Source organism: Rutilus rutilus, assembly GCF_951802725.1.
Source record: "Rutilus rutilus genome assembly, chromosome: 8".
Taxonomy (NCBI): domain Eukaryota; kingdom Metazoa; phylum Chordata; class Actinopteri; order Cypriniformes; family Leuciscidae; genus Rutilus; species Rutilus rutilus.
The window spans coordinates 11,183,773-11,255,861 of NC_140222.1; the positions used below are offsets into that span (position 1 = coordinate 11,183,773).

At 40.1% G+C, this 72,089-nt stretch overlaps 1 protein-coding gene across 2 annotated transcripts; it reads left to right on the top strand.

The window, feature by feature from the left end:
- Window positions 1–13,527: 13,527 nt before the first annotated feature.
- LOC311294953 (uncharacterized protein) lies at window positions 13,528–50,799 on the top strand. Of its 2 annotated transcripts, none has more exons than XM_084416076.1 (5): window positions 13,528–13,624; window positions 14,110–14,430; window positions 43,265–43,558; window positions 44,222–44,332; window positions 48,090–50,799. In XM_084416076.1, exons 1-5 carry the CDS (start codon window positions 13,582–13,584, stop codon window positions 48,092–48,094), a joined length of 774 nt encoding a protein of 257 aa, XP_084272202.1. In that variant the 5' UTR covers window positions 13,528–13,581; the 3' UTR covers window positions 48,095–50,799. The 2 variants fall into 2 exon arrangements, with proteins under 2 accessions (XP_084272202.1, XP_084272201.1); XM_084416075.1 differs by lacking the exon at window positions 48,090–50,799 and adding an exon at window positions 44,587–48,069.
- Window positions 50,800–72,089: the final 21,290 nt, after the last annotated feature.

Genomic DNA, 72,089 nt, shown 5'->3' on the forward strand with positions numbered 1-72,089 from the left:
ACACAGATCGCCCACACTCGCTTTAAGGTCTGACAACACGAAACTAGTGTGAGGCGACTTCAACCATAGCTCTATATTTCAGAGGAAGCTTATAATGTACCATCTTTCATAAATAATAAAGCAACTTAATTTGCTTACATTTGCAAATAAGTTTATCTTAAAATGTCATCCAGACAGTTATCAAGATATAATTTCTGATGTATTCATAATAAACAAAAAAGCTAAATGTTACTAAATAAAATATTGTCTAAACAGTTTGTAAAGACAGGATACAGTAATGTAAATGACTCCAGGATGTAAATACAAATTTTTATTATTTTTGCCAATGCACTAGACTAGAGGAATAACAAAAAAATACATTTTTATTGTACACTGGTTGTGAATTTACAATGTATTATAAGGACATATTACCAAAGCAAATAACAGACCACATAGTTTAAATGAATGTTTAACTATAGTGCAAAAACATATATCATAAACACAAGACCTACAAAATGTTTCGGACTGGAGTAAAATAAATATTTTTCACTTCCATCAGCTCAGTTTGTGTCTCAAAGTGAAACCTGCTGTGGTCTGGTCTTTTGGGGTGAACAAACAGCTTCTGCTTCACAAACATGTTCACTAGTCACCAACTAGAATTGTGGAAAATGTCACCAGTTCTTTGGATAGAGTGAACTCACCAAATCATGGTTGAGATGTACAGTAAAGATTCAGTCTGAAGCAATGTCAGGTGAGAAGCTCTATCCGGGTCATGGCGCTAAAACTGTAGGAAACTCAGAATTGAAGACCAGGAGACTTGGGCCCGGTTTCCCAAAGCGTTCTTATCTCTAAGTAGTTCTTAACCTATTCCTTAACCTCTCTCTTAACCTTATGGGACGGTTCCCGAAACGTTCGTACGCTAAGTATATCTTTTGTAAGTCACACTTTCGTAAGGTTGGTCTGGACCATTCGTAGCTCTCTCTTAGCGTTGTTGCAGGTCTAAATGAATATAATTCTGAAGTTTTAATACACCCAGACAGTATTAAATTAGGCTAATTCAAGTGTTTGCATGCAAAGAATAAAATTGTCATTACACTGATTGTTGTTAGATTTTTAATTATATTATTATACAATATTATGAATTGAATTAAAACGCTCTTTTAAGCATAGGCTATTGTCAGTTAAGTCCTATTCGGACGCTAATATTGTTTCTCATGGGCTCGTCCGGTATTTTAAACATTTACAGGGGTAAGTCTGTGATTTTAGTGCCGTCCGAATCCATAATATCAGTGTTTTTCTCACCCAATCTGCGTAAAAATCCCTGGCCAAATTAGTACCTTCTGTTTTTTGACAAACAGGTCGTGTGGTAATTTAATTGCCGTCTGAATCCACATCTCCGAGTTTACAAGAGATTCAAAATTCACGGTTTAAATCCTTTTTGGTCACTGCCGAGCACCATACGCAAGATGTAAACTTTTATTACTGAAATGCTGGAAAGTATTTACACAAGAACAATATTTCATCGCAGCTCCACCTCAGCGAACAAAAATGGGAAAGAAAAGGCGGCACGTAAATTTTTGAAAAGGTTATTGTGGCAGCAATAGGCTATATGTTACAATTTTAAAATATGTAGGATAGACTATTATAGGCTATTTATAGTTTGGATTATGTTTTATAATATCCAATAATCATAATAAATGGCAATTTCAACTATTTCTGAAGTGCTTCTTTTATAAAAATGACCGCTTTTTAACATAAACAGCCCCTGCACGAGAGAATAATTGATTCTCGAGCCATCGATTTCAAACAATTCAGCACCATGGCCATGGACAGCGCCGGGTCACGTCGCACGTAAGAAGGTATATCTTAAGCAGCTTTCTAAGGTATAGTTCGGGGAACACACTTAGGAAAATAAACAAATTTGGTAAGATATATCTTTCAAGTCTTCTTAGCAGGCTAAGAGTGAGCGTTATCGGGAAACCGGGCCCAGGTTGTTTCTTCAGCAGGATTCTTTATTGAGAACATGAGCTATCGTAGCTGCAGTCAGACAAGTCAGACACAAGTATTTGTTAATAAATTATATTTAAAACTAACTCTGGGATCTGTGGCGCCATCCCCCCAAACAGGGCAAGAAGGTCTTAGTTACCATGACCACGATCAGATAAGTTGGTTTTATGACTGTTAGCAATGTGAACAGGGGCCTCTGCCACAAGACCTACATACATCAGAACAGACTTTCCTGCATTCATTTATCGATTAACTGATTAACATGCAATTTAACATGCATCCCTGAACATTTTGTGAATGATTTACTGTCTTGTGTCTTTTAATACTATTATCTTTTAATACTATTATCTCTTGATACTATTATCTTTTGATACTATTATCTCTTTGATACTACTATATGTATTTTATTATAGAACCAATGGTCAATGTAACCTCACCTATACCATGTTTGGTCTCTATAAATTGGTACTTTGAAGATCGGAATGATTGTGTACATGATATGCCGATAGCTGTGCAACATATTATTATTACAATAATCATTCTTAGTTTCGTCATCAGCAACCAATCCAGCTGCACATGCAAATGAGCATGCTTAGAACAAGGTTCATAAATCAACCACAGAGGAATCTCCCGCTTGGAAATTCCACCCTTCTCACTGGTCAAGCAAACCTGGAGAGGTGGGGCCTTTCTCAGGCTTTATTAGAGACATATTCAGTGACCCTCCTTTCTCTTCTTCTGGCCTCTACTGCCGCTTCTTCAGGTTGATTGTCTGTGGGGACCCCCCTGACGGGGGCCCATGGGCCCCGGCAGGTCGTGACCACCGCCTGCTATGCCTTCACTCTCCCAAAAGAGTCAGACTGTATTGTCTTCAATCCAACTCAGAAGAAAACTGTAACCTTACCATCGCTGTGTAGCAAATTAGCTGTATGAAATATTAATAATCAATAATAACTGGTTATAACTGATTGTGAATATTTGGATCAGTTAATATAATTAACTTAATGACTTAAATTAAAATTTCAATCAATTAACCTGTTTGTCCCGTGAACACTCAGGATTAATTCTTTATTAACTCTAAGAAATGTGCATACAGTTTACCAAGGGAAAGAGAGCTGAAGCAGAATACAGGAAAGCAAGAAGTTATGGCATTGTTTGAAATTCAGCAGATCAACAGCCTTGAGCAAACCATCAGTTTAGTTCTAAAACGCCCTTCTTTAAAGGGGTAAGGATACTTAATGTATCAAATAATGAGACTAAGTTTGATACTTGTCTTGCATGTCTCGCCCATTTGAATTAAACATTTACATTTATGCATTTGGCAGACGCTTTTATCCAAAGCGACTTACATTGCATTCAAGGTACACATTTTACATTTTGTCAGTTCTTGCTTTCTGGGAATCAAACTGTAGAGGTTTGAAATCTCGAGATATGCAATGGCCAGACATGGGCAGTATTTCAATTAAATGTATTTTAAATACGTATTTAATTACTTTAGTGTATTTTGTAATTTGTATTTTGCAGGGGTGGAAAAAATAAAATGTAGTTTGTAACAAAATATTTTGAGGGAGTGTATTTAGAATATTTCAAATACTTAAATACTTAAGAAAAATCACCATATGCTTATCACCAAATAATTTTTTATTTAATTTTTCATGTAAAGAATGCTACAATTTAGCGGGTAGAAGTTTGATACGGTTAGACTTTGTGTGAGAGCACTTTGTGGACTACAACTCTTTGCTGCTTTCGACGCGTTTGAAACGTCAACACCACTAGCACACGGACACTAGCTCACGGATCCCGCTAAACATGGCTGTCTTTGGTGCACTTCACCGCCTTCTTTCAGGGAGAGGACAAAATCGTTGAGGTTGGCGAAAACCACAGGTAAGTCAACTTTATGGGGTGACGTCACATAGGATGACATGTAGTCTTTCTCGTTATGTCTTTTCCACAACTGCTAGCCAAAGAATCATACAATTTACTGTCAAACTCGAAACATGAAAAATTATATAAAAAATTCACAGACAACATATGTTCACATTCATGGCACAATTCAAACGGGACCAGAAAAGAATTATTTTCTCCCATTCACTTGCATTGACGATTTTTCAACCTAGAGGTCCAGTGGGGTTAGCGGAAGGGGCGGGACTTACCAGCTCTATTAGACCTATTTTCAGGCGCTGCGTCATATCATTACGCCTGCTGGACTCATGGTACGGCAGCAAAGTTTCTTGATTATCACGCAGGAATGAGAGTATAGTTCCTAGCCATATCAGCCTAGAAAAATAGCAACTTTTCATTTTCCGTCGGTCTTAGTACATGATGTAACTACAGAAGAGTCAAGTTTTAAATAGGAAAAATATCGAAACTCTTTGGTCTTTTTTTGAGAGAGATGCTAATGGTCTCGTCCGATTCAATGATCTATGCTAAGCTATGCTAAAAGTGGGACCCGGAGATCGGCTGAATGGATTCGAAAATGGAAAATGAAAAACCTCTTTCCAAAAAAAGTGGAGTATCCCTTTAAGGCAAGAGTAGAGTAACGGTGATAATATGGCTACGTAGCCTACATCAAACACGTTTTGCTATTAAGGGCAGCCTACCACACCATTGATGTGAACTTAGCTATACATGCCATTTACGTCAGAGGGAGGTATTTCAGGCCCTGTAGAGATTTAGTGAAATGCCCTTGCTTTTTTATTTTGCTACTTTGCCATTTTGAATTTACACATTTCTCATATTTGTGTTATTGCTACTATTTGTGTTATTGACCTTTCAGTAATAAAAAAAGAAGACTTAAGATTATTGTGGGAGCATTTTTGTATTTTCAAAATACTAATTACTTGTATTTTATTTAAATACATTTTTCACATCAGTATTTTGTATTTTATTTTGTTACATTTCATGAGCCAGTATTTGTAGTTTGTAACAAAATAGTTTTTGATGTATTTGTGCCCACCTCTGGCAATGGCTTACACTAATAACTATCTAACATTATTCCAAGCAGCTAGTCCCATTTGCAGTGTTCATTGCCAGACCAGAAACACAGTTCAATAAATCCACTTCAGAAACGTTGTTGAAATAAAAGATGAAAATCTCCGGTTTTATTCCTTGGTTTCTGATTTACAAAAGAGAATGTGAGTTGACTAATACACTTATTCTAGTTGCTAATGAAATAAAAGATTCCTAATAGAAGTGGCTAGAAGTTAGCAGTTAGCAGGTAAGAAAACCGTTCGCTTCCACAGCTCTCAAGATATGAATCACATAATGAGAATCAACGTAATATAGCCGGAGTTTGCCTTTTCTTAAAGAGGCAGTACACTATTTTACCAATATGTACCAAATCCTAAACACATGAATTCTAGTATGCTTTTAACCTTATAATTTAACATTTTAACCATTACATGAACTTCTAAATTAAATTATTTACCTTTTTAACATTAATTCTTATTCACATTACTATGAATTGTACTTTGGCCTCTACACAAACCCATGACCTTAGCATTGTTAACGCCAACGCTCTACTGTTTGAGCTACAGGAAAGACACTAAACTGTCCTGATGCAATTTGTTGAGGCCCCAGTTGATCTTTGCTGATGTGGTCTTGATGAGAGAGAACCAGTGGTAGTCAGAGTATCTTTGGTGAATGGAAAGACAAGGCCGCAGACTGGCACAAGATTGGAGGGTCCTTAGAAACTTTTAGTTCAGCAGCATCTTCATGTCAGGATTCCAGTACAGAGTAAGAGAGCGCTAAGAGAGCTAAGAGCTGATCTTTAAAGCTTGAAGATGTCACACCATCTGGAGGTGTAAGAGCCAATAAGACGTGTTCTCCTTTGGAGGGAAAAATGTCGTCTTCTTTTTTTAACAACCTTTTGTTCAAGCAGGCCTTTGTACTAGGGGTGGAACAGTACTTGTATTCGTATTGAACCGAAACGGTACGCGGGTCACGGTTTGGTGCATGAATATGCATGGAGAATACACAGTATAAATGAAGTTCCTAAACGTAAGTTAGGGAGGAGTGAGCCCATCGCCATGGAACCACCTCCAGTCTCAGCCCATCTCCGTTCCCTAATTCTATCAGGTGCAGATATTGATCTTCCTTCTCTACTGACTTCTGTCCCTCTCAATGAATCCCATCGCTCTTTTGACTGCGGCCCATTAACCATCAATCTAAAAAATTCCATCCAACCTTCAAAACGAGTTCTCACACTCGCAGAATTCTGCATTGCTTTTGCTAGATACACAGTAATTTGCACTTCCTTTCCAGCCAGACGCAAGGAATTAAACGACTACCTCTCTATCATAGCAGAGCTCAGTCTCTCTTTCGGTGGTAGTCATTTTTATACATACCATACATAAGCTTTTTTCAGCAAAAATGCACTGCCCGCGTCACCCACTGGAACCAGTGTCCTTACTGGGGAGCCTTGGACCTTGAACTATATAACAGAGTCTTCTTAGGCATTCGAAGCCTTTCTTGTGCCATCTGCAGGTCTATCATTCATTCTACTTCAGAATGTCCTCAAACCAGCCCAGATCTTCCAACCCATTAAGCTCCAGTCCAAGAAAAATCCACTGCACATGTCCCTCAATCAAGGAACGACCGTAACCAGATTTTTACCTCAGTCTCAGGCAGACAAGTGTGCAACAGCTTCAATTCCTCAGGCTGCAACAGACAAAGATGCCGCTTCCTCCATGTCTGTAATTTCTGTGGCGGAGCTCACGCCCGTTCCATTTGCCCTGTGCGCCGCTCCTCAGCTAACTTTAATAAAAAATTTCAAAAGTACCTCTCTAGTCCAATCATTATTTCCTCATTAGCTAGAGAACTAGACAACTATCCAGACAAAAACTTCACCCAGTTTCTTCTTTCGGGCCTGAAAGAAGGTTTTGACCCCGGCCTGGAAAGCATACCTGATTCCAGCCTGATCTGCAACAATCTGCAATCCGCAATAGCCGAACCCGATATAGTGGAATCCCTCATTAAAAAAGAACTAGATTCAGGATTCATGGTTGGTCCTTTTGATTTTCCACCTTTTGAATTATTCCGTATAAGTCCTATCGGAGTAGCCACCAGAAAATTTTCCGGCAAAAAACGAATGATCATCCATCTCTCTGCTCCTCATGGAAATTCCCAACCCAGTATCAATAGCCTAATTCCGCTAGATGAATTCTCACTGCACTACCACGACATAGACCAAGCAATCACTCTCATTAAAAACGCCGGTTTCGGAGCCTGGCTAGCAAAGGTTGACATTACGTCTGCCTTTAAAGTCATGCCAATTCACCCAGATTTCTGGCACCTTTTCGGCATTCGTTGGAACGAAAAATACTACTTCGCAGTACATCTAACTTTCGGCTGTAAAAGCAGTCCCAAAATTTTTGACATGCTTTCAGAAGCACTCTGCTGGATCCTACAAAACAATTATGCAATCCCATACCTCATCCATCTCCTCGACGACTTCCTCGTCATCTCACCAAGTAATTTTCCCCCAGCAAAACACCTAACCGTCATCCAAACAGTGTTTTCCAAACTAGGAGTTCCCCTCTCTCTTGAGAAAACCGAAGGCCCATCTATATCATTGGAATTTCTTGGAATCCTCCTAGACTCTGTCAAATTCCAAGCTTCTCTCCCCAAAGAAAAAATAGATCGCATAATCACAATCGCATCAAATTTGTTGGAAGCTAACCATTGCAGCAAGCGTGATCTGCTTTCTCTCTTAGGCCACCTAAATTATGCAATGCGCATAATTCCCCAAGGCCGGCCTTTCATTTCACACCTGCTAACTCTCGCTACCTCAGCATCAGGTTTAGAAAACATAATTTCACTAAGCCAACCATGTCGGGCAGACTTGAAATTATGGATCACGTTCCTCAAGCAATGGAACGGGATTACCTTTTTCTACAACGACTTTTTGTCCCGACCTTGCGACATCACCTTGTTCACTGACGCTGCCCCCTCCATAGGTTTTGGAGGTTTCTACAGAGGACGTTGGTTTGCATCAACCTGGCCTCCTGAGCTCACTCATACACCTCAAACTGCCGAATCGTCTGCCCTGTTCGAGCTATATCCCATAGTAGTAGCAGCATATCTTTGGGGATCCGAATGGTCAACAAAAAACATCCTGTTCCACTGTGATAATTCTGCCACCGTTCACTGTATCAACAAGAGCCGTTCTAATGCTCCAAAAATCATGCCATTTCTAAGACGTCTCATTTGGATCTCTGCTTGTCATCAGTTTGTCATCAAAGCTGAACATATTCCAGGTCACCAAAATCAAATAGCTGATGCTTTATCCCGTTTTCTTTTTCAGAAATTCAGAACATTGGCTCCGGAAGCAGACTCCGATCCAACTCCAGTTCCACCTTATTCAGAACTCATATTCCTCTAGACCATCCCCTCAGATATCTCCATACACATTCCACGAATACCATCTTACAAGCCGTTTCTCCCAGAACACTTCAAACCTACTGGACAGCTTGGGGTTCCTTCAAAAACTTCCACAGTGCTCACAACATGGTTTTTCCTGAGTTTTCCCTCCTCTCAATATCCTCCTTCATCACATACCTCCATCACACCAGTTTAATTCAACCAGGATCAATCAAAGTCTACCTTAGCGGAATTCATTCCTATTTTAAGCTCCTCCACGGCCAACAGTGCCCCAACATTTCGAATCCTCAGATATCCCTCCTCATCAAAGGTTTACAAAAAACCAATCCCCCTCGTCCAGACTCTAGACAACCTTTAACCATCGACATTCTCAGCACCTGCCTAACCACTCTCTGCTCCGGTCTTTTTTCTCCCAACAAAACAAGAACCCTAGACGCTATGTTCAACTTGGCTTTCTTTGGTTTCCTCAGAGTCTCAGAATTCACCACCAACTCAAAATTCAACCCATCCATCCATCCTACATTCTCCGACCTTCAAATAATCAACCATGACACCATACGTTTCAACATCAAACAAAGCAAAACCGATCAATTGAAACATGGTCATTCGATTTTCATTTTCAATTTGCCAACCCCCATCCAACCATACCAGTCCTTAAACCTTTTTCTGCACCAGAGGAAATCCCAAATAACCTCTTCTCTTGACCCTCTTTTTATCGATGATAAAAACCTCCCTGCCTCCAGACATTGGTTTCAAAAGAACCTCAAATCCATACTCAACAGTTCCGGCATCCCAACCAAACATTTCTCTTCACATTCCTTCCGAATAGGTGCAGCCACTACAGCAGCGCAAAGGGGCCTTTCCGATCACCAAATCAAAATGCTAGGTCGATGGTCGTCCCACGCCTTTGAAACATATGTTCGTTCAGATCTGCACAGCATTAGACAAGCACAACAAACACTAGCATCCTTCTGAGTCCGGACCGCTTCTCCCTACTATTTGCATCTTCCCGCTTACCTAGCCCCGCAGGGCGTGCATTCATCTGGATGCAGTGAGAGCTCCCCCTTTTCAGATGCGTGTGACATAACACTCCTGGAGTGGGGTCCCCATCTGAATCGCCGTGTGGGCTCCCCCATCCAGATGCATCGTAGGCTCTCCCGTTCGACTTGCCGTGTGGGCTCCCCCATTTTGATCACAGAGTTGAACTCCCTATTTAAATATGGGGGAGGGCTCTCTCCTTCGAAATGCAGCGGGAGCTCTCCTGGTCGAATCGCAGTATGAGCCTTCCGTTCGGGCGCCGTGGGGGCTCTCCCTTTCCGAATCGCTGTGTGACCCTTCATGTTTTTTAACCATGGAGGCTCTCCCGTTCGGATTGCAGTGTGGGCCCTCCTATCCGAAAAAAAGAGGACTGGAGGTACCAAGGATCGCAAGTCCCTTAAGCGCGACTGGCCATTTATGTTTCTGTGATCTAAGCCCCCTGCGTCAGAAGGACGGTAGTTCTGCATTTCCTCTGTATACCGTAGGCTCCCTCTTGCTGCGTAGGGAGTTTCGCTTCAGATATTATTGGCCCGTTCGCCTTTAGGGACGAGGACCCCTTTCCCCGTTCGTGACATCTGGAGGCCCTATGTTCTTTAACTCCATGGGGCTCCATGTCATGGATGCGGCAGGGCGTTCTCCAACCTCGTACTCAAACCTCCAGTCCCAAGATACTCCCGCAGGAGTAATTTCTGAAAGTCACTGCCGCAGCAGTACAGCGGTGAGATGTACCCCAGGAAAATTTCCACAAGCTCATGTCGTTCCACTCCACAATGAACACACTCTTTCAAACATAGCTCCCGCAGGAGCTCCACTCATAGCCCCACATGGTGGGCATAGTAGGGAGACGCAGTCCAGCCAGAGTTACCACAGGAGCCCTGTTAAACATTCCTGCTGCAGCAGCGTCTATCCATGCCCCATACAGCTTTAAATTTCCACTTTTTTGGGGGGGGTAGAATGTTTTAAAGCTCTTAGGCATATTGTATTTTCTAAGTTCTTAATTATTTGATCATGCTATTCTAACTTGCTGTCCCAAATATTTGATTCAACACTTTTGGGGGGTATATCAGAGCTCGAGTTGAAGCTGCTTCATCGAGCCCCTCTTCAGTGGACAGCAAGCCAAATAAGTTTAACCTAATATCTTAAAGATTTTATGGGCAAACAAACTCGTTAAATGAAGTTCCTAAACGTAAGTTAGGGAGGAGTGAGCCCATCTAATCTTTCAATCAACAGCCTGAGTATATAAGCAGCCGCTTACCTCTCTCTAGTATCAGCTGTTCCAGTATCCCTCCACCTCCCCAAACTCCACCTTCATCTCAGGTTCCTTGCCCTTCAATTATTATATCCTACATTTAGCCACTGGGGGGGTATATCAGAGCTCGAGTTGAAGCTGCTTCATCGAGCCCCTCTTCAGTGGACAGCAAGCCAAATAAGTTTAACCTAATATCTTAAAGATTTTATGGGCAAACAAACTCGTTAAAGATAAATAAAACTCGCGAGCAAATTAATTACTGTAATACGGAACAACTGTTAGACACCTAATCTGTAGCTCTGCCTTAGCTCTGAAGCTCCGTGGCTATAATGAACACGCTGCGATGTCAAGATTGCAATGCTGGAATATGTTGTTTGTGTGCATGTGTGTGTGTGTGTATGTGCGTGCGTGTATGTGTGTGAGAGAGAGGCGCAGGCGCGATCAAACAGAGGAAACGTAAAAATACACTCCATCATTTTGTTCATACAGGACATCATTTAAACTGCAAAGTGTTTACTTATATTTGTGTACAATCGCAATAAAACACTACATTGTGCTTTTGTCAAACTGTAAACTCTTGTCAAACTGTACAACTGTGACTCACCCAGCCAAAATCTCTCTCACACACACACTGTTAAAAAGCAACAAAAAAAATATTTATCCAACCCCATTTAAAAACAGTCTGTCAGTGCCATCTTTTGGACATTCATCAAATTGCATTGGTTTTCATTTCTTGTCCTCAAACAGAGCACAAATCTGTTTATTTTTAAGTTACATATTCTACATTGATTAAAAAAGAAAATCATTTTTTTAATGGTAGTATTATTTTATACAGAAATAAAATTAATTAACACTAATTTTATTCTCATCTTAATTATAAATCATTTAAAGGTGCTGTATGTAACTTTTTTTTATAAAATGAATCCTTTTTTTATTGCCTGTCTGTGAAGGGGTTGTAATCACACATTACAATGATCCACTTTTCGTGTTTTGCTATTACCTCTGAAGGCCAGTATTCCTATTTTTATGTGAAGTCTTCGGGTCGGATTTTCTGTGAAATCCACCGGATGTGACGTGCATGCGCGCTCCCGAGCCTCTCTCCTTTTTATATACAGGTACAGTCTATGCGACGGCACTGCAGCTAACGACATGGAGTCTGAAAACACCAAAAAGCGACCTGCCTCCAGCACAACACAGACTCCAACACAAACTCCAAAAAAATATAAAAAAACAAAAAAACATTTTATCTGCTGAAGCTCGTCAGGCCAAACGTCAATCGGATCGACTCAGGACGAAAACACGGATCAACATTGTCAGAGACCTCCGCTTTGTTTTAGGTAGCCTATAAAAACAGACCATGAGTTGGCTTTTTTTCTGATAAATTACAAGTTTTCAGATATGCTGAAATAAATAATAGTAAACTGTAATGAAATAGCAAGGTAAAATACAACATACATGAGACATGAAATGAATACAAAAGACTGTTCCATGATAACAAAAAGTAGGTGCTTTAGGATGTAACTTTTATTTTATGTACTAGATCTACAGTCTAACGTCACTCATCCCACTATGATCATATTGTTTATAATACACATTTCCAGACACGTTCAGTAGGCCTACAGTAATATTGCTTCCTACTGTCTTATTGTTACACTGAAATTGTTCAGTCTAGTTGACTAACCGTTTTCGTTATCATTCATTGACCTGTTGACATTGCTAATTTTGAAAGATACACGAATAGTTAGTGAAATGCCTTATGCTAGATAACACCACATGTCGGCAAAATACAGTCAATGTAACGTTATCATGGTACGAGCATGGAGCATTAGTTATACGTCAAGCTGATAAAAGTAGCCTATTATGGTAATGTTGCAGTGGGAGTTTACATGAGTTTCCAGCATGTTGTGTGATGCTTTATCCGTTATGTTGAAAGTCTCAGTGGCCGGTAGTGAGTGCGCGCTCTTGAGTTTGAGCACCCGCACGAGCGCTGTTGTTGCAATCTGAAACATCACCGCTAGAGGCCGCTGGATCCTACATACAGCACCTTTAAGGAAAACAAATATATTTGTCAGGGAGAGACACGGATTCAGTTGCAGGTAACAACAGTTTATTTTGCTCTCAAAAGATCCCAGGAAAAAACAACAGGAACACAGAAAGGAAAAAGGCAGTCCAAAATAAATGTCCTCTGGGCCAGGAGAGCACTTTGCGTGCTCTCTCCGGCCCAGAGCCGGCAGGCCACAATCTGCACTCCAGCCATAAGAATAGCGTCGAAATAACCATGCAAGTTCATCATATCTTCTCCATCCAGCGGAGAAGAAAACGATTGCAACTTGTACAGTAACATTTGACACTCACGGACCCATCAAAGACTTCAATTTTCAACCACTTCAAGAATTGTGTCCACTGCACAGACCATGCAAGTATCAATTTAATGAGGTGCTCTGAAAATGATAAGCTAATGGTTCTTTTCATAGTTAAATGGATATTTTCTATATTTCCATTTCCTGTTTCCAGTTTCATTCTATCACTCACCATTTTTACCTATGCATGTATGTATGTATGTATTTATGTTTGTTTAGTTATGTTTGTGATTTAGTTAATAAAACTTGTGCACAATATTTGGTTCTGATTCTCTGCTTGCAACAAAATCTTAAGATCTTGATCTTGTTTTCAGGCTCTAAGCACCGTACATGCTAAGAAATTATTTTTCGGTGGCCATGAAAAATACGCTTTTCTTAGAATAAATGAATAATCAAAAGAGTCCGTAAGTTATAACAGGAGTTAGATGAACCAGTACAACCAACACATGCTAGAATAGTGCAATGAGTGGGTTGTCAAATCCTGTTGGGGAGGATACGTAAACAACATCCTGTTTGTTCAGAATCTGTCTGTCAAAGAAGTGTTCGCATATTTCAGGCACTAATTTTAAAATGGTTCACATGGTTGTTTTGCTCTACTTGTGGCATCTGGTTGGTAAGTTTTATTTATATTCTTTTAAACACGTTAATTCTTTATATTTAAACAGAGACATTTTTAATCGGACAGATCTACATTGTTTGTTAAACCCAAGATAAAAGATGCTGCAGTCAAACTAAAATAGCCACAACAGAACATTGGGGAAGAAAAAAAAAAAAAAAAAAAAAACAAAAAAAAAACAGCAGAATCTGTTCGTACCAAATTTGCAGTGGTGTAGTCTATTTTTTTGTAGTGAGTATACTGTGATACACTTTTTTAAGTGGGTATACGGAAATCCTTGACCTTTCCATAGTGGGTATACGGCATATACTGTACCTGCGTATCACGTAGACTACACCACTGTCCATAACAAATCATTTTTAGGAGAAAGGGCACTAAAGGGGCCAACTGTGGGACTGTATTATTAATTAATTATAAACCTGTTATTTTATTTAAAAAAAAAAAAATTACCCTTCATCTGTGACAAATTCAATGTTCTTCAGGAGTGTTTGCTGACACAGATGCAGTGAAGTCAGTGTTAGTGATGGAGGGAGATTCAGTCACTCTAAACTCTGATCTTACTGAAATGATGGACGAAGATCTGATTCTGTGGAGGTTTGAAAACACTTTAATAGCTCAAATCAATGTACAGGATGACAGCATGACTGTTTATGATGATGTTCCTGATGGGAGATTCAGAGACAGACTGAAGCTGGACGATCAAACTGGATCTCTGACCATCACAAACACCAGAACTGAACATACCGGAGTTTATAAACTACAGACCAACAGTGTAAGCACGATTTTCAATCTTACTGTCCATGGTGAGTTATCAGTTTCACATATTTTAAGTATTACACCATTGAAAGTGATGAATCTTAAGATTAGATTGTTTTGATCTTCTGTTGGCTTAGGTCGCACTCATGTTTTGCACACATGACATCTGCACTGAACACTTATAACAGCAGAACACTTTTAAGCATCAGAAACCACTTTACTAACCTATTCTGCAACGTTTTATTCACCGATCCAATGTGGCCATTGTCTAAACTCATTGTGCGGCTTGCGAGCCTCATGCGGCTCGCCAAGTTTTAATTTGTGGCTCGCATGGTGGTAAATAATACGGTGATATGATCATGCAGTCACTACAGATATTTCATAAAAACATTAAAAACAAGTAGGGCTATAACATAACTGATTACAAACTCAAAGTGTCATATAAATATATAAATAAATATATACCCACTTCAAAACTAAATATATCATTCATCAATGACAATCAAAGAAAGAAAGAAAGAAAGAAAGAAAGAAAGAAAGAAAGAATCAACCTGTATGTGTAACATGAAGTCTGAGTGCAATGTAATTGACTCAGTTCAGTTCGTGTGGAAGTGATTCAGTCCAGTTCGTTCGAATGTGAATGCCTACTACAATCTTTGCAGGAATGAACAATGAATGATAACAAATTTTATTCTTTGTGAAGGCAGAGTGGAATCCAGTGCGGTTCTCCCTCATTGTGCGAATCCAACACGATATCCTAGCGTTCAGACAATCCAGACTAATGCAATAAAACAGTTCAGACATCCATTTAGAAAAATATTGTTTTTAAAAAAAAAATTAGATTAAGGATAGGCACTAGTGATGGCAAAATGAGGCTTCCTGAACCACTGAGACCTCGCAGCCCATTGCTTCACCCAAAGGTTCATTACTCGAAGCTTCATTCAGCATTGCTCACCAGTGACACCTAGCTACTGTGCAAAGATATAGCAGACAAATTAATTAATTTTGAACCAATGACCTGAGCAGACATTTGTCCATTGCCTGGGTATAAATTAAAATATGTATCTTTCTCTGTCTGAATTTACTTGTGCAGAGACAACTGTCACACACACAATTAATTAATTATTCATAAATTGTTAGGATATATGAACAGCAAAAGTGACACTGTGTTGAATGCAGTGCTTATGGTGGAGGAGTGTAATAAAGTAAACTGCAACACAATAGTCTGGGGTGGGAAAAGTTAAGAATTGTTTCTGGGGGGTTTTGTGCAGTGAACTGTTACTAGTTTTATTGCAGTGTTGTGCTTATGGGACTGGGGATTTTTTTCAAGTGTGTAGGGGTTTAGACTATTCCACTTCTTGGACAAAACCTCTCCAGCCACAGAGGATGCAGGGGGATATAAAGATGACAGTGCTGGTATAAATGAGGACACTGATGCTTCTGTTGAGCCCAGACAGGGAGGATTTCCTATTTATTGCTGGCTCCATTACTAGGAAAAAGGAAGAGGTCATCCCTGGTTCACACAGGACGCCGAAGCGGCGCGGAACGGAGGCCGCTTCCTTTCGGCGCCCATGTTAACCTATGGTGTCGTTCACACCTTTAAGGAAGGTCTATTTTTTGCGCGAGCCGCGAGTGATCCGCGTCCATTCCGGCAGGAAGTCACACCAAGAAACACGAGACATCCGGTCAATTGTCAAAATATAAGCAATTTTCAAATTAAAATACCGCGAGTATTAACAAAAAGTATTAATACAAGAAGTGTACACACTTCTTGGTTACAGAAACATGGTGTATTCATTTTATGAGGTTATTTACTTACCCATGATGTAAAAAAATTGCTCTGAATAAACAACAACTGAGCAGAAGCGCTTGTTGACCACCGCGGAGAATACGCATCTAGTGTGAACAGGCAGGCGCCAGAACGCGCGTGATTTTCCGTTCCGCGCCGCTTCTGCATCCGGTGTGAACCAGGCGTTACGGTTCGCGGATTTGCTTGTTCATTCTGTGTGTACTGCTCTGATCTGATTGCCTATCAGCGTCAGCTGCGCTGACGAGCGATCAGATCAGTCGCAGGTGTGTCTCGTTTATGAGTCCTATATGTAGTGCTGTGTTTGTCAGGTTCAGTGTCAAGGGGCTAGGTGTCAAGCTAATCTCGCGTAGCCAGACCTTCAGACTAACGGCAGAAGGTCTGGACTCTATTGCAGCTTTTCTTGGCCAAGAGGACGTTTGACTGACATATAACGCAACCAATCACAGTTCGTTTTGTTCCGCGTCATGTTTAGGGGCGTGCCAATATAATGTCGATGTCCCTACAATAACAGACCGGCGTGCATTTAATAAATTATTCATTCAAGAACGTTGTGCAAGTTTACTGCAACAATGGAGCCGCAAACTTCACATACCTTTGAAAATCCAGCGTTTAGTTGATCCTGGTAAGCGCTCATTTGTCTCAGTTGTAAACACAACGACTTTCTTCTTCCACGAGGGGTTTTGGCTTCACGGCATTTGTTTCCAGACGGACCGTTAAAGAACGCGACACACACGTCTCGCGGACATCCTGTAGAATTCAACCAATCAGGTCGCGACTTCGAAACTCCTGAAGTGTTTCCAGAAAAGTGTGCCATATGCATCAGACGTTTAGCCAACGTTCCGTGGGCGTGACGTCTGAGGCTGAGACTAGTGTCAAGCAGACCAACAGCTAAGCCTGGGCGGTTGGCAACGACTGAACTGTGAATGGACAGGAGATGGCAGAAGGAAGTGACGGATTTGATAGTGAATTAAGAGAAATGGAAGTAGGTAGCGGGAAATTTGAAAGCGTAGACGGCATAAAACAAAAATTATTTCAAATGGTGAGGGTACGGATAGTGATCAAGGAGTTGGAAAAACTATAGTGGAAAACGATAAGCAATATGGAGAATACAAAGTAATAATGAAGCTAGAGCAGGAAGGATCATCATTTGGTAAGTGGAATCCAATTCAACTTACAGTTTCACTAAATAAACTATAGGAGAAATTAAAAGTGCAAGAATTATGGGAAATGGAGCATTATTAATAGATTATAAAGATAATGCACAGCAAAATAAGGCCACCAAACTAAATAATATCGAGGGACAAAAAGTCGTCGTTACAAAGGTAGAGAACAAAAAATTTGTCAGAGGGGTTATATCTGGAGTTCCTATAGTCGTAACAATTGCGCAAATTAAGAATAATGTAACTGGAGCCAAAGTGGTTGACGTAAAATCTCTGAAAACAACAAGAAATGGGGAGAAGTGTGATAGCTTAGCATTGATGCTAAAAATAGACAGTGAAAAATTACGTCTAGAGTATACATTGGATATATGAGCTATGAAGTCAGGACATACGTTCCTCCACCACTAAGATGTTTTAAGTGCCAAAAGTATGGACATGTTGCAGCTGTGTGTAGAGGCAAGCAGAAATGTGGAAGGTGTGCAGGAGAACACGAATATGGGAAATGTGAGGAAGGAGCTAAGCTGAAATGTTGTAATTGCGGAGGTGAAAATAGTTCAGCATACCGAGGATGTGAGGTAAGTAAGAAAGCTGTAGAAATTCAGAGAGTGAAAACATCTCAAGGGATCTCATATGCAGAAGCAGTTAAAAGAGTACCGATTCAGTCAGAAAGACCAAAAGAGAAGGAAACAGAAGATATCACAAAGAATGTGTGTGATGGTTGTACCAAAATAAAGGAAGATACGCTGATAGTAGGCAAAAAAAAAATGTCATCCTGTTTATGGTAGATGTGATCAACTGTACAGCACAAACTGATAAGAAAACGGAGAAAATCAAGATAATAGTGAAATCAGCAGAGAAATATCTTGGAATTAAAGGTTTGGGAAGGGAAACAGTAGAGAGTATGTTGGGAGGAGGGACTACAAGTTCTCAAATATGGGATGGAGATACTGCAGTACCTTAAATATATTGCAGTGGAATGCAAGAAGTTTAATTGCCAATGGTCAGGAGTTCAAACAATATATATCAACTTTACAAAATAAACCTCATGTCATTTGTATACAAGAAACATGGTTGAAACCACAATGGGACTTTGTGATATATGGATATAAAGAAATAAGAAATGATAGGAAGGACAGAAGTGGTGGTGGTGTAGCTATTTTTCTGCAAAATGGAATTAAATATAATGTAATTAAAATTGGGAGCAAACAAGAATCACTAGTAGTAAAGATCTTGGTAGGGTAAGAGGATATCACAATTATTAATTTGTATAATCCATGTGAAAGGCTTGACTATGATAAACTGAATAATATTGGAGGACAAATAAAGGGTAAAATAATTTGGTGTGGGGATTTTAATGCACATAGTACACTGTGGGGTAGTAGTTACACAGATCGAAATGGTATAAGTAGCCTATAGAAGAGTTTATTGATGAGAAAAAGCTAGTGTGTATAAATGATGGAAGAGGAACTAGATATGACTCATCAAAATAAGGAAAGTGTAATAGACCTGGGGCTCGTTCTTCGTACGTTGCTTATTACATCCGAGATCAAATTACACATCCAAGATGATATCATCGTGCTAATCATGGTCCGGCTAATTGGGTTCTTCGAACTCACCTGTTGTTTATGATTAGTATCGCTGGATTGAGTTATCTGAGATAATTGCGCGTTCATGCGCTGGTTCAAAGGGGATGTGTATCGATCGTAGAAACATTGATCAGAAACGCTGCTATTGGCTGCTCAGCGTGGCCAAAGAGCGTGCACGGTTTTTCTCCTCAGCAGAGCAAGAACTAATAGTCGAAGTTTATTCGGAATTTTAATGTTTAATCAAAACGACAGGGAACACAAAGTCTGCAAAAGCCAGGAGAGAGGGCTGGCAAAAAGTAGCAGACAATTTAAATCCGTTAGAAGTGGCCATGTTAGATGTTTTTATCACTTATTAGCCTTATTTGTATTTTAATAATTGCATAATTAGGCTACTTTGTTCATTGTAATGTCAGAGTCACCACACTAGAACATGGGAACAAATAAAAGTGAAGTACAAAAATATTCTACATAGCCTAATGGTAATTTTTAGTTATATTATAGTCTCTTCTCTTCTATAAAAGGCACTGTTAAATAAATGGTTGTCTGTTTATAAAAGCAACCAAGAAAAAGGCTGAAAAAAAGAAAAGATCTTAGTAGCCTACACTGTAAAATAATTGTACAAATATTGCTGCATTAAATGAAGGCCGCATTAAAAGTAATGATGAATTGCTTTGACTTGTGAAAGTGAAAACTGATAAACTTATGTTAATGTAAAAATATTTTGCCATGAGTTCTTGATCACATTTTCCCGAGTTCATTGTAATGACATTGTGTTTTCCTCTTTTGTGCACTTTTACACAATACACCAACACTTGTATCTGTTCCCAAGAAAGTGGTGGCTGAAATATGTGCTGTAAGTGGACATTTTCTAACTTTACAAAGGAAAGAAAGTAAGTATAAGACTTTGTAATGTCTATTTGTTTCCATTGCACTGGGCAGTGAATAAACCCTCTCAGATAACTGTCATATGGAGGAACTAGCCTACCTGCAAGTGCATAAAGAACTTTACTTAATTTATACTTGTATGCTTTATGGCTGCAATATAAGTTGCAGGATTCCACATCTACAGAAAGGCCTACAGAAGAGTCTGCAAAGACAGAGGAGACATAGGCCTACAGGTGGCCAGTGTAGCCAACTTTTCCTTTTCATTTGTTGCATGAGGCATGTGTCTAATATCTCTTGTTGCAGGCACTTGACCACTGGCTTTTCTTTACAAAGAACAATTGAAATAAAAATCAAGGAACTAAGCATATTTGTCTTTTATTAAACATTTAATGAATTATTTTTTTTTTTTTGGCAATGTTGTGTAATATGGCACATGCAACAATGTCACAGGCCCTGTCAGGTGTGCAACCCTCAGACTTTTCAGACACTGAAATCTTCCCTTTAGTTAGCTGAAGTTCATTTCATTGTGTGCCCTTGTCTTGGCTAGAGCTGCATTGTAACTGGTTTGGGTCAGGGAATGGGGTCATAAAACACCTGTCTGCAGGAACATGTCATAATCACCTATGAAAAAATGCAGTTCTGTTAGGATCAGCAAGTGTATGTAATACAGTGAGCTTAATATTTAATTGTGGAACTTTCCTTACCACTTTCAAATAATGTGCAGGGATGTGAATCTCTGAAAATTCTTAAGTCATGCACAGATCCTGGCCTTTTTGCTCTTTCACATTTGTGATTATGGAAGATTTTAGTCAACTGCCTTTTTTTTTGTTGATATAATATTATTAATCTGGAATATTAAGAATCCCAATTGTAACTGGGCTGCACATTTACATTGTGAACCCCCTTTCTGTTCACATAATCCCCCTTTCTGTTCACATAATCCCCTTCATTGAGGCCTTGATGGCAGCCTATAGTCTATGGTACCAATCACGTTAGTGAAGCCTGAGTGGCATATACTGTAATCGGCATGGTCATGATTGTATGATCTTCATAAAAAATGATGATAGCCTAAAAAAAAATTGCTTTAAAAAAACTGCTTTACAATATTGGGTCTTAAGTGGCTTGGAAATGCCCAAAAAAAAAAAAAAACTTTTCAACCTAAAGGGTAACTCCAAAACAGGTAGGGGTGTAACGATACCCTAATTTCACGATTCGATACATATCACGATACTGAACTCACGATACGATATTATTGCGATACTCCAAGACATATAATAAAAGGTTAAGAAAAAAATGTACTGTTGATTAAATGCTAAATTTGATATAACATTGTGGGTGTAAATGAATAGGCTTGGACAATGGTGACACCAGAATAAATATATTCATGATTCTGAACCTGAAAATACAGAATTATTTTAGACGAATATGCTTGCACTCTGTCACTGGCTAGATATAGTTAAAATAATGTAGGCCACTTTTTACTGGTAGCATTATCAGGACCCACTAATATTCCCACATTATTATACATTATATTCAACATAATATATTGTAGTTTAATGTAGTACTGACTCTGAAAACTTAATTTTCTCACAGGGTAATTTTTATTTTGGGTGAACTATCCACGATACATATTGTTACCAGCCACGATACATATTGTTGCATTTTTGTATTGCGATATATTGTGACACGATATATTGTTACACCCCTAAAAACAGGTAAACTCCAAATGACACGACAGACAGCACTTTCCATCAAGTTCTCCGCATCTCCAATAGTGTAAAAGAAAGAGCCAATGCAAACAGTTTGTGCTGTATTTAAAGCCAGACTCCGACAAGTCGAAAATAAATGTGCGTTTCCAACAATTTAATAATGTAAACGACAATCTCACGAGTCACGACGGAAAAAAAAAAAACATCTCAGAAAGTGCACTATCGCGCTGCGCTGGACTTCCCGTATCAGCTCCGCTCATGAAGCCGGGATCTAATCCTGTTTACATGAAATAAGCCTGCTCCCGAGCAGGTTTAAGCTTGCGCACCTGTTGCTATGACAGCAAGTCCAGGATGAGCTTCGAAGAACCAAACGATCCAAGATCATGCCAAATCGTCAACAATCAAATCCAGCTGACTGAGTTAGCGACGTACGAAGAACGAGCCCCTGACCTTAACATCAAGGGAGATTTCGGGTATTACAAAATGGGATGTTTTAAATAAAACAATTATTGGTAGTGATCATTAACATAGGAATAGAGGTACATCAAGATGAATCTGTTATATGTGGAGAGAAAGATGACCCAAGAGCGAGATGCAGCTAAGCAGTCTTTAATTAACAAAGTCAGAATGTCCAGAGGTAAGAACAGAAATATTCAGCATATAATAATAGACAACGAAAATGGGATGTTTTAAATAAAACAATTATTGGTAGTGATCATTAACATAGGAATAGAGGTACATCAAGATGAATCTGTTATATGTGGAGAGAAAGATGACCCAAGAGCGAGATGCAGCTAAGCAGTCTTTAATTAACAAAGTCAGAATGTCCAGAGGTAAGAACAGAAATATTCAGCATATAATAATAGACAACGAAAATCTTCCGGTAAACTGATGCCGAGAACTTAAATTCAATTCCTCCGTCTAAGCAGCGGAGCGTCTCTGGTAGTAGAGGGTAGCAGCTACCGTGAGAAAGCCAGCCGACTCCGGGACCTCCAGGTGATCAGAAAGCAACGAGCGCAGTCACAGGTAGGCTACTCTGTAACAAGTATAGCTTAGTAGCAATTCACAGTGGTAGAACAATCCTCTTACGTGCACAGAACAGACATGACAGGACTTCGACACGGCAGGACGTTTGGCAGAGAATTCGTATGCATTATGGCAAGCCGTTTTAACATTTAATCATTTCAACCGACTAGTATCTATTTTCATGCTACTAGTACTTATTTTTTAGATACTAGTATCTATTCCATTAAGCACTAGTACTTATTCATTAGCTACTAGTGCTTATTCTTTAGGTACTAGTGCCTATTCTTTAGATACTAGTGCTTATTCTTTAGGTACTAGTACTTATTCAATAGATACTAGTACTTATTCATTAGATACTAGTACTTATTCATTAGATACTAGTACCTATTAAATAGATACTAGTACTTATTCATTAGATACTAGTACTTATTCATTAGATACTAGTACCTATTAAATAGATACTAGTACTTATTCATTAGATACTAGTACTTATTCAAATAGTGACTAGTAACTATTCTTTTGTTACTAGTAAAAAAAAAAAATTATTTGCCATTGACTTCTATGGGGATCTGTCATTTAGATATCAACTATTCAGTTCTGACTAGTATGTATTCCAATTGTGACTAGTACATATATATTAGATACTAGTAGCTATTAATTAAGTACTAGTACTTATTTTTTAGATACTAGTACCTATTACTAGATACTAGTATGTATTCAATAAATACTAGTACTAAGTCATTAGATACTAGTACCTATTAAATAGATACTAGTACCTATTAAATAGATACTAGTACTTATTCAATAGATACTAGTACTTATTCTTTAGATACTAGTATTTATTCATTAGATACTAGTACCTATTAATTAGATACTAGTACTTATTCAATAGATACTAGTACCTATTTATTAGATACTAGTATTTATTCCAAATGTTACTAGTACAATTTTTTATTTTACTAGTCACAACTGCTTTTTTACTCGTCTTATGTTAAGACTAGTCAGAACGGCCACTGGAGAGTTCAATTAAAAATCTTACTAGTAAAATTGTACTAGTAACATTTGGAATAAATACTAGTATCTAATAAACAGGTACTAGTATCTATTGAATAAGTACTAGTAGCTAATTTATAAGTACTAGTATCTAATTAATAGGTACTAGTATCTAATGAATAAATACTAGTATCTAAAGAATAAGTACTAGTATCTAATGAATAAGTACTAGTATCTATTTAATAGGTACTAGTATCTATTTAATAGGTACTAGTATCTAATGACTTAGTACTAGTATTTATTGAATACATACTAGTATCTAGTAATAGGTACTAGTATCTAAAAAATAAGTACTAGTACCTAATTAATAGCTACTATCTAATATATACGTACTAGTCACAATTGGAATACATACTAGTCAGAACTGAATAGTTGATATCTAAATGACAGATCCCCATAGAAGTAAATGGCAAATAAAAAAAAAATTGTTACTAGTAACAAAAGAATAGTTACTAGTCACTATTTGAATAAGTACTAGTATCTAATGAATAAGTACTAGTATCTATTTAATAGGTACTAGTATCAAATGAATAAGTACTAGTATCTAATAATAAGTACTAGTAACTAATGAATAAGTACTAGTATCTAATAAATAAGAACTAGTATCTTATGAATAAGTACTAGTATCTAATGAATAAGTACTAGTATCTATTTAATAGGTACTAGTATCTAATGAATAAGTACTAGTATCTATTTAATAGGTACTAGTATCAAATGAATAAGTACTAGTATCTAATAATAAGTACTAGTAACTAATGAATAAGTACTAGTATCTAATAAATAAGAACTAGTATCTTATGAATAAGTACTAGTATCTAATGAATAAGTACTAGTATCTATTTAATAGGTACTAGTATCTAATGAATAAGTACTAGTATCTATTTAATAGGTACTAGTATCAAATGAATAAGTACTAGTATCTAATAATAAGTACTAGTAACTAATGAATAAGTACTAGTATCTAATAAATAAGAACTAGTATCTTATGAATAAGTACTAGTATCTAATGAATAAGTACTAGTATCTATTTAATAGGTACTAGTATCTAATGAATAAGTACTAGTATCTAATGAATAAGTACTAGTATCTAATGAATAAGTACTAGTATCTATTTAATAGGTACTAGTATCAAATGAATAAGTACTAGTATCTAATAATAAGTACTAGTAACTAATTAATAAGTACTAGTATCTAATAAATAAGAACTAGTATCTTATGAATAAGTACTAGTATCTAATGAATAAGTACTAGTATCTAATGAATAAGTACTAGTATCTATTTAATAGGTACTAGTATCTAATGAATAAGTACTAGTATCTAATGAATAAGTACTAGTATCTATTTAATAGGTACTAGTATCAAATGAATAAGTACTAGTATCTAATAATAAGTACTAGTAACTAATGAATAAGTACTAGTATCTAATAAATAAGAACTAGTATCTTATGAATAAGTACTAGTATCTAATGAATAAGTACTAGTATCTAATGAATAAGTACTAGTATCTATTTAATAGGTACTAGTATCTAATGAATAAGTACTAGTATCTATTGAATAAGTACTAGTACCTAAAGAATAAGCACTAGTATCTAAAGAATAGGCACTAGTACCTAAAGAAAAAGCACTAGTAGCTAATGAATAAGTACTAGTACTTAATGGAATACATACTAGTATCTAAAAAATAAGTACTAGTAGCATGAAAATAGATACTAGTCGGTTGAAATGATTAAATGTTAAAACGGCTTGCCATATACGCATAACTTCTGAAATAATCTGTCAAAGAGACAGGGGAAAACAAGGCTAGAAAAAGGGAAGATAATTAGGGAAAGCGATGACTGGTGTGGAACTGATGATGAGGATAATAAGTAATGAAAGAGAACACCTGGGAAGAAAGCGATGTGTGTGCGTAATGACCAATGAAGTAATCAGGGATGTGTGAGCGTAAATGTGTGTGTATGTGTGTGTGAATGTGTGTGACCAGAGGGGGGAGACAAAGTAAAGGAAGAACCAGGATCATGACAGAATCAAGGAAAATAGCTAAATGGAATTTTAATAAAGCAGATTGGGATAAATTTTAAATAATTAATCAAATTAAATATGAAGAACTTTTTAAAAGACATATAGTTGAGGTGGATGATTTAAATGAAAATCTGATGACAATAATTAAACAGTCAGCAGAGGAAGCAAATTTCAAAAAGTACAGAGGGAATAAAGAGAAAAAGTCTTCCTTGGTGGAATGAAAATGGTAAGAAAGCAATTAAAGATAGAAATAAAGTTTTTAGGCAATTGAAAAAACATCATTCGCTGGAGATATTAATACAATACAAAAGAGCACAAGCAGTAGTTCGAAAAAATATAAGAACAGCTAAGCGTATGTATTGGAAAAATTATTGCTATACAATAGGAAGAGAGACACAATTATCAGAAATTTGCAGAATGATTAAAAGAATGACTGGTATAAAAAGGAATTATGAAATACCAGTATTAAAATTAAATGGGAAAATAGCAATTGATGATATGGAAAAGGCAGAGATGTTGGCACAAGTGTTAGTAAAGATCCAAAGTTCTGAAAATTTATCAAATGTGGTTAAGCAGCAACAAATTAATACAATGAAGGAAAATCGTAATATAATGGACAAAATAAATATGATAGACAATGATAGTGATTTACCTTTTAATATGTTAGAATTAAAGAAAGCTGTCTCAAATGTAAAGAAAACCTCTCTGGGGAAAGATGATATATGTTATATAATGTTGGCTAATATGGAGGATAGTATGCTTGAGGTAATTTTAAATCTTTTTAATACAATATGGAATACAGGAAAAATCCCTACAGTATGGAAGCAGTCTGTTATAGTACCAATTTTAAAAACCTGAAAAAGATTCTGATAATCCCTTAAACTATAGACCAATAGCATTAACCTCCCAGTTAGGGAAGACAATGGAAAGGATGGTAACAGATAGACTTACATACATTTTAGAAAAGGATAACTTGCTTTCACAATATCAAAATGGATTCCGAAAAGGAAGAAGTACAATGGATGCTATTTTATGTCTTGAATCAGAAATTAGGAAAGCTCAAACAAATAAAGAGTGTAATAGCTGTGTTTTTTGACATAGAAAAAGCATATGATATGCTATGGAAAGAGGGACTCCTCATTAAATTAAATAAATTAGGTATAGGGGGTAGGATGTATAATTAGGGCCCGAGCACCGATGGTGAGAGGACCCTATTGTTTTTGCTCCGTTTATTCTTCTTCTTCTCCAAAGTGAATCGCTTTTTAGAGTGTCTAAACATGCTCGAAAACTCATGAAACTTTGCACACGCTTCAGAAGCGGTGAAAATTTACGTGTGATATGGTTTTCAAAATTGCGGGGGGAGGGGGGGGCAAATTCGGTAAATTATTGCCCCCACATTTTGCCCCGGCTCCTGGTTTCACGTACAGGTGTGAAATTTGGTACATACATGTAATGACCCAATACCTACAAAAAAGTCTCTTGGAGCATAGCCCTAAACACAACAGGAAGTCAGCTATTTTGAACTTCCTCTCAGATTTTGGCCAGTTTTTGCCATTTCCTGATGTTGTACTTTAACGAACTCCTCCTAGAGTTTTGATATGATCCTCTTCAAATTTGGTGAGTGTAATCTTAAGGCCTTTCCTAAAGGCACCGGGTGGCGGTGGCAGGGGTGCGAGGGCCCTTTTCATCGCTGCTTGCAGCTTTAATTGGATATTAGATTTTTTATTTAATAGGACAATTGAAGTAAGGGTTGGAAAGGAATTTTCAGGTATGCATCTGGTAGAAAATGGTACACCGCAAGGTAGTGTATGCAGTCCATTATTATTCAATATAATGATTAATGATATCTTTGAAGAAATTGATCATAATATAGGAAAATCATTATATGCAGATGATGATGGGGCCCTTTGGATAAGGGGAAGAAATGCAGAATATATGCAAAAGAAAATGCAGACAGCAATTATTGCGGTGGAAAAGTGGTCACATAAGTGCGGTTTTAAAATATCAGTAACAAAATCACAGGTAATTTGTTTTGCTAAGAAACATAAGAAAATTGTAATAAAATTTAAACGACCAAGAACTTGAACAAGTTAGAGTAATTAGATTTCTAGGGATTCTTTTTGATGGAAAAACTGACATGGAAACAGCAAATTGATACAATTAAAGTAAAATGTAAGAAAATTAATAATGTCTTGCGTTGCTTGTCAGGACTGGATTGGGGAGTAACGAGGTCTTCATTGAGAAGGATATACTGGGCTCTTATGAGGTCAACATTTGACTATGGGTGTATAGCTTATATGTCAGCATCAGAAACAAACTTAAAGAGATTAGACATAGAACAAGTTCAAGCACTCAGAATATGTAGTGGAGCATTTAAATCATCTCCAGTAGCAGCTTTACAGGTTGAAACTGGGGAGATGCCACTAAGCATTAGAAGACTTAAACTTATGCTTGCATACTGGGTGAACATACAAGGACATAATGAGTTATATCCTACAAAGACAATAGTACAAGAGTGTTGGGAACATAATAAATCAAATTTTAGGAGTTTTGGATGGATAGGAGATGCAAAAGCAAGGAAGGCATGTTTGCATAATATACAATATTGTCCAACAGTACCATACTCTGAAATTCCCCCATGGAAATTTATAATGCCATTAATTGATTTGCAATTACAGGAAGAAATTAAAAAGAAATCGAAGCTTATGCCTGTTTGGTGTACAGTTAAGAATTATATGGAGTTGCAAAGTAAAATAATTGTCTTTACAGATGGTTCAAAGAACCCTGAAAATGGTTGCACAGGTGCTGCAGTATGCATCCCACAATGTGAGGAAAATATAAAAAAGAGAACAACAGATTACCTATCAGTGTATACAGTAGAATTGGTAGCAATACTATTAGGTCTACAATGGATAGAACAAAGAAGTAAAAACAATGTAGTAGTTGCATCTGATAGTTTATCTGCTCTCATAAGTATTGGATCTGGGAAATCATGTAGACTTGACATCTTAAATTAAATGTATCAAATTATCTTTAGATTACATAATAATGGTAAGAATGTATCATTTGTCTGGGTTCCTGCGCATGTAGGTGTGAAAGGAAACAAAGAGGTATATATTTTAGCAAAACAATCTCTCAAATCTCAAACGATAGATATTCAGATTAAGTTAAGTAAAGCTGAAGCCAAGACTATCATAAAGGTACATGCACAAAATATATGGCAGGAATACTGGGATATTAGTGATACAGGAAGACAGTTTTATAAAATTCAAAGCAAAGTAGGTGAAGGAAGAGAAATGGGTAAAAATCGGAGGGAGGATACAGTTATTACTCGTCTCAGAATTGGACATACAGGACTCAATAAAACTCTGCATTTAATAGGTAAACACGTAAATGGTTTATGTACACATTGTAACCAACCTGTATCAGTAAAACATGTAATAATAGAATGTCATGCATATGAAAATAAGAGAATAATATTAAGAGAAGTATTTGAAAAATATAAAATAAAATTTACTTTGGAAAATATACTTGGGAAAGCAATGAGGGAAACATATGTACAGTTAATTTCATATCTTAAAGAGATAGGTATAATAGAACGAATATAAAGATAATATATATATTTTTTTTTATATAATTCTTTCTCAGTTAGACTTTTGTTCCACACTCCAGTTCAGTAGGTGGCGGTAAAGCACCTTTTAGCTGGTTTGCCAACTGCCAAAAACGCTTAAGAAGAAGAAGAAGAAGGTTCAGTGTCAGATCGTTGTTTGCTGGTACTCTGTCTGCTTCATGTTCTCTGTGCAGTTCCTCGTCCAGTTACTCACGGAAATCCCACGCTATCTCACGACCAATTCGTACGAATTCGTACGAATGATAAAAAGTTGGCTAATTCGTACTAATTCGTACGAGTGAGGTCGTACGAATTAGCCAACTTTTTATCATTTGTTCTTTATCATTTTATCATTTCACAATTTGTACGATTTGTCTAAACCCACGTGATGGGTAGGTTTAGGGGCGGGGTCAGGGGTAGGTCATTCGTATGAATTCATACGAATTGGCCAATTTGTAAAATATGTACGATTTTGAGGGGGAAGCAGTGCCCTACCAATGCTGTTTACAGTGGAGGTGGGCAGCTGTTGACCTCGACTGGGGATATCACCGGACGGTGGAAGGAATACTTCGAGGATCTCCTCAATCCCGCCATCAATCCCGCCGTCACGTCTTCCATTGAGGAAGCAGAGGCTGAGGGCTCGGAGGCGGACTCGTCCATCACCCGGGCTGAAGTCACCGAGGTAGTCAAGAAACTCCTCGGTGGCAAGGCACCGGGGGTGGATGAGATCCGCCCTGAGTACCTCAAGTCTCTGGATGTTGTGGGGCTGTCTTGGCTGACACGCCTCTGCAACATCGCGTGGCGGTCGGGGACAGTACCTTTGGACTGGCAGACCGGGGTGGTGGTCCCTCTTTTCAAGAAGGGGGATTGGAGGGTGTGCTCCAACTATAGGGGGATCACACTTCTCAGCCTCCCTGGGAAAGTCTATGCCAGGGTACTGGAGAGGAGAATCCGGCCGATAGTAGAACCTCGGATTCAGGAGGAACAGTGTGGTTTTCGTCCCGGTCGTGGAACACTGGATCAGCTCTATACCCTCTACAGGGTGCTGGAGGGTTCATGGGAGTTTGCCCAACCAATCCACATGTGCTTTGTGGATTTGGAGAAGGCATTCGACTGTGTCCCTCGCGGCAGCCTGTGGAGGGTGCTCCGGGAGTATGGGGTCCGGGGCCCTTTGCTAAGGGCTATCCGGTCCCTGTACGACCGGAGCAGGAGCTTGGTTCGGATTGCCAGCAGTAAGTCAGACTTGTTCCCGGTGCGTGTTGGACTCCGGCAGGGCTGCCCTTTGTCACCGGTTCTGTTCATAATTTTCATGGACAGAATTTCTAGGCGCAGCCAGGGGCCGGAGGGGGTCAGGTTTGGGGACCACACGATTTCATCTCTGCTCTTTGCGGATGATGTGGTCGTGTTGGCCTCATCAAACCAGGACCTCCAGCATGCGCTGGGACGGTTTGCAGCCGAGTGTGAAGCGGCCGGGATGAGAATCAGCACCTCCAAATCCGAGGCCATGGTCCTCAGTCGGAAAAGGGTGGCTTGCCCGCTTCAGGTTGGTGGAGAGTTCCTGCCTCAAGTGGAGGAGTTCAAGTATCTCGGGGTCTTGTTCACGAGTGAGGGAAGGATGGAACGGGAGATTGACAGACGGATCGGTGCAGCTTCTGCAGTAATGCGGTCGCTGTACCGGTCTGTCGTGGTGAAGAAGGAGCTGAGCCGCAAGGCGAAGCTCTCGATTTACTGGTCAATCTACGTTCCTACTCTCACCTATGGTCATGAGCTTTGGGTCATGACCGAAAGGACAAGATCCCGGATACAAGCGGCCGAAATGAGCTTTCTCCGCAGGGTGGCTGGGCGCTCCCTTAGAGATAGGGTGAGAAGCTCGGTCACTCGGGAGGAGCTCAGAGTAGAGCCGCTGCTCCTCCACATCGAGAGGGGTCAGTTGAGGTGGCTCGGGCATCTTTTCCGGATGCCTCCTGGACGCCTTCCTGGGAAGGCGTTCCGGGCATGTCCCACCGGGAGGAGACCCCGGGGAAGACCTAGGACACGCTGGAGAGACTATGTCTCCCAGCTGGCCTGGGAACGCCTCGGTGTCCCCCCGGAAGAGCTGGAGGAAGTGTCGAGGGAGAGGGAAGTCTGGGCATCCATGCTTAGACTGCTGCCCCCGCGACCCGGCCCCGGATAAGCGGTAGAAAATGGATGGATGGATGGATGGATGGATGGATGGATGTACGATTTTGCAAAAAATCTTATGAATTCGTACGAATAAGCCACCTCGTAGAATTTGTACGTTTTCCCGTGAGATCGGGCTCGGATATCCTACGTCTCTCTGTCAGCCATTGTTATGCCTGTTGAGGATTCGTTCTTCACTTCAGTCACCCGCATCTGTCCAGGAATTGATGTTCAGCCCACTGCAGTCCTGCGCTGCCAAGGAACTATTGTCGACCATAGTTTTCACCAGCTGTCCTGTTAATTCATATTGCTGTTTACAATAAACTTCTTTATTATTCGCTACTGGATCCTGTGAATTCGTATCCTGACAGGAAGAGGTCACAAAAAGCAAACAAATCAAAAAGGGCAATCCAAATAATCCAATTTAATTAATATAACAAGACTATAATATTGCTAGGCCTACTATAATTAATATCAATATACTATAAATATTCTAACCTGATATAATATACAGCCCTAACACATATATGACACAATGACGACAATGACAATGGGAGTTCTCTAACTCTCTCTGACTCTCTGACACTGCTAAAACTGCTTCTACTACGTCTGACAACACACACAAGGTGGCGCGAGTTTCGGACCCCTTTTTTCCGGAAGCAACACCCAGACCGAACCGATGACGTATCCACACAAACCGAGGCCTTGTTTATCATTAGTCACGTGATTTTCAAGTTAACAACACAAGCCTCGAATCGCGGCTTCATCTGGCACGCCATTTTTTCTCGACACAAGCTCCGACACCTCGATTCAAATGTCACATCACTAATGACGCTTTTCCACTGCATGGTACGGTACGGCTCGGTTCGGTACGGCACGCTTTGGCGCTTTTCCACTGCATGGTACGGTACGGCTCGGTTCGGTACGGCACGCTTTGGCGCTTTTCCACTGCATGGTACGGTACGGCTCGGTTTGGTACGGCACGCTTTGTCGCTTTTCCACTGCATGGTACGGTACGGCTCGGTACGGCTCACTTATGGCGCATTTCCACTGCATGGTATGGTACGGCTCGGTACGGCTCACTTATGGCGCATTTCCACTGCATGGTACGGTACAGCTCGCTTCGGCTCACTTTAAATGGTACCACCTCTGTTGAGGTTCCAAGCGTACCGTACCGATACTAAAATGTGACGTGAAAACACTGCAGATCACTGATTGGTCAGACAGAATCTTCACTACCAGTGTCATTGTATTTGCAACAACGAGACCATGCACAAGACTCTAAACCCACTAGATTTAAATAGCCAGTAGACAACAACAGCCAACGCTGTAGTTTCTTGCAGTTAAAAAGTTTCTTGCAAACTGTTTCTTGCAGTCAGGGGCGGCGCCAGATAATTTTTAACGCATGTGCTGAGGGCACACACACACATATGTATATGTATATGTATATATATCAGTAACGTGCGGTGAAATCTTGTCATGGGTAGGCTGTGACCTATCAATGTGGCATATATGTTTATATATTCATTCAGTTAATGTAGCAACCCAAGTTCATATCAGGCATCATCACATCGCTGCCTGCATACAGCAAAGTCAGTCATATGTGAGGCTAATGCACAATCAAATCTAATAATCAAATTAATGGACACATCTATCTTATGACTTATACAACAAACAAATGTTTTGTGCGGGACACAGTAACGTTAAGAGAGGGAGGCGGCGCGGTGTCAGCAAACCGACAAGCAGCCTAGACACTATTGTAGTTTGTATTAATGCCATGGTTCAACAAATAATGTAAAGGTTAAATAATAATTCACTTAGACTTTATAAGAAGCAATTGCCACTTTATTTCACACAATTCTGAGTCTGACTTTATATCTTGCAATTCTGACTTTATTCAATTGCGACTTTATTTCACTCAATTCTGACTTTATATCTCGCAATTCTGACTTTATAACACGCAATTGCGACTTTATTTCATGCAATTCTGAGAAATAATGACAGAATTGCGAGATGTAAACTCGCAATTGTGAGATAAAAAGTCGCAATTATCTTTTAAAATGTTTTATTCTGTGGCGGAAACAAGCTTCCATACCTCCTGGCCTCTTCCTCCCATCCATCCTCCCTGACGCATAGCTACCGGGCCGGCCCAGCTATCGGTAGGCGCCGGCGGTGCCGCGGTAGCCTACTCCTGAGAAAACGTTTTGGAAAAGATCGCTATGGACCCAACCAACTCTATAGGAGGGGAGGGGATAACTCCCTTACATGGTACAACCCATGCAGAGGCTGCGCGCTGCGGAGCCTAATGTAACTAACGTGACAAATGTGAAAAAAGAAAATCCTCGACCGGCCCAAAAGTGAAGCGGCCCACCGGGAATTCTCCCGATTACCCACCCCGGGCCTGTTGACAGCCAACGCTAGGCCCCGCTAGATCGGGAAGCGCGGATTGAGTGAGAGCGAGTGGATCATGTGACATGAAGCAAGCTCGGTCTCTGCCTCAATGTTGATAATTCAAGACAGCATGAGAACTGACTGCGCATGCGCAAACCTACGTAAACTACGTTCTATGGACCAAAGAGGCACTGCTAACCTCTGCCTCAATGGCCATGGCCTTGCATTTCCTGCATGAAACAATGGTTTTAGGAGCAAACAATGGCAAAATGAGTATATTATATGTGTAGGCCTATTCCTGAAAATTTTTGTTACAAAAATTAATATTTGGAATAAAATAAATGCAATTAATGATGTGGTGAATCAATAAAGTTATTGGAATTAATAAATGTAATGTCAACATTTCCTTTGGTGAGGCACTGCCTACCCTGACCGCACGTCCCTGGTATATATATATATATATATATACAATTAATAAATGAGCAAATCTAGGCCACTAATTATTTAATATTCAATTATTTTAATGATCACAATTAAAGTTATAATTTTATTAAATTGAACAAGCGTAAAATTCAGCATTCAATCAAATATTCAAAAAGACTTAATAATAATGTTATTTCAACATAATATCTCGTTATTTCGACATAATATATGTGCGTGCAACAAGCAAGATGTGCATTTGTAAATCCGGGGACGCGTGCACTGTTTTTATTAATAAAATAGTTTTTTCTGTCAGTGTCTGCGCCAGAGATGAAGTTGATGATTGCCATATTCGTAGTAAACGCACCTATAGAGAGAAATGCACATAATGGATTACATAAAGGAGTAGCCTAATTCTTTTTGTTTTGAATTATTTCATTTAAAGACATTTCAAGCTTTGTGTATTTGAGGATTAGATGCGCTCCAGTTAACGTACAATGCAAGTGACCGCACAGGCGCCTCCATGATTATATTGTCTGCTATATTTGCTTATTTATTCAATCAAGGCAATTGTTTAAAGAAAAAAAAAATTAAAATTAAAATACAATTTATACTAAACGAAATTCACTTTAAAGAAAGGTTTTCTACAAAACAAAACTTAATGAAGAGGTCAAAATTATGTCTGACCCACTCCATGTCTCTCTACTCATGCTGTTCACTTTTCATAATCATCATAGGCAGATGGAAAAAAAATAACATTTATTTAACAATTATGAAACTAAATGCGCTTTTTTAATGGCAGTATAGTTTAAAACAGTATATTAGGCCTACAGACTCTCTATTTGTAAAGATTGCTGCACATTCATTTAATTCTGAATTTTGCACACACAAGTTGTAAAGGCATTTGTTCAAATCAAGTTCATGTAGTGGATCTCGTCTCACACCACAAGAAAACCCCCACGACACCACTGGCTTCGGTGGACCACGTCTGCAGTTTATTGACAAGAGGGCAGACAATTAACACACATGCCTTCAGGTTCACTCTCTCTCTCAGCTGACTCTCTCCAGTCACAGGCTGTTCTGCGTTTTATACAATAAAGTATTGTTTTACAACAATCAATTTCTCTGTCTTATTTATGGAAATTCACATTCAAAAAAATCAAATTAAAGAAATAAAATTCCATTAAAAGTACATATTATTACATTAAGTTTTTAGCCCAAAATGTCTCAATTTGTTAGATCGTATAGTGTTTTTTTTTTTTTTTTTCTTATTGTTGTTAAACATACCTGCAGTTTATTGACAAGAGGACAAACAATTAACACACACGCCTTCAGGTTAACTCTCTCTCTCAGCTGAAGGATGTATGAGAAAAGACACATTAAGTACTGTCCTCCATTACAGAAACTGCAATTCATCTAATACAGGTCACACATATGGCTATAAACATACATTCTAGCATCCAAACTAAAGTTACAGACATTCAATATACAAAACAACATTTCTACAGACTCAATCCACCAAAATTATATTTCAAGAAATGTATTTACAGGGAAAAACCCGCACTCTAGTTTGGCGCGCGGGCGGCAACATCAAACAAACACGTGCGTTCATAAAACTCCGAAAATGCATCAAACTGTACTCAGAAAAGTGAATATATCAACTTGTTTCGGTTTCATGACATTTCTATGATAAATATTGACTTCGAACATCACTTTATACCGTATATTTTACTCTTAAATGAAGAGCACTGCACAGACATACCTGACTCTCTCCAGTCACAGGCTGTTCTGAGAGAGCAGGCGCGACCGGTCCATTATCAATGACGTCACTCACAGACCAAACTCAAAATGTTAATTATAAATAAAAATACACATTTTCCTGGTTGCAGAGCAAAATAAAAATTGCATTGAGAATGTTTAAAGTAATTGTTTTGACTTATATAACCGATTTAATTATTGAACAAATAAAAGTTTGCTGGAACAGTTACCATGAAAAACTCCATTCACTACATTCATGAAATGCATTTAACATTAATAACTTTTAAACTAACAAAATTATTCCCATTACATAAATGTACAAACTGGTTTTAACAAGTATACTACTACAGCATAAATGCTTTACATGTGTTCTATTGCACACTTTACACTCAATTATGAACACCATTACCATCCACATTTTCTTAAATGAACAAACACAACCCTTCAATATTATTTATGAAAACATGATACAATTGTGACTTACCTAATGCAATAAAACAGTTCAGACATCCATTTAGAAAAATATATTGACGACTATGGATTAGATTAATGATAGGCACACATGTGGCTCACATCTCTCTATTCAATGAGCTGGCGCGCATGTGACGTCAGCACCCATCGACGCAATTCTTTATTTTTTTCGTCCCTCAGAGAAAACAAAATAATAAATAAAATAATAATAAAACATATGTCTGCATAGGGCTGGGCGATTTAAATCGTGAGATTGTTATGCGCATCTCGTCAGTAAAGCCGGTTCCTTGATTAGTAGTAAATCGCCATCACCTGCTTTCAGATGGAGCGGCATTTACTACAAAAAGCCGTAGTTAACTGACAAGCTGAGCCAAATCGCATTAAAATCGCGGACGTATCGCCAGCGATAATTAATGCGATTTGGCTCAGCTTGTCAGTTAACTACGGCTTTTTGTCAAGATGTTAGGTCTGGCAACTCGCCATAGACACGGCTCAATCCGAGGGGCGGGATAAACGGCTGTCTTTCAAATTCCCTCTGCATGCAATAGGACAGCGCTTCAACCAACCAGAGCGTTTTCCCAACAGCGGAGCTAACGTTAGTTGATAGATTCAACTTTTGCCATATCTGGCCGGCAAAACTACAAATACATCTTCCTTTTTTAAGAATGACTTAAGTGTTTTTCTTTGCTCTTATCTCAAAGAAAAACTTAAGTCCTCAAGAGTCGCGGCCAAAGCCGATTCAAAAGACCGCTGTTCTCCAGCAGCAGCCGCCATTCTTTGTTTTCAAGTAGCAGGGAACCGTTGCAACTCTGTCGCATTGTGTTAAGCCTGCCCCGCCTACTCTATACACGATGTGATTGGCCTGACCCAGTTTAGGTTTTTGCAGCTCGAAAATCAACGGAGAGTTGCTAGACTGCCCTGGCTGCAAAATCAATTTTGCTGCCGCTAGGGTGTGTCTAGTTCCCTTTCGAGAGGTCTCTCGTATGGCGTAAGCTAGTTTACGCTATGGGAAAACTCCTTTTCTCGAGAATATTGAAGCCAAATCTTTAAAATGCAGTGCAGCTGCACAGCATACACAGATGAACGGCGAGAGCGGTGTTGGAAACTTTATTCCTTCATCGAAGCAAGACCAGGAGACTTGAGATGGATCTTATAAGCAGAAGAGATTTATTCTTCCAAGTCTGTAGTTCATCAAGTCTAACCTAATACCGTATGCATTGTAGATATATACATTCCAAGTGGGAGGGATTACATAGAGGCGGAGACAAAATTCAAACAAAGCAGAGGGATGATTTGATTCTATCAAGTGAAAACCGGATAGGCAGGTTATCTGACTTGCTCAAGAGAAACAGGCCCAATCAGCATAACACTCTCATTCAAATTGCATAGACACTAATCCCATCAGCCTAATGATTCAACATCTGAGCCAGGGGCTCCGCAAGCTATTTGCAGAACAAAAGGTGAATTTCAGTGATCTGACTCATTTAACTTACAATGGAGAAAACAAGAATTGCAACTTTGCTGAGCAGCTAAAATCATTAATTAATAATTAATTAAACATTTAATAAATTTGTAATACAACAGCGGTCAATGGCTGTGCTGCGGCAACTGCACGAACCTATGGCGAGGTGGCTCAGACGCGCGAACCAATGAGGACACTTCGCACCCTAGCATGTCAGAGCCCGCCAGAATGGGTGCGGCCGAAGGCTATAAAGCATCCATCCCAAGCCATATAATCTAGATTTTTACTTCAGCGAATCTCCACTTCACTGATCTCCGGAATAAGCTCCACGCCGCCGTCGAAAAGCCGTCAGTGGATCAGCACCTGCGCCGTTCACAAGGGATGTCAGAGCGGACAGTAGCGAGCTGCCCGGGGCTAGCTTTCTTTACGTTCAAGAAAGCTACCCCGCCCTTGCGCCCTGAAAGGAGGAAAGAGTGTTTTAGTCCCGCCGAGGCCGCACCAACCTTCATTTCTCACATTTCTTAGTTCCCTCTTAGCAGGCAGCTGGAAATATCAATATTGCAGCAAATTAGCTTGTTTTAATACATGCACGCCCCTCACGCCCTCCTGTTTATATGGCGGGGCTTGAGTATTTATGAGCGTTTAAAACATATGACTCTGCTCTCCGCGGGATGCTCTCTTATGTGCTCACGCAACTGAAAGCTTTTGTCATTCTCCCCTGTGGTTCAGTTGCGAAATCTAAGGCTTTCACGCCAGAGACCTGTGTTCGAATCCCGGCTCTGGCTGCAGATAAAATTTATGCCGCTCGCAGCCAGCTTTCTTACGTACAGAAAGCGAACCTGCCCCTCGCGCCCACCCGTTTATATGGCGGGGCTCGAGTATTATGAGCGTTTTAAACATATGAAGCCACGCCGACCTTGCCCTCTGTGTGACTCACATGACGCTCTCTTATCTGCTCACGTTTGCCAAAAATTTACGTTATTTCAGTGTGGCGTCTGGCAGCAGATAAAAATTATGCTGCTCTCGTCTAGAGCTCGCGGCCTTACGTACAGAAAGCGAACCCGCCCCTCGCACCCCCCCGTTCAGATGGTGGGGTTCGAGTATTTATTAGCCCCTTCTGTGGCTCAGTGGTGTAATCTGAAAATTTTACGCCAGAGACCCAACTTCGAATCTCGGCGGTGCTGAATATTTTCACCAAAGTAAACGAGATCACACCGGCACAGCCCCAGCGTGACTCACTCTCTTTGGCAGAGTCCGAAGACGGGGTTGGTCGGGCTCAACTTTGACCCCGCTTCCCATGTAATCCCAGCAATATATGCTCCCCTGCAAATATAAGGTGTTCCACATTCCCCAGTACTCTTCTCAGGTGGCTGGAAACGTCGATGTTGCAGTCTATGGGCCTGTTACAAAACATGCTCACCTGCAAACAGACGCCGGTGACGCAAATAAAGCTCAATATGGAGCTCTTTTCTGTCTGTGTCACTTGTAGGTCACGTGCCCGCGACTATGCGTGCACCCCTACACACAAGCACTGTTACCACAGTTTCAAATATTTCCCCAGCTCAGGCTGGAAGTCACATAAATATAGCGCCTGCTGTATACGCACCCCTGCACAAAAGCACTGTTCCCACAGTCACAAAATCTGTCTGTCATGTAGGTCACGTGTCCACTAAAGTACGCACCCCTACAGACAAGCACTGTTCCCACAGTCCCAAGTTTTCCCCCAGCTCATGCTGGAAGTGTAAAAAATGTAGTGCGTGTGCCCACTATGAAGTGTGCATCCCTACACATAAACACTGCCAACAAAGTGTTAACTCTCCCCCCAACTAGCGCGGGAGAGATAATAAGCGTAGATTGTGTGCCCATTGTACAGAACGCACCTCTACACACAAAAACTGTTCCCCGATCAGTTTTTCCTCCAGCTCACGCTGGAATTGTATTAAAGGGTGCCCGCGCCCCTATACATGAGCACTGTTCACACAGCAGCAAACACACAATGCGGCTGGACGGCCGGGTCCCTGTCTCGCAGTGGCCCGTCTCCAGTTTGTATGCAACCCCTTGCTATGCGGGCCAAAGCCTGGGAGGTGTTAGGGGTATACAGTTTAGGACCCAAGGACCAGATGTTTGAAAGAAGACCCGGAGTCAGAATTATAAAAAAAATAGAAGAAAAGTTTTACTGAAGATAGTTTGCAGTTTCATCAGCAGAAGTTCAGCTTCAAGACTCACACAGGAGTTCGTAGGCCGCCCCCCTTACAGTTACAAAGATCACAGCAGTTATACGATTTCCAAGGTCTAAGCTACGTCATTGAATGATTCTGATTGGCTTAGAAATTGATAAACATAGTTATTTTCCACACATATACAGATAGACAGAAGCATATCTCCGTAGATTATGCCGCTGACTCTCAGACCCTGAAGTCAGGCACGTCGTGACCTTCCAGGTCGCAGATTTGGGTTGCTGGGTGCCAGCATGTCTCGAACAACAACTATGTCAATCTCCAATAATGCCAGTGGTTCCTTAACCTGTAAGCAAGAAGACTAACACACACACCGACACACATCTTTTCCAAGGTTGGATTTGGCCAGGCTCTAACTATAAACAGGAGTCTCGTCTCAAAACATTAAGATAACAAGTTCTTTCTCTCAGGATAGGACACTTTAGTCTAAATGGAAAATATAGGCTTTAACTGACAAATGGTCCCTTAAACTATAAACTTCAATGACCCCTATGTGTTTTAACATGTTGAAGACCTTTCTAAAAACACAAAACCAGTCCCTATTTAATTTCTGGAAGCTGGGCAAGCAATGTTACTGCATTCAAATATCAAATACAGACATTAAAGAATACATGAAAAGAACATTTCAGTAATCACACTGGTACAGTAACGTCTATAACAAAGTAAAATCTCCAGAGAAGTCATTCAACTCATTTGATATTTAGAAGGAAAAGTATTGATTAATACCTTGATTATAATCACTCATTACATATACATTGAAGCAGCAGTGGATTCCAATCCACTCCCTTCAGAGGCTATCCCCGGGATATCAGAATGGGTGTTGAACATAATAAAATGAGGTTATTCGCTACAGTTCGCTCGCAGACCGCCGCGCTTTTCAGCCGTGGTCGAGACGACAGTGAAAAAGGGTGTAGCCCACGTTCTTCGCACAGAAGTGTCGAAACTGTAAAAAAAAAAGGGAGCTGTCGAACCAGTCCCCTTTTCTCAAAGCAAGTCGGGCTTCTACAGCCGTTACTTCCTCGTTCTAAAGAAGGATGGCAGTCTCAGACCCATTCTAGAACTCAGACACCATGGGCCCTATTTTAACGATCTGGAACGCAAGTGTCAAAACGCAAAGCGCAAGTAACTTTGTGGGCGGGTCTTGGCGCTGTTGCTAGTTTCCCGGCGGGATAAATGACTCTTGCGCCAGGCGCAAATCTAAAATGGGTTGGTCTGAAGAGCTTCATTATTCATAGGTGTGGTTTGGGCGTAACGTGAAATAAACCAATCAGAGCGTCATCTCACATTCCCTTTAAGAGCAGGCGCGCTTGTTCTAAAGCGGATTCCTATCATAACGGCGGATTTGCCAGGCGCGCGCCAGGAGCGGTTCACAGCCAAGGAGACCGACGTTCTCGTCAGGGACGTTTGGGGATGGAGAAACCCACCCAAATTAACTTCGGTTAAAAAGGCGTATGATAATTTGGGTAAATGTGTAAGCTAGATGTATGCTTTTATAATAAATTGTCTATCTATCTATCTATCTATCTATCTATCTATCTATCTATCTATCTATCTATCTATCTATCGTAATAATGTATGATTTGCAAAAATTAAAACTGCTGCTTCTGTGTAGATGAGAGAATCAAAGTGTATGCGCGTTGTGCACACGTTGATTATGGCCAAGCATGCACCCTTAATATAGCATATAAATAACATGCGCAACGCGCCACTGACTTTAAACTATTTTTTCCTGGTTAGTGGCGCAATTGTTTTCTAAACCTGCAAAATAGCATGAAGGAACGTTTGCGCCGGAACACGCCTCCTTTTTTGCGCTGAACCGCCCAGGGAGCGCAAGTTCATTCCCTAGTTTAGCGACGTGCTTCTGTGGAGGGAAAAGCGCGCTTTGCGCGGGTGCAAAATAGGAATGATACATGCGTCGGTGTACAAAGTCAATTGCGCTGGGTGCAAGATAGGGCCCCATGAATGTATTTGCTATAGAAAGCATATGTAGCCTAAATCCAGCTTCAGCGAGAAAGACAAAGCATGATCGCAATCGATGTTTAGAACTCATTACAAGGTAAGCAAATTTAAAAGCTTTTTTTTTTTAAAAAACACAGAAAACATAGAAAACCACAGCGCATGTTTTTTTCTAGCTCAGAGAATGCACACAATTCAGTGAATGCGACACCAGCAGCTCAGTTTGTGTCAAAGTGAAACCTCTGTGGTCTCATTTATTTAAGAAATGTAGTTTGACCTGATGAGTGTGTGTTATTGTTAGGCACACTGATGTGTGTGTCAGATGTTTGTGGATAAATACATTTGATAAAGACATCTGATAAAGACATCTGACATCTTTATTTCCTCTCCTGATATTATGAACCTCACCATCAGACTTCCTTTTCACAAAAACAGCTTTATAGAGACTGAAGTTTGTGAAACAGTCATATAGTCACAGATAATACAGGATTCTACAGTCACGCATCACTCATTGACTCATATTTCACACACGCTGAGCATTATAAATGAAGATATATATTTATTCATGACACTTCTGGTGTGTATACACACATACAGAGACACTGTCTCAGAAAGAATGACTGCATAAGAAATAAAAGATAAAATTCTACAAATGTATGATCATTTTAATAACTGCCTGTTACAGAATGTTGTATTACGCGAGTCTTAATAAATGCTGTATTGAGACAGTAATATCTAGTGTGTGGTCACGATTAGGTGGTCCTGATGGGGGAGGACACACACACACACACACACACACACACACACACACACACGCACACACTATATTAATATCACACTTCTGTCAGTGATTAACATTATAATGTTACAGTGCTCAATGAAAATGCTTCATGTTGGTGTTTTGTTCAGCTTGTGTTTGTGGCAACGGTTCGGTAAGTGTTTTTATATCATTGTTTTACTGATTTAGTTTATGCTCTGCTTTTCATAAAGGGTAGGCTAATATGATGGATTTGTATTAGTTATTTCCAGATAAAATATACTCTGAAAAAGAGCAGATAAATTACTGTAAGATCTCATTTGGATTTAGATCTTTCCTCACAAATCATCACATAATACACAGATTCAATCAGAAACATTACACAGTGTGAATTATTCTAATCTTTCTCAGCTCGCCTGCCTGTTCCTGTCATCGTCAGTAACTCTTCACACTGTTCATCATCATCATCATCATCATGTTCATTGGTGTGTTCATCAGTGTTGAATGTGTGTGATGCGACTCTCTCCTGGTACAAAGGAATCAGTGTATTGTCCAGCATCAGTGTGTGTGATCTCAGCATCAGTCTCTCTCTACCTCTGGAGGTGGAATATCAGGATAAAAACACCTACAGCTGTGTGCTGAACAATCCCATCAGCAACCAGACCACACATCTGGACATCAACACACTCTGTCACACATGTACAGGTACCACAGCACTGGTTTCTATGATTGGTGATAAAACAAATGCTCAGCATTTTATTGCTTAAAAATTTACATTGATTCATAATTGTTGAACTATGTTCCTTCTTTTGTTTTTACTCAACATAAACATCTCTGTTATATGAATTATTGATATGTATGCTGCACCTTTATCCTCAATCTTCCCAATCATGATCACCTTTTCCACTGATATTTCCTTTGAAAGTAACAAAGTACAGACAAATGCAGTTTCATCATTTGTGCTTTGAGTTTCTGGTTTGATTTCCTTAATGACTGGCTTGTTGTTTCATCTTGTCGTTCACGGCACACGCAATATTCTTCTCCAGCTCATATTTCCTCAATCTTACTTTGGTCTTGTTTCTGGATCATCCAGCTTTCGCATGAAGCATTAAGGATTCTCATCTCCATCAGCAATTGATTATTTTGCTTTTGAATATTTTATCTAAAGACCTCATAACCGTCCTGCCCACCATAAACGTAATATTTCTTGAGTTCTAGTTAAATCAGTGGTCACAAGGGCAGATAAAAGCTTCATCCTCGAAACAATCTAAAATTTTTTGTCCATTGTGCTCGAATTTATTATTATTTATTTAGTTGGCATGATCTTGGTCTTCCTGTCTCTAACTGTTCCTCTCTCTCTCTATATAGTTCCAGTCTCAGTGTCTCTGATAGTGTTGATCTCTGCTGGATCTCTGATTATTGTTGCAGTCGTCGGGATCTTCTGCATCTGCAAGAAATGTAGAAAAACTGTTCAAGAAGGCAAGTGTTAAATTATAAACGCTATTGAGTTTGTAAAGGTAGTCATTTTTATACCAAATAATAATATACTTTAATAGTTCCTTTTAACCCTCATGTTGCGTTGTGGTAATTTTGACCTGGAGATAATTTTCTTTTTCGTGAAAATGCTCTTTAACGTTATCGCATTGAACTAAACTTACTGACTTTGCTCACACAGGGTATACTATCTTCCCCACAAAAATGTGATAATTTTTGTTCTTTATACACTTGTGTAGCCTGGCAAGCCAGACCTACATCAAGATGTTAGGTCTGGAAACTCACCATAGACACAGCTCAATCCGAGGGGCGGGATAAACGGCTGTCTTTCAAATTCCCTCTGCACGCAATAGGACAGCGCTTCAACCAACCAGAGCGTTTTCCCAACAGCGGAGCTAGTTGAGATTCAACTTTTGCCGTATCTGGCCGGCAAAACTACGAACACATCTTCCTTTTTTAAAGAATGACTTAAGTGCCGTTCTTTGCTCTTTTCTCAAAGAAAAACTTAAAGGTCCCGTTCTTCGTGATCCCATGTTTCAAACTTTAGTTAGTGTGTAATGTTGCTGTTAGAGCATAAATAATATCTGTAAAATTATAAAGCTCAAAGTTCAATGCCAAGCGAGATATTTTATTTAACAGAAGTCGACTACAGTGAACGGCTCGTTTGGACTACATCCCTCTACTTCCTTCTTTAATGACGTCACTAGAACCGTTTTTTGACTAACCTCCGCCCACAGGAATACTCCCTCAACTCTACTGGCTACTTGCGCACTTCTAATAACTTACTGTGTTTACTCAGCTCTTACTGTGATTTTCTGAAGTAAAACTGACGCTTCATCTTTTGTGTGATGTACAATAAACTTTATTAAACTCATCAGTACATGTTTGATCATCATTCAGACAGCAGACTTGTAGGCTATTAATAAATAATGGATACATAGCCTACAAGCAGATGACAAATACGTTATAATAACCGTAATTAAACTACTAAACTATACCTGTTTCATCTCTATACAGCACTCTGACTCTGTAGGCATTATTGTCCGAGACACCGTTACTGAGAGTTTCTGATATTATCATCATTCCATGAGATGAAATTGTCCTGAGAGACTGAGCTCGAGCTCATGAAGCTCCGCCCCTGGGTCATCCAGCAGCAGCTCATTTGCATTTAAAGGGCACACACTAAAACAGTGCGTTTTTCTGTGCCCCAAAAAATGACAATTTAAACATGCTGTAAAAAATGATCTGTTGGGTATTTTGAGCTGAAACTTCACATACATACTCTGGGGACATCAGATAGGCCTACTTATTTTACATCTTGTGAAAAGGGGCATAATATGGGACCTTTAACTCCAAGTCCTCCAGAGTCGCGGCCAAAGCCGATTCGAAAGACTGTTCTCCAGCAGCAGCTCTTCTTTGTTTTTAAGTGGCAGGTAACCGTCGCAACTCTGTCGTCATATGTTAAGCCCGCCCCGCCTACTCTATACACGATGTGATTGGCCTGACCCAATTTAGGTTTTTGCAGCTCGAAAGTCAATGGAGAGTTGCTAGACTACCCTGGCTGCAAATACATTTTGCTGCCGCTAGGGTGCGTCTAGATTTTTAGGCTAACACTTGTGATGTTCCTGGTCAAAAATGACCGGCCTCCAAAAATATGCTATATGCTATTATTGGCAAATATGGGATTCATGGAACATTGATCTGTTGAGTGAACAATGCCAACATTATCCATAAATAATGCTTTTTTCACTCATAAACTGAGGAGCATAAGCTCAGATCAATGAGGCCATCATAAGATCATTTATCACTAATTCATGTCTGTGTATGATTTCCAGTGTTGGGAGTAACGCGTTACAAAAGTAATTAATTACTGTAATGCATTGCTTTTTGCTGTAACGCGGTAATGTAAGGCATTACAGGGGGGAAAAAAGTAATATTTTACTCGGTACAAATGTCAGTAACGCGCGTTACAAGCATTGTTAGTTAACCTGGAATAAAGTGGTAGTTTTTTTTTCTTCATACAAATTCGCCAAAATCACCGCGAGATCAGCAGAGGAGAAACGTCCGCGCAAAATGTTTCACTTCCTGTACGTTAATCAGACAGAGCCGAGATAAGTGAGCCTGCAGCGGATAGTACATTCTCAACAGCGAGAGAGGGAGTTTCCTGCTTACCAGTCGCAGTGGTCCAGCGCCGTTTCCATGGCAACTCTGCGCCGCGGCCGCTCCAGTGTTTGAAACTTTTTACAGTCTATGGTTTGAAAACGACATGAATGTTCAAAGTTCACGCGCACGGCCATTGATTAAACCACGTCAAAATCATGCAGCATTTACAAACATCTAGAATTAGAACATTACTTGAATAAAAATCTCATTAATATTAAATTATACATTTAAAACTGATTTTGGAGACCAAATGGCCTATGCCCACACTACTGCAGTCACTCACAATAATAATTAAAATAAAATAAAAATATTTGGCTTAGTTATTATTCATTAGTTATTTTTATTTTTGCTAAAGTTTAAGCCTAAAGTTTACCCCGGGCTTAAAGTAAAAAGATGTCTGTACCATGCGTCCATGCAAAGTACCATGGTAATATTTGAGGTACCATGGTTATATCTGAGGTAGTATGTACCATGGTAATATGTACGGCAGAATGTACCATGGTTATATCTGAGGTACTAGGGCATATACCATGGTAAATCTGAGGTACCATACTATGTACCATAGTAACATACTGTACAGTATAGTACTTCAGATATTATCATGGTACCATGATAATATCTGAGGTACTATGGTATGTACCATGGTAGGTGCCATGGTAAATCTGAGGTACCATACTATGTACCATAGTAACATCTACAGTACCATGCAATGTACCATGGTACCATGATAATATCTGAAGTACTATATAGTATGTACCATGGTTAGATGCATGGACTACTATGGTATACCATGGTATGTACTATAGTACATCATGGTAAAATTTATTATGGGCCAAGCTCAGTCGGATACCACATCACCTTCTACTGGATGTGTAATGAGCTAATTGAGCATCATACGCTACATTTAGATTGCCAAATCCATATTTGCAGTTATTTTGGTGAGAGTAACTTAAAAGTAATGCAATAGTAGTGTAATGCCTTACATTTTAAATACAGTAATATTGTAATGTAACGAATTACTTTGAAATGACAGTAACAAGTAATAAATAACGCATTACAGTTTCGAAGTAACTTGCCCAACACTGATGATTTCAGCAGTGAGTGTGCCAGTGTGTGATAGATCACTATACAGACAAAAACACAAAACAGCATCATATTAAATATGTATAAAGATCAACATTCAATGTGGGAAACATATGCAGTAATACTGACAACACTCATTCTACCATCAGATCAACGTTAATATTTCCAGTGTTTATAATGAGCCTCTGATGAAGTATTTCCTGTCAGTTGATGACATCACAGTCCAAATCATATTGTACGTGCTTTTGTGATTCTTTTGGGAAACAGAGAAAATCAACAATTCTATCTATATGCCATTTGTATTGGAATACATGTTTAAAGCATCTCATGCAAACATTAAAAAGGCATAAGGAAACAAAAGTAAAGAAACAATGTGAGTCTCTCACACTCAGGCCTATGGAAGTACTGTGACATGCACACTTAAGGCTGGTTTTATATTGTAACATGATTTCAAGGACATCCATGCATTTATTATTATATATTGTGTTTTTGACAGAATGATAAAGAGGAGGATCATGTGGTGTATGCGCTGATCGCCAAGAGAAGATGATCAGACTTCAAGAACCAGACCAGCGGTGTGATCGCTTTCACAGGAACCGCTGAATTTCCTCTCAGCTCTTTAAAACAATGCAGCTTTACAGTAAATCATGATGTTAATGTTTATAATATATTCATGCCTTATAGTCACAATCACATTAATCAGATTAGAGCTGACCAGCTGGGTGATAATATAGTTTTGTGACGATACAGGCAATCAAGCAGGAGAGATTTGCTATTTTTGCTCTGTGCAAATAAAGTTGGACACACTTATATATCCAACTTATAAGAAGTTGGCTGATAATATAGTTAGATTTTTCAACAAAATAATAATAAAAATCAAGCAGTCAAGATTTGATATACAAAAGTTAATGCTATTCTTGATGTCACTCCCTTTATAGATCATATCCTGCTTAATTGTCTGTCAGTGTTAAACTGAATCTCAACAGAAAGACTCGCGCCAGTATCGAGCGCACAGACAGCGCAACAGAATCAGTTTTGCTGGGCAGTTCTCTTTCGCACTTGAACAAACAATAACATATGCCAAAATGTCAGTTTTGTCGAGTATCCTCATAACAATAAGCAGTCTTAAATTAGTTACATAAAGTCGTAAATGAACAAGAGTAATTGAGAAAATGAGATGCTTGAGAGCCTGTCAGCAGCGGCAGATTTTAAAGTGACAGCAGCCACTAATTCTGTAGTCAGTAATAACCAAAGAACAAAGGGAACAGAGAAAATCACTAACTGCTCTTGACTAAAGAACGCTTGCAGCTTTAATAAGGATCTCATTTAATTAATAATTTATGCAGTGCGGACTGTTTGATAACCAAATTCAATTTCTGTATATTTCATACCTGTTAGACAGGAAGGGCACATGTAAATATTACATTTATTTTTGGGTTTATATGAGGAAAGTTTTAAGTTCACTTATATTAAAAGTTGTTATAATTTTCAAAAGTAAAAAATCATTTTCATGGAGACATCAGTAGCTAGAGTGATACTTCATTCTTTTTAAAAAAAATGGCATTAAACAATTGTTTAAAATATACTGTCTTTCTATATTACAGTGGAAATTGAGTCTCACATTATTTAAATTTTATTTGCACACAAAACATTAATGGTGAACATTTTTTACTTTATAAAATGATTCTCTCATGTCTTGCAATTGGCCCCTATTAAACAATAAAGTAAGAAAGACATATTTTTCTTATACATAGTTTAGTAGCCTACTATATTCTTTTTGGCAGAATTTATCATTATAATCAACTTAATTATTTCCTGGATTTTGTATCACCATAGTCCCTAAAGGTATGTAAATACAGGAAATGTGATTAAAATTGTGAAAAACATTTTTGCTTTTTTTTAAAGTGCGAAAACTTTTCCCCCCATTTTGTGTGATGATCAAAAAAATGATCAAAGGTTGCCCAGATTGTGTTGAGCCTGCCACACTCAAATGCGGATGCTGAGCGAACCTTTTCAGTTATTGGCCTAAACAAGACTGACACCAGGAACAGACTGTCTCTTGATGGCACCCTGTGAGTGATGGAAAGTTCTGATCATTTTACTCACTCGTTTGTTCGATCTCGTTCATTAAAATTAATTAATCTTTTTTCGAGTCATTTCGTTCATTTAAGGGGCTTTAAATGTTATACTTTTAACAGCCAAATTCCCTGGACACATCCACCTACACAGTCTTTATCATATTCTGAATTAATAAATCATTATAATGCAGTCAAAAATAATTTACAGGGAACATAAATAATTACTTTCCGAGTCTTTCGTTCATTTGTCACGTGACAGGCGCAATGAACGTTCATGAACGGATTGAACCCTGCTTCAGATCAGCCTCCTGCAGATGTAGTGAAGCAGGCCAACACTGCCACTGTGGCATAGGATACAACAGGCCTAATGTGTGAAACTTGTGTTGTGGTTTCCTGGGGAGGTGGAGTAACTATTATGTGTCCCTTTTGTTTTGAGATTTTTTATTGTTTTGATGTTGTTGTTTTACATGTTTGTTATTTAATCACCTATATCTTTATTTTATTTTTTTTATAGTGCAATCAATAAATGAATTGTACATTTTGAAAAAACTTTTTTTTCTTCCATAAATCAGGGTTTAGGTTATATAAGTAAACAAGGACTGATGTTTTTAAAATTAGGGTTAGGGTTACATGTGCGCACTGATGTTTTACAGAGTCTCACTCCAGCCAAAGTCCCAAAATTGGCAACCCTGGTTTTAAGGTTTGATGCGTTGTGCGTTCAGAGACGCTCCTCTTCACCTCGGTTGTATCGATTGTTTATATGGGTGACTCTTGCCTTTCTATCAGTTTGAACCAGTCTGGCCATTCTCCTCTGACATCAACACGGTTCACTGGATATTTTCTCTTTTTCAGACCATTCTCTGTAAACCCTAGAGATGGTTGTAGGTGAAAATCCCAGTAGATCAGCAGTTTATACTGACACAACAATGGTATCACATTAAAAATAATTTAAATCACCTTAAAAGTACAATATGTAAGAATTTTGTATCAAAATATCCAAAAACCACTTGCACAGTGTTATATATGTCTTTCAATTGTGTACTTCCATTATCCAAAATGTTTCCAAGAATTTGTAAATTCAGAGAAATTCACAATTTTAAATAGTGCCTGTCCCTTTTAACTTGTCGCCTGTCAATGACGTGATATCCACATTATCCCTGGTTTCTGCTTGTACTGCCATAGAAACCATGGCGACAGATGTGGACAACTGCGTAACATCTAGCGGCACACGCTGTTGTGGTTTCCTTTAAAGGGATACTTCACCTCTGGAAAGATGAATGTGTATTTAAAATAGGTCATTTGTGTAGAAGAAATGTGAAGAATTTTTTTAATTTGGAGCTTTCTAGACTGAGAAAAGCCAGAAAATGTATTTTTGGCTCATGTGGATGAAAGACAACAACTCCCAGAATGCACTTGCTTCGCTGCCCTAGGAGGCCATGCCTACCGGTAAGAGAGCGCAGTTTAAAACAACAAGGTTAGGCTACTACTAGTTAGTCTCCGTGTCGAGTTTGACTGGGATTTCGAGATCGCTCAAAATGTTCGGGATTCGGCTTTTGCGTTCTACAGTCGCCATTCATCATGTTTACTGTGGCGAGCAGGACGAGGCTGACGGCCGCGGGAGAACGGCGCGAGGCCGGTGGCGTCATTACTGAGACACATCGGTCTCGCATCTCTCACGGAGGAGCGGTTATTTTCTTAGCAATGGTAAAACGCACATCAACCGATCACTTGTTTAGCGTTCATGTAAACACTACATTCAGATTCACCAATCGGAATGAATTCAGTTAGATTGAAACAAAAGGTGTGCATGTAAACAATGAATGGTGACCGCAGAACGCAAAAGCCGAATCCCGGACATTTTGGACGATCTCGACGGCCGGACAAGTCCAGGAAAAAGAGCATGGTAACCCCTACTTACTCAGCTTTCTCCTACTACTCAGCTTTCTCCACAGAACAAGAGCCTGCTAGCTTAGCTTCCAAAGAAAGACGGCTGACACTGTGTGTACATTCTGTGAGTGAGATCCCACCCTCTATGGGCGGGCTGAAAACATGCGGAACAGCCCCCACTACTGGCTGTAGTCTTTAGCCTCTGTCCAGAAAATCCTCCGATGACGCAAAATGACGATTTTTGCGTCATCGAAGGATTTTTTCCAGACATAAAATACATAAATCTCTCGACTCAGGGGGGTATGAGGGTGGAAAGCATGGTAATTCGAAAGTACTACAGGTTTTCTACTAATACAAAGCTAAATGCTAAATCCTGAAGTATCCCTTTAAACATTATGGACCATGGCAAGCAGACTTTGGGACAAAAGGAGAAATAAAACCAGGACCATCATGGTCCACTACCATATCAATCCCCACCATGATCGTCAAGTGCAACATGTGTTGTGCAACACACATATAAGGTCTAAACATGTGACAAACTGATAATCAGTAGGCTACAGAATATCTCATTTTTATTATATATCCAAAAGAGAACTGTTTTGATCAACTCCCAAAAGTTAGAAGTTAAGTGCACTGAAATACCATTCTAATTACTAGTAAAAGTAATACCTTTACAAGAAGCCTATTGCCTATTTCAGGGTTTTCCCTGGCTCAAAATGAGGCGGAGGTGGTAAAATCATAATAATGTATTTTAATAATAAGATAATTAAATGTGTATTTCGTTGTAGATAATCATATAGCCTAATGTGTTTCCCACATGTTTTTGTTGGTGGTGCTTGGTGTTTCTAGGGGGGTCCGGGGGCATGGCCCCCCCGTAAGATTTTTTTTTTACATTTTAAAGATAAATTCATTAATCTGGTGCACTTTGAGTCACCCGAATCCACTATTAAAAATAAATAATCCACCCGCAAAACCGCCCATATTCTCTGATTTAGATATCTGCATCTGATCATCACATTACAATTATTCAAATTCTTAGTGATAAGCATGATGATATGGTAACATCACACTGAAGTAGGCTGATTTAAAATGAACGTTTATTTAAAATAAAAGTTCTTCTTTTGGCAAAATTACATTTCCTTAATAGCCTAAACAGAGGCTTTACTCCCTTCAAGCTTACATTGTCAATGTTTCATTACATCACTGCTTGAAAACACTCAGAATCATTTTTTGTACCTTTATAAAGGGCTTTTTCCCTTAATTTTATTAAATGTATGCTCCATCTTTCATTTCAAATTCTTAAATTTGATAAATATATTCAATTAAAATAATTTTCTTCTACATGTGGATTTTCCACTGAAACAGGATGGAAATTTGCTGGTACGCAGGAATCAGTGTATTGTCCAGCATCAGTGTGTGTGATCTCAGCATCAGTCTCTCTCTACCTCTGGAGGTGGAATATCAGGATAAAAACACCTACAGCTGTGTGCTGAACAATCCCATCAGCAACCAGACCACACATCTGGACATCAACACACTCTGTCACACATGTGCAGGTACCACAGTGCTGATGATGATATTCACATTCATTCACTGAATTAATTTGTTGATTGTATGGAGATTTATAATTTAAGATGCCAGACATTATGAATGAGCTAATGTCATAATTTACTCATGCCTTTCTAAACAGGTTAGATATGTTTTCTTCTGTGGAGCACAAAAGGAGATTGTGCAGATCTTTTTTTTTTTTTTTTGATCTTTTTTTTTTTTAATTTTGAGCTTGTTGAAAACCACAATTAAGTTTCATAATTCTTCTTCTTCTGCTTGTTTTTTAATGGTAGCTAGCAACCATTGTAATAGGTGCATTACCGCCACCTTCTGCTCCGGAGGGTTGAACAGAGTTTTATATTCTATTTATCAGCCCTGTCTCCCTGAGAAAATAAAAGATAGCTTTACAATTCATTTCACTTGACCATTTTATTAAAACCTTAATATTTAATTCCTGAATTCCATTTTTCTTATTTTTTTCAATCATATTGTTCCTTTCTTGTTCATACTTGATACATTCAAGAATCGCATGAGGTATTGTTTCTTCAACATGACATTGTTCACATAATCCATCTGGATGTTTCCCTATTATTTGAAGTGTGCTAAATTGGAATGCCCTAACATTGTTATATTATAAATATCGTCTTTGTTCCTTGATTTACCTATATATTTTATATTTTTATTTACTTTACTAATTAAGCTGTAAAGAAATATACCTTTTTCCATTGTTCCACTTTACTTGCCATTCTTCCATTGCTCTATTCCAGATTAAAACCTTAATTTCTGACTTGCTTAATGGAACTTGTATCTCTATTGTTTCTCTGTGTAAAGCTTGTTTTGCTAATGTATCCACATCCTCATTTCCCTTTACTCATATGTGTGGTGGAACCCACATAAAACTGATTGAGACATAATTTTGAACAATTCTTGAATTCATTTGTAATATACTAAACAGAATATTTGGTGACTCTTTAAGACTGAAACTCAGTCGGAACAAATTAAAACATTTCAGGTTTACATCCCTCATACTGCAAAGCCAATGCCATCATTTCTACAGTATGGACTCTCAAATTATTTGATGTTCGCTTTATCCCACTGATTTCCACTGTCTAGAATTAAAAAAGCAGCCCCAGTTGTCTGACGCTCTGGATCTTTTGAGCTCTGTGTAAATATTTGTATATGGTGATACTGGATTCTAACATATACTGAAAATGCTTATGACTTCTCAAGTCTACTTCTATTTTTGCTTTTTTAACATCCAACAGATGCAGATCTACTTAAGGTGTGATAATATTTACTAATATTTCTTTTGTTTTATCATTGCTCATTTGTTTTGTTTCTCCATAAGGCCACGCCCCCTGTTGTGATTCTGTTGAAGCTGTGCTGCGATTGGTCGTCCCTGCGCTGAAGGGCGTGACTTCTGCGGCAACTGCTGTTCTTCTGGTCAATGACGTCAGAGCTGCAAGAGGATGACAAGAGAAAACAGAAGAGATGTAATAAATATTGTGATATATATTCGAGTTTTAGTCAGTAAAGATAAAAATACATGTGTGGTCAAATTTTTTTGTGAAAACTTTACTTATCAATGCTCTCTGAATTGGATCGTACAGTAAATGTATAGGTTCATTACCTGAATCTTGTGTATTGGGCCATCTGGTGGCCAAAATGATGAATAATTTTGGAATATTTAATTTTATCCTTTAATGCCTTCCGTTTTACATTCCTTTGTCAGTCACATTTTGTTCAGTCATTTTAAATTTATGTTAAGTTGCTTTTTTCAGTTTGTTTCATATACAGCAACCCCGCAAATACAAATGTAAAAATATGTGTCACCAACAAATCAATGAATAATTTAACTGAAAACTGAATATTACCCACCAAACTTATTTACATATATAAATCATGTATAGGCCTCAATTTGAATTGAGGGGATGTCATAATAAAAATAAACTATTACTTGTATGAATAATGTTGGTTTATTGTAAACCCCTTTTCATATATGTTTTTTTTTTTAAACTACAGACAGTGTAAATGTTCTCATCATAACAAAAGTCCATTAAAAGGAAATATAGTATACAAAATAATTATGTATGATGTATAGGCTTGTTTTCTCATGGGGAGCTCACCAGACCGGGATAGAAACACACACACACACACACACACACACACACACACACACACACACACACACACACACACACACACACACACACACACACACAGAGAGAGAGAGAGAGAGAAGTTAAAAACTGGTCCCCTTGGAATTATAAGGTTCTATCTGCGTTCTGAGCAGTTTTGAGATATTGAGCTTCAAAGTTTTTGCATTACATATAGGAAAATGTATATGGGGAACAAGTTTCTTTCAAACATGAAAATAACAGGGACCCTAAATGTATTCTAAATATACAATATCAAAATCCTCTCAAATTTGTAAATGGGTATTTTTGGAATGGGTCAAATGCAGATAGAACCTTCTAATTCTAAAAAAAAAAAAAAAAAAACTTCTTGCTTAGAATTATAAGGTTCTATCTGCTAAAACATTATTTGAACACTAAATATAAAATTATTAATGTTGTAACAATGTCTCAACATGTGTTAGAAAGTAAAATTTGATCCTTTCTATGACATTTATTTCATATTTTTAACATTTCCATGTATTTAGGACATTTCAAATTAAGCAAGGTAGGTCTAAATATTGTGTCCAGTGCAGATGTTAATTTTTGGTACCAATTTGGTGGGTAATTAAACACATTATTGCAGAAATTGTTACTTTAATCTTTCTTTTGTTTAGACAAAAAGCAGCTACTGTAATACATCTGAGCAGGACTTTATTCCACCTAAAGTGGGCCAGGTAAAATGGCTTTCTCTCTAGACATCAGTATGGCTGAAATAACATCCTAACGTTTATTGTTGTAATCAAGACACCATCAATAAAATTGTTGACTATTTCACCTTTAAGGCTTAATTTTGTAAAAATTAAGACATTTTAAGACTTTAAAAACTGCAAAAAAACAGACATGCATCAGCAAATTAATTCATAAAGTTTAATAATCATTGAAAAATGATTCACTGACTATATAATCACAAAAAAAAGGTCTCGAGCCAAGGTAGAGTTCGACTTTGTAGATAGAACCTTTTTGTTTTTTCAATAAAAAGTCCCAAAATGTACACAACTTAAAAAAAATCACATAATGTAAATAAGTTGTCACAGAATAAGAATATGTGAATAACTCAATTTTGACAAAAATGTCAGATAGAACCTTATAATTCCAAGGGGACGAACTGTGTACTTAATGTCTTTATGATGGAATGAACTTCATCGTCCTAACATTTTCCATGATTCTATGCTTAAATTTGTATAAATTGTTGTGTATACACTGCCTGGCCAAAAAAAAGTGGCCATCTGGATTTAACTAAGCAAATATGTGCAAATAAAATGTGCAAATTCAGCGACAGAATGTGCTCCAAGAATGAGGTCAGCTGACTACGTGAATATACTGAATGAACAGGTTATTCCATCAATGGTTTTTTTTCTTCCCTGATGGCACGCGTATATTCCAAGATGACAATGCCAGGATTCATCAAGCTCAAATTGTGAAAGAGTGGTTCTGGGAGCATGAGACATCATTTTCACACATGGATTGGCCACCACAGAGTCCAGACCTTAACCCCATTGAGAATCTTTGGGATGTGCTGGAGTAGTCTTTGTGCACCGGTCAGACTCTACCATCCTCAATGCAAGATCTTGGTGAAAAATTAATGCAACACTGGATGGAAATATATCTTGTGACATTGCAGAAGCTTATCGAAACAATGCCACAGAGAACGCGTGCTGTAATCAAAGCTAAAGGCGGTCCAATTAAATATTGAGTGTGTGACCTTTTCTTTTGGTGGTGACTTTTTTTTTTGGCCAGGCAGTGTATTTAGCAAGAAAGCCCAATCCTATTTGTAATTTAAATATAAATAATTTAGGATGAAATTAATTCATGCGCTTTAAAAAGATTAATATTTACAACCTTTACAACCTTCACATTTTCCGTTTCATAGTTATTTTACAAGCACTTAAGGTGAGACACAGGCAGAAACAGTTTTTCCTTTTTTTTTTTTTTTTTCATGTTGATATTCTTTAATTGACAGCAATTAAAACCGGTCGTGTGCTTTTCACATTCTCAACTTGTCCAATCCATGTTATTTAGCTAGTTTAATGTTAACCCAGCATTTACAAATACTACCCAGGGTTAATTACTAAATCCCATTAAAAATGACAACAGTTAAACAATATGAAGTGTTAAAAGCTGATTTGGGTTCAATAAATTAAGTTATGCTACATCAGACGGCAACATTCATCAAAAGCATTAATTACTCACATTCTAGAGAAATACTGAAATGTGCTCTAGCTTGACATTCAACACATTACTCACAGCTTAATGTCTCATACATTCTTCCTTTCGAGAAGAAGTTCATTACGGCAGTCGCCTTCAAGCATTTCCGGACGTCCTTACAGCGACGTGACTCTAGCTGCAATACTAGCACATGTTGTGTGTGACTCCTAGAAGTTCAGGCAGTGCAGTTCATATTTTCGTCCTGTCTATCTAACGTACGTGAGACTGCATGGCTTTGCTAAGTCCCAGGTAGTGCAAGTTCTCGGTTGCAGGAAGGAAAAGGACGTCGCTGGTGGAAGAGGGTAGGAAGTTCTGCTGGTAGTCGGGGTTATCCAGACTGGCACACGGGGATCGTGGTAGAGTAGAGCAGGACGTGTTCAGGTACTCCGGACCCTCGGGTTTACAGCCGTACGTGTCTACATATCCGTTTTCTGTCTGTCTACGGGCCGGACCCTCGTAGTTTGGGTTGATCATATTGCTTGCTATAGTCACGTCCTGGTTCATGTACTCTGGCAACATAAGGTCTTTATGCGTGGGGTCCGTAATGTAGCGTAACATCACACCATTCGTATAGTTGTCGGCTGAATTGTGATACTCAGACACTGGTTGTGTCGACTGGTTGAAGAATCTTTTGTTGGGCAGCAGGTATTCCTCTGCATCTACCACACCATCCATATCCTCTGTGCTGATCCACGACCGGAAGAACTTGGAATCCGTCGGGCTGGGCTGGTATGTGGGATCATCTCCCTGAACGACAAGGTAGCGAGACGGATCTCGGGACATTTTTGAAAACTCTGACACAAGTTCGCGGAAGGGAGGTCTGCTGTCAGCGTCAATCATCCAGCTTTTCCCTCGATGCTGAGTTCATTATTCTTCTTTTACATTGTCCTTCGGTGGTCCTGATGTAGAGTGGATCTGTAACCTGACTACTCTGGCTTAGGAAAGACCTGGAATCGAGACTGCCGTGACACAGACTGGGAATGGACTTGTGCTGACTGCTGGCCACTGGGTTGGTCCACAGACTGGTAATGGGATTGTGCTGGCTGCAGTCTGCTGGGGTTAGACACAGACTGAGAGCTGGTTTATGCTAGCTGCCGGCCACAGACTGGTAACGGGCTTGTTCTGACTGCAGGACACTGATCTGGTCCGCAGACTGGCAACGGACTTGTGCTGACTGCAGACTGCTGGGCCGAAATACAAACTGGTAACTGGATTGTACTGACTGCAGACTGCTGGGCTGGTCCACAGAGTGATAACGGACTTGTGCTGACTACAGGCTACTGAACTGGTCCACAGACTGATAACGGGCTTGTGTTGACTGCGGACTGATGGGCCGGGACATAGACTGGTGACGGGATTGTGCTGATTGCAGAATGCTGGGCTAGTCCACAGACTGGTAACGGGCTTGTGCTGACTGCAGACTGCTGGGCTGGGACACAGACTGGTAGAGGGCTTGTGCTGACTGTAGGCTGCTGGGCTGGAACACAGAGTGGTAACGGTCTTGTACTGCCTGCAGACTATTGAGCTAGGACACAGACTGTTAACGGAATTGTGCTGACTACAGGCCGCTGATCTGGTACACAGACTGAGAGCTGGTTTGCGCTGACTGCAGGCCAGTGGGCTGGTCCACAGACTGATAACGGGCTTATGCTAATTGCAGACTGCTTAGCCAGGACACAGATTGGTAACGGGCTTGTGCTGACAGCAGACCACTGGGCTGGTCCACAGATTGTGAGCTGGCTTGGGCTGGTAGTTGGATGCCAGATTGGTCCACAGATTGTGAGCTGGCTTAGGCTGGTTGTTGGATGCCAGACTGGTCCACAGACTGTGAGCTGGCTTGGGCTGGTTGTTGGATGCCAGACTGGTCCACAGACTGTGAGCTGGCTTGGGCTGATTGTTGGATGCCAGACTGGTCCGCAGATTGTGAGACAGGCTTGGGCTGGTTGTTGGATGCCAGACTTGTCCACAGAATGTGAGCTGGCTTGGGCTGGTTGTTGGATGCCAGACTGGTCCGTAAACTGTGAGCTGACTTTGGTAACGGGCTTATGCTGACAACAGACCACTGGACTGGTCCACAGACTGTGACCTGGCTTGGGCTGGTTGTTGGATGCCAGAGTAGTCCGCAGACTGTGAACTGACTTGGGCTGGTTGTTGGATGCCAGACTGGTCCACAGATTGTGAGCTGGCTTGGGCTGGTTGTTGGATGCCAGACTGGTCCACAGACTGTGAGCTGGCTTGGGCTGGTTGTTGGATGCCAGACCAGTCCGCAGACTGTGAACTGACTTGGGCTAGTTGTTGGATGCCAGACTGGTCGACAGATTGTGAGCTGGCTTGGGCTGGTAGTTGGATGCCAGATTGGTCCACAGATTGTGAGCTGGCTTGGGCTGGTTGTTGGATGCCAGACTGGTCCACATATTGTGAGCTGGCTTGGGCTGGTTGTTGGATGCCAGACTGGTCCGTAAACTGTGAGCTGACTTGGGCTGGTTGTTGGATGCCAGACTGGTCCACAGATTGTGAGACAGGCTTAGGCTGGTTGTTGGATGCCAGACTGGTCCACAGATTGTGAGACAGGCTTGGGCTGGTTGTTGGATGCCAGACTGGTCCACAGATTGTGAGCTAGCTTATGCTGGTTGTTGTATGCCAGACTTGTCCACAGATTGTGAGCTGAGTTGGGCTGGTTGTTGGATGCCAAACTGGTCCACCGATTGTGAACTGGCTTGGGCTGGTTGTTGGATGCCAGACCAGTTCACTTACTGGTCCACCGATTGCTCGCTTACTTGGGCTGGTTGTTGGATGCCAGACTGGTCCACAGATTGTGAGCTGGCTTGGGCTGGTTGTTGGATGCCAGACCGGTCCACAGACTGTGAGTTGGCTTGGGCTGGTTGTTAGATGCCAGACTGGTCCGCAGACTCTAAGCTGGCTTGAGCTGACAGCATGCTACCTGACAGTTCAACAAACTGTGAGCTGGCTTAGGCTGGTTATTGAATACCAGACTGGTTCACCGACTGTGAGCTTGCTTGGGTGGGTTGTTAGATGCCAGACTGTGAGCTGACTTGGGCTTGTTGTTGGATGCCAGACTTGTCCACAAACTGTGAGCTGGTTTGGGTGGGTTGTTGGATGCCAGACTAGTCCACTGATTGTGAGCTGGCTTGAGTGGGTTGTTAAATGCCAGACTGGTCGAAAGACTGTGAGCTGGCTTGGGTGGGTTGTTGGATGCCAGACTGCAAGCTGGCCTGGGCTGGTTGTTGGATGCTGGACTTATCCACAAGCTGTGAGCTGGTTTGGGTGGGTTGTTGGATGCCAGACTGGTCCACAGACTGTGAGCTGGCTTGAGTGGGTTGCTGAGAGCTAGACTGGTCCACAGATTGTAAGCTGGCTTAGGCGGGTTATTGGATAACTGGTAACGAAATTGGGCTGACTGCATTCCGCCGAGCTGGGACACAGGCTGATAACGGGATTTTGCTGACTGCAGGCTGCAGATCTGGAACACAGACTGAGAGCTAGTTTGTGCTGACTGCAGGCCACTGGACTGGTCCACCAACTGGTAACCAACTTGTGCTGACTGCAAACTGCTGGGCTGGGACACAGAATGGTAACGAAAATGGGCTGACTGCATGCCGCTGAGCTGGGACACAGGCTGGTAACGGGATTGTGTTGACTACAGGCTGCTGATCTGGGACACAGACTGAGAGCTGGTTTGTGCTGACTGCAGGCCACTGGACTGGTCCACAGCCTGATAACGAGATTGTACTAACTGCAGATTGTTGGACAGGGGCACAGATTGGTCATGGGCTTGTTCTAACTGCAGACTGCTGAGCAGTGGCACAGGCTGGTCACGGGCTTGCGCTGATCATACCGCAAACCCCCATAGCCCCCAGTAAGGCGGAACGCATGTCCCTTCCCTCCCACTAAGTGACGTAACTAATCAGCGGTGCCCAGAGAGAATTGAAGTCAGCTGATTGGTGTTTGTTAGAAGCACACATGGACTGCAGACTGATATGGTCCGACAGGAGATTTCTAAACTGGTTAATGCTAAGATTATTTTTAGTTTTCCAATTCAAGAGTATAGTTTTCTTTGCAACAGATAGTGTGGTGAGGACCATGTGTGCTTTGTCTATCTCCATATTTATATCATTTAGGTCACCTAATATACATAGTTTTGGGCAAGTAGGTATGTTACACTTAAGCCATATTGATAAGTCCTCGCAAACCTTATGGCGCTTTTCCACTGCATGGTACGGTACGGCTCGGTTCGGTACGGCACGCTTTGGCGCTTTTCCACTGCATGGTACGGTACGGCTCGGTTCGGTACGGCTCACTTATGGCGCATTTCCACTGCATGGTACGGTACGGTACGGTTCGCTTCGGCTCGCTTTAAATGGTACCACCTCTGCTGAGGTTCCAAGCGTACCGTACCGATACTAAAATGTGACGTGAAAACACTGAAGATCACTGATTGGTCAGACAGAATCGTCACTACCAGTGTCATTGTATTTGCGACACGAGACCATGCACGAGACAAACCCGCTAGATTTAAATAGCCAGTAGACAACAGCCAACGCTGTAGTTTCTTGCAGTTAAAAAGTTTCTTGCAAACTGTTTCTTGCAGTCAGGGGCGGCGCCGGATATATATATATATATATATATATTATTAATAAATGAGCAAAACTTGGCCACAAACTATTTAATATTCAATTATTTTAATGATCACAATTAAAGTTTTAATTTTATTAAATTGAACAAGCGCAAAATTCAGCAATCAAATATTCAAAAAGACTTAATAATAATGTTATTTCTCTCTATAGGCGCGTTTACTACGAATATGGCGATCGTCAACTTCATCTTTGCCAGACACTGACAGAAAACACTATTTTATAAATAAAAATCAATGCACGCGTCCCCGGATTTACAAATTCACATCTTGCTTGTTGCACGCACATTATGTCGAAATAGCGAGATATTATGTTGAAATAACATAAGTCTTTTTGAATATTTGATTGAATGCTGAATTTTGCGCTTGTAAAATTTAATAAAATTACGCCTATATATAGCCTATATATATAGGCTACTATTAATAAATGAGCAAAACTTGGCCACAAATATTTAATATTCAATTATTTTAATGATCACAATTAAAGTTTTAATTTTATTAAAACGCGTGCACTTATTTTTATTTATAAAATAGTGTTTTCTGTCAGTGTACACTGTGCATGGCAAAGATGAAGTTGACGATCGCCAAATTCGTTGTAAACACGCCTATAGAGAGAAATGCACATAATGGATTACATAAGAGAGTAGCCTATTTCTTTTTGTTTTGAATTATTTCGTTTAAAGACATTTCAAGCTTTGTGTATTTGAGGATGAGATGCGCTCCAGTTAACGTACAATGCAAGTGACCGCTCGGGCGCCTCAATGATTAAATTGTCTATTTTGCTATTATTTATTCAATCCAGGCAATTGTTTGATGAAAAAATTATTAAAATTAAGATACAATTTATACAAAACGAAATTCACTTTAAAGAAAGGTTTTCTACAAAACAAAACATAATGAAGTGGTCAAAATTATGTCCGACTCGCTCCATGTCTCTCTACTCGTGCTGATCACTTTTCATAATCAACATAGGCAGATGGAAAAAAATAACATAACATTAACTAAATGCGCTTTTTTTAATGGCAGTAGGCTAGTTTAAAACAGTACATTAGGCCTAGACTCTCTATTTGTAAAGATTGCTGCACATCATTTAATTCTGAATTTTGCACACACAAGTTGAAAGGCATTCGTTTAAATCAAATTCACGGATAATTGTGCGTGCATTTATTAATCATTATTATACTAAAATCATAACAAAGTAGGCTATGCTATGTACAAAAAATCAGATGAGCCCATATGAACGCAACGTTTAATTACACGTTAAGAATTTTCCTTCCATATAGTAAACCATTATAAGAACGTTTAATTTAATTTAAAAACATCCACATGCCGAGAATCAAGAGCACCATCCCCTGTGTTGTGCGTTTGAAATGTGGCGCGTTTACGATGATGTCATGGCAGTAGAGGCGGCAACTATAACGATCAGTCCCACCCAGTTTGAAGCGGTACTAACTGCAATGGAAAAGCAACCGAGCTAAAGCGAACCGAACCGTGCCGTACCGAGTCGAGTCGTACCACGCAGTGGAAAAGCGAAGCGAGCCGAACCGTTCCGCGCCGAGTCGAACCGTACCGAGCCGAACCGTGCCGTACCATGCAGTGGAAAAGCGCCATTAGTCCAGAATCTTTGGACTGGTATACAGAGCCACAAGGCATGCATGTAATCGTCTGCTGTGTTACTTGTGCACTGCGTGCAAATGTTTGATTGATTAAAACCCATCTTGAACATCCTTTGTCCTGTGTAATGAGTTCTATGGAGGATTTTGTATTGTATAAGTTGTAGATTTAAATTGGCAGTCATATTAAAGTTGTTTAGTATTATTTCTGACCAGAACTGATTTGTGGGATTCAGTGATAAATCTGACTCCCATTTTGCAATTGGTAAGGAAACTGTATCTTCTATTTTAGAAATCAATCTATATATTTTTGATAGTAGCTTTGGAGTACCAAGGCCCCTGAATACTGTAAAACTTGATGGGAGTTCCAGGTTTGTTTGCTTCAGAGGGAACTTTTTACTTATTACTGATTTGAGTTGTTGATATTCTAAATATCTGTTATTATCCCGTACTGTGAGGTGAGTGTTTGAAAAGGTAAAAAACTACCATTTTGAATCAATTGCTCCAAGTGTTTAACTCCCTTCTTTTTCCATTGGATAAAATCAATCATACCCCTGTTTAGTATAATATCAGGATTATTCCATATCGGGGTGAGCCTACATGGGATCAATGAAGAGTCTGTTTTTTTAAGAAAATCCCACCACGCTGTCAAACATGTGCTAATGTTAATACTCTTAAAGCATTTATGAGATTTAATACTTGAGCTAAAAAACGGCAGATTAGAAATTCCCAGGTTGTCGCATAGTGCTTGCTCTATATCCATCCATGTTTCATCTAATGCACTAGGATTAAGCCATTTAGAAATATACTGTAACTTATTTGCTAAGAAGTAATGATGGAAATTAGGTAAATCTAGTCCACCCCTGTCTTTAGTTTGCTGTAGAGTTTTCAGGCTGATTCGAGAGGGTTTATTCTTCCAGAGAAATTGGGATATGTGTGATTCTAGTAATCTAAACCACGTATAGGGAGGTTTCGTAGGAACCATAGAGAACAGGTAATTGATTTTAGGCAAAATCGTCATTTTTATGGTGGCAACTCTACCCATGAGTGAGATGGGTAAAGATTTCCACCTAGCAAGATCGTCTTCTATGGTCTTCAGTAATTGAGTGTGATTTAACTTCAATAAATCTGACAATCTGGAAGAGATGTTTATGCCGAGATATCTTATATTACCTGACTGCAATGCTATACTGGATGGCCCGTGAAACCTACAGTTGATCGGTAAGACTGTGCTCTTTGACCAATTAATAGAGTAGTCAGACAGAGATGAGAACTTATTGATTAATGAGATTGTTTCAGAGAAAGATGTACGAGAATTCTGAAGGAATAATAAAACGTCGTCGGCATAAAGGCTTATCTTATGTTCATTCTTTAAGGACCAAACACCTTTAATATTCTGATTTTGCCTGATTGCCACTGCTAAAGGTTCTATAAAGATGGCAAAAAGTGATGGAGAAAGAGGACATCCCTGCCTAGTGCCTCTCTGCAGATTAAAGTTAGGAGATGTTTGATCATTTGTCCTAACTCTTGCATTAGGGGATTTATATAAAATCTTAATCCAGTTAATAAAGTTTGGTCCAAAGCCGAATTTACTTAAAGTAGCTAGTAGAAATTTCCAATTAACTGTCAAAGGCTTTTTCTGCATCCAGAGATACTATAATTGTTTCTAAATTATTAATGTTGGAATAATCTATTAAATTGATAAATCTACGCATATTGGTAGAGGAATGTCTGCCTTTTATAAAACCCGTTTGGTCAGGGTGAATTATAAGAGGAGTTATTTTCTCTAACCTTCCTGCTAAGGTTTTGCAGATTATTTTAAGGTCAGCATTTATCAATGATATGGGGCGATAACTAGATGGTAATGTGGGGTCTTTGCCTGTTTTTAACAGTACAATAATGTTTGCAGAGTTCATGGTTGATGTTAAATAGTTTTCTTCTTTAATTTGTGTAACCATTTTGAAAAAAGTTGGTGCCAGTGTTGTCCAAAATTCTTTATAAAATTCTATTGGGAAGCCATCTGGTCCGGGAGCTTTATTGCAGGACATATGTTTAAGGGCTTCATGTAGCTCTTCCACGGTAAGGGGAGAATCTAAGGCCATGACTAGTTCTTCATTTAATTTTGGAAGGTTTATGTTGTTCAAGAATTCCTGGATGTCGCTGTCTGATGGATCTAGTTGTGATGAATATAGGGTTCTATAGAATTTATTGCATTGGGCTCATGTGTGGTATTACCTAATGAGTCTTTAACTGAATTAATTGTTGATTTTTCTTTGTTAGTTTTTAATTGGTTAGCTAAAAATTTTCCAGATTTGTTGCTATGTTCGAACTGCACCAGGCGTAATCGTTGTACCATAAACTGTGTTTTCTTATTGATTATTTCATTTAATTCAAGTTTAGCTTTCCTTATTTGTTTAAGTGTCTGTTCTTCTGGTGATGTATTGTAGATGCCCTCGAGTGATTTAATTCTTAATTCTAATTCTGACATTTTTGCATTTTCCTTCTTCTTTTTATGTGATGCAAAAGAAATTATTTTTCCTCTCATCACTGCCTTCCCTGCTTCCCATAGGATGCCTGCTGAGACTCCTGGTGTATCATTGTTTTCTAAGTAGTTGGACCATTCTCTTTTGAAATAGCTGATAAAATCGGGGTCTTTAAGCAATGCCGTATTGAATCTCCAGTTCCTAGAGGGTGGAGTAATTGATTTATTCCTCAGGTCAAATGAAACTGGGGCGTGATCACTCACGGTGATAGGGTGAATCTGAATATCAGATAACTCACTTACTAAAGAGCTGCTAACTAGGAAGTAATCTAGTCTAGAGTATGAATGATGAACTGAAGAAAAAAAAGTATATTCTTTAAGATTGGGGTGGTATGAACGCCAGACGTCACACAGTCCCAAGTCCTCCATGTATTGTTTAACAGTATTAACATTGCGAGTTTCGATAGATACCTGCATTACTAAGCCTGTCAGCTGTGGGATCCATTACCATGTTGAAGTCCCCTCCAATAATCAATGCACTGTCTGTATGCTCAGACAGTGAGGTGAAGAAAGAATGAAAAAAGGAAGGGTCATCAACATTTGGGCCATATAAGTTGGCTAAGCACAGTTTCATGTTCTGAACTGATAGATTAACTACTATAAATCTCCCTTCAGGATCTGTAACTATACTGAATACTGTGAATTTGACATTTCTGTTAATCAAAATAGCAACACCTCTCTGTTTAGAATTATAACCAGAAGAAAAAATGTTCGGAAACTCTACTGTAGAAAGGATATCAACTGACGTATTTGACATATGAATCTCCTGTAGAAACACAATATCAGCCTGTAAGTCTTTTAATCGATTGTGAATTTTTAGCCTCTTCTCTCTGGTGCCGGCTCCGTGTACATTCCACGTGATAAATCTAAATGTATTCATGCTCATAGTGGTGGTGTGTGTTAAATGCTATCTACAAATGTCTGTGTGCGTGTGTGTACATATGAGAGCGAGTACAAAGTGTGTGTAAGTGTGCATGCATCTTTAAATTTGTGTGACTCCATGTGTGTAATATGTCTGTGTATATGGATTTTATATAGATATCCGTATGTTTCTATGTATATGTTATTTGTGTAAATGGGTTGGCCGCCCGGGGAGTGAGAGTAGGGAATAATGTGCAAAAATAGAAAGAAAATAGTGCAAGAAAAAAGAATAGAAAAACAAAGAAAAAAAAGAAAGTAAATGCAGAAACCATTTTAAAAAACAACAACAACAAAATCAAAAACATAAAAAAAATAATAATAATAATAAAAAAAAAAGAAGAAAAGAAACAAAACCTAGCTATTGACATAGACTAGAGACTGGCAGTGTTATATAGTGAATAAATATCACCATCAATTAGCAGATCTTGTGTATTAAAACCAGTGAGTCAGATCTCTCTCGTGTAAACTGAATGAGAAAAGAGAATACATATCTGATTTCAGTAAAGCCAAGGGGTGATGTTCTGGTCTCGATGTAGGTGCCCGTTTACATACAGTTTGTCCACCGAGATGACAGCGCGGGCTCCTTCCTCAAGGAATCTCCTCCTGATGGGGAACAAGATCTTACGACGCTCCAGGATTTCTTTTGGAAACTGATCATTCATGCTGTAGTCAGTTCCCCGAAGCTGTCTACCGCAGCGCTTCACCTCTTCTTTTTCTTTGAAAAGCACAAATTTAGCAACTATGGGACGCGGTCTTTGCCCTGCTGGTCTTTTTGCGCCTAGACGATGTACGCGATCAAATTGAATAGCCTTGGCCTTTACTTCTGGAAGTTTCAGTTGTGTTTGCACTTTGCAGAGAGTTTTTGACAATTACCTCAGCATCTTCCTCGGGTTGTTCTGGCAGACCGGCGAAAAACAGATTATCCCTCATGCTCCTACCCTGCACGTCTAGAACTGTTTCTTTCATTTTCTTATTTTCCACCGAGAGTCGTGTTACCTCTTCGTTTAAGTATTTCACGGACTCCCGGAAGGTGCTATTCTCCGCGGCCAGAGCTTCTACCTGTTTTTGGCTGTATTCCAGAGACTCACGTAGTGCTTGAATTTCCCGGTGAAGAGCCTCCAGCAGGCCCAGCCGCGCATCAAAGCTGGATAATTTCCCTTCTATGGATAGCAATATATCCGCCGTGTCGCTCCCGGTTGGTGATGTCGGAGAGGATTCCCCGGGTGAGTCTTTCCGACTTCTCTTGGATTTTCCCATAACGACGCACTGGTAGCTCTCATCAATAAAGCTCGTCAAGCTGGCTAAATCCTCCTCCCTATTATCCAGGATTGCCAAATTTATTTATTTATTTATTTATTTATATTTCTTTTTGATATATTATTATTTTTATCCTTTCGTTAATTTAGCATTTGTTTGTTTGTTTGCTTGCTTCAGAAGCACGGCATGTTAGATTCTGCCAAGTCTCGCCGTGTCTCGCGTTACATACTTCCCCGGCCACTTACACTGTTTTTCCAGCCATCTGTCAATTTTGAGATTTTGGGCTTTTTATAAAGTTATTATTATTATTATTTTTAAGACTAGTGGACAGAAAACATCCAAAACACTCTAATTGTATCGTTTAGAGCACTTTATCTGCATCTGTCAATTTCTATTACAGTATATATCTTTAAAGTCTGTTTTCTCTAAATGAGTTTTTCCTCCTGTACATTGAGCCAGAAATCAATACTTGGTTACTCACGTAACCTCGGTTCTCTCTAGAAGAGGGAACGAGTATTTGCGTAAGCTAGCTTACGCTACGGAAAAGTCATCTTTTTCTCGAGATGCTGAAGCCAAAAATTGTCCTTAATTTTCATTTATTGTCAATGCAGTGCAGCAGGCAGCTTAGCAGAGCTAGAGCGGGCAATACTGCGCGCTCATTGGCTGCCACGCGGCAACTGCTTAAGCCTACCAGTGAGCCCGGCGTGACGTCACGCGCAATGCTGGCGCGCACGCCCTGTTGCATCACAGCCCGCCAGAGTGGGCGGCGTCAGAGCGTATATAAGGAGGGCTCGGAGGCTAAAACTCTGGTTTCTGTCGAATGAAGCGACGTGAGCTCGTGGCGTGAGCACGGCAGGGAACGCAAATACTCGTTCCCTCTTCTAAAGAGAACCGAGGTTACGTGAGTAACCAAGTATCGTTCTCTTACGAGAGGTTCTCTCGTATTTGCGTAAGCTAGCTTACGCTACGGGAACCCCATTGTCAACGCCGTGCACGCTTTGCATCCACACAAAACTCCCGGTAAGCCCGAGGAGCGTAGAAGTGGAAAGAACTGGTGGCCAGCGGGGCGGGCCAACACGTGTTCATAAGCACACATAGGGAAGAAACAGAGCGGCGTGGCCGTTCTATATATTACTGACATACCCTAAAGTGCAGCTCGACTAGGAGAGCTAAATCGAGTAACTAGCCTGCGCACACATGAGCAGGGCATATACCCGACTTAGACTGACAGAAGTTTAGCCTGCAGGGCGGGAACTTCCAGGTTATAGAACCGAGGCCCAGCCCGCCGCCATACAAATGTCATGAATGGAAATTCCGCTGGACCATGCCCACGACGAGGCCATGCCTCTGGTGGAGTGAGCCCGTATGCCCAAAGGGCACTGCAGGTCTTTGGACACATAAGCTGCTGTAATAGCGTCCACTATCCATCTGGATAGCGTCTGTTTCGAGGCGGCGAGACCCTTGGTGCACCCACTAAACGAAACAAAGAGCTGCTCCGAGAGCCTGAAGGCGGCAGAGCGAGTGACGTAACACCTTAGGGCCCTGACAGGGCAAAGGAAGCTACTGCCATCCCCACTGCCGGACGGCAGGGCTGAGAGGGAAATAACTTAAGCTCTGAACGGAGTACCCAACACCTTGGGGACATAGCCGTGCTTTGGTTTGAGAATGACTAACGAGTCATTAGGTCCAAACTCAAGACACGCCGCGCTAACTGATAGTGCATGTAAGTCGCCCACACGTTTTACTGAAGCCAAGGCTAACAGAAAAACGGTTTTAAACGTCAGGTATTTCAACTCCGTCGAGTTCAGGGGTTCGAAGGGATAAGCTTTTAGGGCCTCTAGGACCAAAGACAGATCCCAGATAGGTACCGAGGGCGGCCGTGGAGGGTTCAATCTCCTGGCCCCTCGGAGGAAGCGGGTAATGAGTTCATTTCTTCCCAATGCGCGGCCGCGCGCCGAGTCGGCGAATGCAGCAATCACTGCAACATAAACCTTGAGCGTGGAGGGGGACCTGTCCGCGTCCAAGAGCTCTTGGAGGAAGTTCAAAACCTGTGGAACCCCACAAGATTGAGAATTTAGACTCTTTCCCGCGCACCATTTGTTAAACACTGACCATTTAGTCGCATAGAGCCGCCTCGTCGAGGGAGCTCTGGACTGCTCGATCGTGTTAACTACCCCTTCTGGCAGACCAGCGAATATCTGTTGATTACCCACGCATGCAGAGACCAATGTTCTGGATGGGGATGTAGAATTGAGCCTCGGGCTTGAGAGAGAAGGTCTCTCCTCACCGGAATCGGCCACGGGGCTGTTTCTGACAGCGCCGTCAGCTCTGGGAACCAAAACTGGTTCTCCCAGCGTGGGGCTATGAGGAGCACCACGCAGCGCATCTCCCTGATCTTCGCTATCACTTGTGGCAGCATCGAGATCGGGGGAAAGGTGTACAACGGGACGCTGGGCCAGACTTGGGCCAGCGCGTCCTCGCTCTTTGAGAAGAACCTCTGGCACTGAGCGTTCTCGCTCGTGGCGAAAAGGTCGACTTCTGCTTTGCCAAAGCGACGCCACAGCATCTGGACTGTTTGGCCGTGTAGAGCCCATTCCCCGGGGGGAACATTGTCCCTGGACAGCCTGTCTGGTCCGTCGTTCAGGCGACTGGGCACGTGCGCGGCTCTCAGAGAGCGCAGCGAGCCCTGAGCTTAGATCAGAAGGCGCTCTGCCAGAGAACTGCAGCGAATAGCCCCGTATTACTGTGTTCAATACCCATTTCGACACGCCCGGGATAGCTTTCCATGCATCTGCACTCATAGCTAGGGGTCGAATGGCCTCTGGGTCTTGCCCGCTGCTCTGCGCTTTATGTGAGTGTGCTCTGTGGGACACACAGGGGAGATCATGCTTGTGTGTAGACATGAACACTGGGGCGTGGGCATATTTACTACACTCATAACACTGTCGACGTGAGCCAAATGACCAGACATTATGCTCTTTTTGCGATTTATCTGGGTCGCCGTAAAAACAGCATTTGGGTGCAGGCGAGCGAGTTGTGGAACTGGCTCGTTGGCTGGGGAAAACACTACTGCAATAGTCTTTACTAAGGGGACTGGCAGAGGAAGGCAAATGAGCTTGGAAGGTGGTCCGGCCGCGGCGGGACTTAGCCGTCTTTTCCTCCCAGTGTGTGCCAGGAGGACTTCGCAGGCTCAGGTTTCAGCGAAACCCTAGGCCGGGGACCCCGCGGGGATGTGGCTTGTGCTGGCTGGTTGAACGCGACCTGGGGTGGCCACGCTGACGCTGCTGCGAAGGCGGAGGGTGAGACGAGCGCTGAGTAGAGCTGCGTGCAGGAGGCTGTGTTTGAGAGCGGCCTGCAGCGGAACTCGAGCGGCGAGGCAGGAAGAGATTCATGGCCTGCAAAGCTTTCTGCACCTCTGCAAAACGATCCACAAGGCCGCTCACTGCAGGGCCGAAGAGGCCAGTGGGGGAGAGCGGGGCGTTGAGGAAAACGGACCGCGCAGTTTTTCCAATGTCGGCGAGCGTCAGCCAGAGGTGGCGCTCTGTGACGGTGAGCAAGGCCATGGAACGCCCGATAGCCTGTGCTGCAACCTTTGTAGCGCGAAGGGAGAGGTCCGT

What these genes read in the sequence shown, in the direction of transcription:
- LOC311294953 (XM_084416075.1), top strand. Translation starts at nt 13,582, where the DNA reads ATGGTTCACATGGTTGTTTTGCTCTACTTGTGGCATCTGGTTG. An exon ending in CTACTTGTGGCATCTGGTTG is followed by an intron (nt 13,625 to 14,109) that starts GTAAGTTTTATT and finishes AATGTTCTTCAG; the next exon opens with GAGTGTTTGCTGACACAGAT. An exon ending in TAGAAAAACTGTTCAAGAAG is followed by an intron (nt 44,333 to 44,586) that starts GCAAGTGTTAAA and finishes ACACTTGTGTAG; the next exon opens with CCTGGCAAGCCAGACCTACA.